This window comes from Leiobunum rupestre, chromosome 3 (genome assembly GCF_980474605.1).
Source record: "Leiobunum rupestre chromosome 3, qqLeiRupe1.1.hap1, whole genome shotgun sequence".
NCBI classification, from domain to species: Eukaryota; Metazoa; Arthropoda; class Arachnida; order Opiliones; family Sclerosomatidae; genus Leiobunum; species Leiobunum rupestre.
The window spans coordinates 13,388,537-13,460,625 of record NC_143386.1 but is presented as its reverse complement, the minus strand read 5'-3'; the positions used below and the strand labels follow the sequence as shown (position 1 = coordinate 13,460,625).

The 72,089-nt window shown below is 32.5% G+C and overlaps 1 protein-coding gene across 4 annotated transcripts; it reads left to right on the top strand.

The window, feature by feature from the left end:
• The first annotated feature begins 16,967 nt into the window (after positions 1–16,967).
• LOC149949501 (uncharacterized) lies at positions 16,968–38,016 on the top strand. 4 transcript variants are annotated; one of them, XM_090167831.1, is made up of 6 exons: positions 16,968–17,036; positions 17,132–17,210; positions 35,174–35,369; positions 35,448–35,557; positions 35,616–35,756; positions 36,578–38,016. In XM_090167831.1, the coding sequence occupies exon 6, from the start codon at positions 37,123–37,125 to the stop codon at positions 37,960–37,962; it is 840 nt and encodes a 279-aa protein (XP_090023957.1). In that variant the 5' UTR covers positions 16,968–17,036; positions 17,132–17,210; positions 35,174–35,369; positions 35,448–35,557; positions 35,616–35,756; positions 36,578–37,122; the 3' UTR covers positions 37,963–38,016. The 4 variants fall into 4 exon arrangements, with proteins under 4 accessions (XP_090023957.1, XP_090023958.1, XP_090023959.1 ...); XM_090167832.1 differs by lacking the exons at positions 16,968–17,036; positions 17,132–17,210 and adding an exon at positions 34,585–34,675; XM_090167833.1 differs by lacking the exons at positions 16,968–17,036; positions 17,132–17,210 and adding an exon at positions 34,780–35,073 and having other exon boundaries at positions 35,448–35,529.
• The last annotated feature ends 34,073 nt before the right edge of the window (positions 38,017–72,089 follow it).

Genomic DNA, 72,089 nt, shown 5'->3' with positions numbered 1-72,089 from the left:
TTTTTTAACGACTCCTTAAAATTTTGACCAGCAACAACATCGTCCATTATCCTTTTCCCCATAACCAACCCTTGAATACCGAGTGATTTAGCTACGGGTCGAAAAAGAGGTGTTACGAATCTTGCTAAACTTTTAAAAATTGACCCAAATCCACGTCCAGTCTGATATTGGCTTCCTCGAAAGATGTTATATCCGCGTCCTGTTTGAACATAATGATGATAATATCTTTCCATGATGAGCTTGTTTTAAGTGTACTTTAGACTAAGCATCCAGTCTTTTAAATATTAATTTAATAATAGTCTTGCCTGTTTTATATGGCAGGAGTTCACCGTAATCCGACCTTAAAGAAATTTCTATAGTCTGTATTTGATCGTAGAGAACTGGAAAATGGTCTAAAAAATGAAATCTTTCAACCTGTGCTCGATTTTTATTTTCGTTTAATTTGATAATTCTCAGCAGGGGGGTATTAGTGTGTCCTGTTATTATAGGTTGTATAATATTTGTATAGACATAAATTCCGGATATTCCGTGGTTGAGATCTGCGGGGTACATGCCTATTTCGTTAAAAAGAGGCCTTTCAATTTGATTGTTTGAAAAACCTAACATTCTCCCGAGTTTGGGGTTATCTATTGGAAAGGTTAAAAAACTGTTTCCACCCAAACCTTTAACTGAAACTGTCGAATCTGAATTAAAATTAAACTCGAATTTAGCCCAACTCTGATGTGGCAATGATTGTTTCATTGCTAATAAAATATCATCAATAGTGTGGTACACACCAGTTGGAATTCGACAATGGAATTTGTCTACAATATTTAGTTTATTATTTTTACCATGTTCGTAATTGTGGAAATCAATATCACGTTTTTGTCGTCGACTATTCTCAACTCTGTTTAAATCGTTTCGAAAAATTATAAAATTAGCCGTATTATCTAATTCTAATCTAATTTGAAGTGGGTCTAATGCTTTGCTTTTATAAACTGAGGATATATAATCTACTTTGTACTCAATTTGTAAGAGGTCTGCTAGAGGACCGAATATTTTAATTTCCAGCCCACTCATTAACTCAATTTGAAAATAATAATTTCCATTTTCTTTGAAAATAAAAAAACCCGCCTTAAGTGAGATATGCAAATCAAAATATTTTTGAAGTTCATTCAAAATTTTGAAATGAACAGATAACGGTTTAAAATTCCTGCTTAAATCTTTATCAGCCTCGTAATAGTTTCGTTCAAACGTATAACTGTCATTTTCCCAGTTAGGGTGTTCGATTGGAATATTTTTATTGTACCTAAAATCTATAACAGATTCCTCATCTGACATAAATTTTTCCTCATAAACTTTTAAAGGATTTTGACTGCTAATTACACCATTTTGAAATTCTGGCGCGTTTATATTAAAAATATTTGCTAATCTCCCAGTGAAGGCAATTTGTAGATCTTTAGGGAATGAAATTCTTAAGTAATGACCTCGATTTATTTCTTCTATTGCGTAACTAATTTCGTACCGATTTAAAGGGGGGAAGTTAGTCGCCTGTTGAATCTCGTTTTTTAATTGCCTATGCAAAGATAATGGGATAATATTTCCAAAATCATCTCTCTGACCTTCAAATAAAAAAGGTTGTATGATTGATACGGAATAGAAAGCCCAATCTTCCTGCTCAAATTGCGGTATTTTTGTTGTCTCAATACGTATGTCGATAAAATTAGTACGGGAATTAAAAGTAATATTATTTAAATTATTTAACGGTCCAAATTTTTGAATACCCGCAAAATAAGTGTCTGGTGGAATTTTAAAAAGATCTGCTAATGGATTTTGAAATTTAATTTCCATTCCTACCGGTATTTCTAAATTAAAATATAAATTATCTTCATCATCGGAAGATATTGCGGTTTTTAATCCATCAAACTGTCTTGGTTTACATCGTTCTAATAAATCACGTATAATTAAGTGTAATGTGAACGGTTGAATTTCATTATTATATTGTCTTTCTCCCTCATATCTGCCCGCTTCAAAAACAATCGCGTAATTATTCCATTGTATTTGTTTAATAACAGGCTGAGATGTTGGATTAATGGGTATTGGGAGAGAACTTGGTAGATTATTTTCTTCGGAAGGATTTAAAACTTCTGGTTGGTTGACGTCTTCATTAATATTTAAAATTAAAGGTTCTGTTGGTAAAATGTTGTTTATATTTTCTTCTAGTTTAAAATTTGGCTTTTCTTCTAAATTTGTTTTTGGTTCAAGTTTTGGTTTTTCCTCTTGTTTCACTTCTGGTTTTAGTTTCGGTTTCTTGTTAATTTTCTGTTTTTTTCTCCTGGGTTGTGATTGTATTTCTTCCACGGGAATTTGTCGTGGTAAATATTTTTGTTGATATTTATTCACAACTAACGCTTTTTTAATTCGTACTTCGATAAAATTTGTTGCGTAAGTTAAAGAAATAGTTTTAGCGTGATTCGAGAGAGGATAATTAGAAAGATAATCACTGTCGACAAAATCATTTTCTCGAAATTCCAGAACAGATGCTAGGGGCGATGCTTGAGGTATTCTTACTTGCACATCTTTTTGTAACTGTATTTTTAATTTTGAACTGTCTTCGTTTCGTCAACTTTTACCGTATTCATATGTATTTTTCCTTTAAGTACTTGATTGGCTTCAATAGTTTTAGCAAACTCGTTGAGTATATTATTTTGAAGAGATGTTGGAATATTATTCTTATTTCGATCTAGATCACCCTCGTAACGTTTGGGTGGAATTTCAATTTTAATATAATCCCATTGATTTTCTTCGGGTGAAATAACATCTGACACGTGCCCTACTTGGAAATGCGAATACTCATTTGTTATATTCGAATAAGTTTCAGGAAGAATTATTTCTGCTAATGCGCAAGACCATTTTTCATTATTAAAATTTAAAGGTTTTGCTAATTGAACTTTAAAGCTAGAAGGTGTATTTTCCGGGTAAATATCGGGTGATGCGTTCGAAGGTAGAAATACTACGAAACTTGACATCTTTATAATGACAGTTTCAGTTGGGCGACATCTCGTTTTATACTAATAAAAGATTTAGCGTGATAGATCGAAAGGATTGGGATTTGAACTTGAGACTGTTTGAATAACGTCCTGCAACGCTACCGATCTACCACGCTAAACCTTAACATGAAAGAGTTAAAATATCTATTTTTACGTAGGAAAAATAATCACAATATATTAGAAAATCAGCTTTATTTACATATTTTCAATCATTTGACAAGTTTGTTCAAGATTTTCCAAAACCTCAATGGGTGTTTCAACTTGATTAAGAGTTAAAATTTGATTATTTTTACAATATTCTTGAAAAAAAATAATAGCTTCCATCTGCTCATCAGATGGCATGACAAAGTCCGGTGGAAATACAATATTTGATTTCATTGTTGAATTTAAAGTTTCTTCGGACTTAATACCAGTTGTCTTTTTTTACGTTGAATTTTCTTTGGAGTTCCAGTACCATTAACAAACTCGTTTAACCATTCTTGATGTTTTACGTTAAACTCGTTCAAATAATCAATAATTTGATCGTCTAATATTTCTTCTTTGGTTGTATATTCTGGTTTCTTTGAATGAAGACAATCGCAAACATCAATACGAATTTGATTTTTATAACTACTCGATAAGTGATCCATTATGTGTTGTTTAAAAATTGTCTTGTCAAGACATTGTTCTTGACAAATCCAGCATTTAACACTAAAGTTTAAATTATCAAAGAAATTAAAAGCGTGTTTGCGACATGGCTCATTATAATAACAAGGATTCTCGGTAGGCGATTTGCATTTAATTTCTGGTTTCCCCATAAATAACTTCATTTTTTTAACCTTTAAAGAGCTCGATTTTTGAGACGTCTTACGCTTACACATATCCTTTGACTTTTAAATGTAAAAAAATTATTATTTATAGAAATAGTTATTATTGCAAGTTTAGACACGTTTATTAACTCTTTAAAGTATTTTGGGTGGGGCCAAAAACGCCAAGGGTATTAAGCGAAGGTCGCGAATTCGTTTCCCCATCTCGCAAATAACTAATTAGCATTTTAAACCGCTAAAAACGAAAAAACGAAAAAATGACACCAAAAGTAAATTAACATAGTATTTGGTGGGGTCACATATTACCGCCGATATCTCGGTTCGACCTTGTCCGATCGTGACCAAACTTGTTGATTTGATAGACCGAGGCTTAGTGGTTGTGGACAGGTGTCAGGCGTCGAGGTCAAAGATCATCTTCAAGGTGAAATTTGAGATTGAAAACAAAAATATGTTTTTCGATTTTTCCAAGGACAAAAATTTTTTGTTTTTGAAAATATTTTTGGGGGGGTGGGGGGTTGTTTTGGTGGACATCTTGGCGGCCATCTTGGAAATAAAAGCGTTCATATTTAGTTTACTACTACTTGAGAGAATGAAATGTTCCAATAAACTTTTCTGCCATGGTCTTAGTTCTATATCTTTGTTTATTCATTTAGGGGTTTTCATTTGTTCCACCCAAGCATTTGTCAAATTTCCAAAGAGATGCGATGGTAGTCCAGATCGAGCAACGGCTTCTGCGAGGACTCGTTGTTTATCAATTTCCGCTTCTACTTTGTCTAAGTTTACTTTGTGAGGGCTTAGACTGCAACGTCTAATATGTCGACTCAGTTGTGATTTAAACGATTTATTGCACGTTGTACACGATGTACGTTTACATTTATGGGTTCTTAATCTATAGCTACGTATTCGTTTCTCGCAACTCGGACACTGAATATATTTGTTTCGACCCATTTGGAATATATTCAAAGGAGACAAATGGTTTTGACGTAAAATTATCAAGATAAGAAATGGCATATAATGAGATAATATAACTAGATAACGTTCATTGATAAAAATACTTTATTTTAACTAGCCATAAATCTATTTTAATAAATGCTTTGCTGACATCTATAGCCATCAATGGAAAATATTATACAAAATACTAAACTATCAAATGTTATCAAAATTTTATTTGCTTTATTATATTTATGGTATGTACTTGAGCCAATAATGGTATTTAAAATAGCTGAATATACAAGTAAACACATTACTTAACGCATAGAAAGCATAATTATTTTAGTTCGCGTGTTTCACTTTATCTTTCTAGTTCTCAGCATTCTTCCAACTATCTTGCAATATTTTCAGTCCAATTATATCTCTTTTTATCATGGGTGTGCAAAATATTTGGTTGGACCAAATAATTCAATCGAATACCAAATCGAATATTCGTTTCGTCGAATTGAATAGCACTTGGGAAAGTTCGTGAATATTCGTTTTCCTTTATCAAATAGTCGAATATTCGAAAAGATAGGAAAAGTGCATTTCGTTTTTTCAAATAGTTTGCAAACTGGCCGAATAACCGCGGGTCGTTTTCTAATTTGTTGAGTTTCAAGGCCATCAGAGGAGAACGCTGTGAATTTTCCGAACTAGTGCTTATTTCTGGCACCTCTCTTTTGGCCACAGCGGCAAGAGCCATATAAAGAGTAACTTGCACGTCCATTATTCGTACTGTGTGTATTAAAACTTCTTAGAGAAAGGCAGAAGCTGTTTATTCTAGCGCCTATTAGCTAGTTTATTCGCGTGTTCTTTGTTATGGAATTTTGTAGAATTGCAAAGTAAAACTAAAACGTAAACCAAGTTTAAAACGAAACTAATAACTGGGAGAAAGGATTAAGTAAGTTACTTTTTGGATTTATCGTTTTTGAATTTTTGAGTTCCCTATATTATTGGTTTTAAAATTATTATAAACTAAATTAAATATAATTTTTGAAAATTTGTAATAAAAGATCTGCTCCTTCGTGTTTTACATATATTTAAAAACTCGAGATTTTAATGAATTGTTTGCAAAGCATGAAAAATATAGCAGATCCTTTGATTTTAATTGTAGTTAGAAGTTACTTAAAAAAAGAAAAGTCGCTAGCTGACTTGGAGCTGGTGTAGTTAAATTTTAAAAATGTGTATTTTAAATTCTATTATTTTTAACATATATAAGACAATTTTTTGTTAAACGCTATTTCTTTTAGTTAAACACTAATATCAATTTCTGAACAAACTCTTTCAGTGTATTTTAGTTTATTTTTAACAGCAAAATAGTGTATTAGATATTGTTTAAATTAATTAAGTTAAACTTACCACGCATTTCCTTAACACGTAAGCTGGTGCAAAATCGTTTGATAGTTTCACTTACCTTATTTCTATTTTCAATAATGAGCTATTTTGATTTAATATAATTAAAGTTAAATTCTTTATTTAGAATAAAAAAAATGTTAATTATGGTCGTGTTGGGGAAGATCATACAATGTGGTGTCGGAATTATAATATTAAATAACACACTAAGCCTTGGTAAAAACGTGTTTGGTAAGTTGCAACTATGCAAGGAGTATAATTTCAGCAGCACTATTTTTCTCTGCCGAATAACGCGTTTTTCAAAGTGCTACGCTTCTAACTTTAATTTAAATGGCCTTAAAGTCAAGTATTTAACAAATTGTGTAACACAGTAGATGGGCCTTTAAACAATTTTTCAGTCATAAAGTCAAGGAAATTTTCAAATATACGTGTATTTGGTCATTTTGATGGTCAAATAGCCCCCGTCGACGTCTGAAATGTGAAACGGGGCACCGACGGGGCGCGGGCAGTTCCATACTTGGCTATTTGACCATCAAAATGACCAAATACACGTATATTTGAACATTTTAATACACACCGTACGAATAATGGACGTGCAAGTTACTCTTTATATGGTCCTTGCCGCTGTGGCCAAAAGAGAGGTGCCAGAAATAAGCACTAGTTCGGAAAATTCACAGCGTTCTCCTCTGATGGCCTTGAAACTGAACAAATTAGAAAAAGACCCGCGGTTATTCGGCCAGTTTGCAAACTATTTGAAAAAACCAAATGCACTTTTCCTATCTTTTCAAATATTTGACTATTTGATCAAGAACAACGAATATTCACGAACTTTCCCAAGTGCTATGAGGCTGTTCACATATTACGTAACGCAGAAAAACCACTTTTTGGACTCCCCCCTCCCCCTCGTAACAAAGAGTAACAAATGGAAAGACCCCTCTTCTTAAATTACGTAACTAATATCGAACCCCCCCTTAACTTATTATAGTACGTAACAACTAATATGCTGGTAATAAAGTACAATAAGATCAGGTACTAAATTTTATTGTTTATAATTATCATTTGAAATTACAACTGTATTTTCACGCAACACTTTATACCCATGGGTATGAAATTCTTTTAAACGTGAGTAAACCAATGAAAAAACAAATGTTTTTTATAATTGTGACTGTTTCTGAAAATGGAGAAAATTTTATTTTTCGATATAAAAAATAAGATGTTTTACGTAACAATTCAGTTAACCCTCCCTCCCCCCACGTAACATTTCGTAACGCTTGCCAAAACCCAATCTCCCCCCTACCACGTTACGTAATTTGTGAACAGCCCCTCTTCGATTCGACGAAACAAATATTCGATTTGGTATTCGATTGAATTATATGGTCCAATCAAATATTTTGTACACCCCTAATAAAAACAGATATAATTGGACTGAAAATATTGCAAGATAGTTGGAAGAATGCTGAGAACTAGAAAGATATAGTGAAACACGCGAACTAAAATAATTACGCTTTCTATGCGTTAAGTATTGTGTTTACTTCTATATTAAGCTATTTTAAATACCATTATTGGCTCAAGTACTTACCATAAATATAATAAAGCAAATACAATTTTGATAACACTTGATAGTTTAGTATTTTGTATAATATTTTCCATTCCAGTCTAAGCCCTCACGAAGTTAACTTAGGCAAAGTAGAAGCGGAGATTGATAAACAACGAGTCCTCGCAGAAGCCGTTGCTCGATCTGGACTACCATCGCATCTCTTTGGAAATTTGACAAATGCTTGGGTGGAACAAATGAAAACCACTAAACGAATAAACAAATATATAGAACTTAGACCTTGGCAGAAAAGTTTATTGGAACATTTAATTCTCTCCGACCGAAAAATAATATTTGTAATAGGAAAAGATGGAAATGAAGCAAAACCGTGGATCTTAAATTACTTGAGATCCCGTAAGCCCAATTTTACACATTGTAAGCAAGTGACAGTTTCGGGGAGTAAAATGCTTTTTCAATTGAAAAAAGTTTGCTCTTGTGTGAACCACTTTTTATTTAACACCTTCAGAAGTACCAAAATATGCGACGAACACTTGGCAGTATTTGAAAGTTTATAAGATGGTGAAATTGTTAGTACGAAATATAATTGTGTGAGTAAAAATATCAGTACTACAAATGTAATTTGTGTATTTGGAAATTATATGCCTGAATCATCCGGTTTAAGTTTTGATAGAATTGTACGATTTTATATAAAAAATAATTATTTATGTAAATATTAATTATGAAATATGTATAGTAGAAATGTTAATATAAAATTTGCATAATTGAGGTCGTCTGAATATAAAAATAGTAAACTTAAGGTTGTTTTTGTTTAATAACCGATTTTTTTAGGTATATGTTCACATTATAGCCGTCCTCAGGTTATCTATATAAAAACAAATGGTTGTATAAAAAAATGATAAGAAAGAATAATAAAATTGTTGATTTAAAACAGAAATGGTATGTCTGTCGAATGTTTGAGTTTTCTTAAATTTATATCATATACATTTCTACATGGTTTTATTTCATTGTAATTAAGTCTCTTACACTTATGAATAGATAATTGTATAATATGCAATTAAGTTAAAACTATAAACACAAAGCATTTAATTTAATTATTTTTAACTGACTTGAAAACCTTGATATATTTTTTAAACTGTGTTTTTATGTTATACAATTTCATATTCAGGTATTGTTTAGAGTACAAATGCATAATTTAATGAAGCAATTCTAATTTTAATACTTATACTTATTGAATTAGGAAAATGTATTTCTTAAACCCTATTTTGTAACTCAAAAGGAACTTAAAGAAACTGAAAGAGTTTCACATGGAATTGGGACTAGTGGGTAGCCATTATCACGTTACAATGTGGTTTTTGTTATGTAACCAATGAGAATAAGCTATAAACTTGGCTTATCTTTGATAAAAAAAGTCTCTTATTCCCCCAAGAACATGTATATTTATCGAGAATGTACTAACTCTATTAGATATTTTGAAGAAAGGGATAACTAAAATTTATACTTGTGTACGAAATTATTTAGCGTAATGAAAAAAAAAACATTTATTCTTAACAAATGCATTCATGTTAGGATATGATTTATGGAAAATGTACTTTCATGGGATAGGCTTAGAAATTTAGTGTTAGCTATTTACACTTTACAGGTTTTTAGGTCTAGCTTTAATTTTTTACGTATTGGAAAATGTATTTCAGCGTATTATTATAAGTAAAATTTCACAAAGTCCACCAGTTAGGAAATGGTTTATGGGTAGGAAAATATTTATAAATACTAAAGACAGAAGCAGAAACTAGAAGATCAGAGGAAAAAGAACCAACGCGATGGAAATAATAATAATAAAGCCTTTAAATACGTTTAGCGTTCTTTATTGCATACTATTACCATATTTTAGTTTGGGCTTACTGTATTTAGTAACCTGGCGCCATCTAAACTTTGAAATAATCCTTAATTAAATATATTGATAGAAGGGCTCAAGTGATGACACTTCCCCTATTTCCCGTGACTTACCGAATCTCACGTGAGTCGTTCATTTTTCTGTGCGCGCAAACGTTTAAAAAGATAACTGAACTTTGAGCAACGGGTTTTTTACACGTAGAATTTCATAGTACCCAAAATTCTCGATAGGGGCTCGTGACGTACCGATTCTCACGTGACTCGTTCATTTTTCTGTGCGCGCGCCCGATTAATAAGATAACTGAACTTTGAGCATTGGGTTTTTTCACGTAGAATTTCATAGTACCAAAAATTCTCTATAGGGGTTCGTGACGTACCAATACTCACGTGACTCTTTAATTTTTCGGTGCGAGCGATCGTTTAATAAGATAACTGAACTTTGAGCAATGGGTTTTTTTTCACACGATAATAGGTTCAGAAAAGTCTCGTTAGAGGTCCTCCTCCTGATAAACCGTCAGTGGGGTTTTTTTTTCACTGTTACTTAAGATATGACGTTAGTGTAGTCATGGGAATCAATTCTTAGATGCAGTTTTCGTTATATCAATAAAGAGTCTTATCTACACGTCACTTTTCTTTTAGTTATAGTGAATTGTCATTGAAGGTCACGCAGTTTTTGCTTCGTTTTCAGCCGTTCGTCAGCTCTATTTTACGGCATGGGCTTAGGGTTTCCGACCGTCAAAGAGAAAAAAAAAGTGAGTTTCTATTTTATTATATTTAAAATGAAATATTTAGGCGTTCTTTTATATATTAGACGGAAAATTAGGCCTAGATGAGGTCGTGTAGGGGTAAGATTAGCGTAGAAAGTAAGTTACTTCGCTGTTAAGTTGGCTAAGTGCTGGCGTTTGTTCCAAGGATAAATCTTCACCTCCGTGCAGGAAAACGGTTTTGACGTCGAAATGGCTGATATGCATTTTCTTAGCTGCGGCGATGCATAGTAGGACTAGGACAGTGTCGTACTTCACCATGGGGGCAAAGGTTTCATCGTAGTCTTCACCGAATTTTTGTGCATAGCCCTCAGCGACGAGACATGCTTTGTACTTCTGGACGTGACCTTTTTGATCGTATTGGGTCTTGAGGACGCACTTACATCCAATTGCCTTTTTGTTTGCCGGTAGCTCCGTAAGTTCCATCGTCTACTGTTCATGTAAGGATTGTATTACATATTCTGCCGCTTGAACCCATTTTTCTTTCTCACGATTTTGCAGATTGACTACTTCTTTCCAGCTGGCAGGTCAGTACTTCCTTTATAAAGAAGAATTTTGTTGGAACGCCTTGATTTGTTCCCCCGAAACGCCTTAATAATACCCTTTCATTTGCGTCCTGTATTTTGGATCTTTTTTTCGTGCCGGATGCTGAAGACTTGTCTGTAGAATTATCAGAAACGATGAGAAAATCCATGGCTACTGTTGATGGACATTGACGAAACGTATCCTCTTCTGAATTTGATCCAGAGTTTGCCTTTCTCAAATCAGATCCGCCTTCGTCGAATTGTACGTTCCTGTTTATGACTCACCGCGTAACTGGTGTTTTTCTGTTGTTTTTTTTTGGGGAAGGGGGGTATTCGCTGGTGTTTCCCTTTTTCCGCGGATTTTCGAAAACTTTCGGCGGGCTTGCAAATAAAATACCTGCAACTACCTTAGATAGTAGAGTTTATATATATTAACAGGTTTTTTTCAAAACGTTGACACAATAAAATAAAATGGGTCAAGACCTGGTTTTGTTAGTGATATAGTGCCTTCAAGGTTTCATTGATACACGATGCGGAAATGACCCACTATAGAACGATGCACATTTTACACTCGTGAAGATCCCTTTACAGAGGTAACGCGATTAGAGGCCTTTTTATAACACTCGATTTTTATTTTGGTGGCGACATCTAGTATAAATTTTAAAATTAATTCAATTCCGGAATAAAATTTTATCGTATGTTTTTGCTTTTTTTTGCGAGAAGAACTTTTGTTTAATTTTTTACTCTAAAACCTCGCTTAAAATTGTATTAAAAGTTGTTTAGTAGTAAATTTGTTACTATTCCTTAGCATTGGCGCCATTAAGTGTAAATAAAATCTACAAAATCGAACCTCTAATGGCTTTGTTTCTTAAATTGGTTTCCCTTCAAGCATTTTGTAAATCGGTCTACTGACATCAAAATGAAAACGTTAGAGCTAACTGTATTTTTATATGTTGAATGTTTTTGTTTAACCGTTACCCACTTTATAATAAAGGCCAGGGCACGCTTTCCAACAAGGGGTAATTTTTACCGTCTTTCTGGTACATTTGATGAAAGCAATGGAGTAAATTTTACGCAACCTTCTCTGCACCATTGAGCTTTGCAATACAGATTGTTTGAAATTTAATAATTAAACATTTTTTTAAATCATTTATTGAATAAGTACGATGAGGAGCTATAGCTCTATAATTTCCTTCTAACGAAATTCGGGATATTTTTCATTGTTTTGAATTAATTATATTTTTCACCGGTAGATTGCGGACAAAGTGTTTCAAAGATAAAGTGAAATAGCAAACTCTAAAATATTATAATAAACTTCGTTCGGTTAAAATCAAGTTATTTGTAAGGGACAATAGCTTTTAATTACATTTATTTTAATGAATTAATAACTCATGAGTTGGAAAATTGTTTGAGGACCATTAGGTTTAAATGGCTACCTGCCTAATCAAAAATGCATATCCGTGCTTATATTCTGAAACCAAAAACCTATGTTTGATTATGGCTCTTAAATATCAATAGGTCTTAATACAATATTCGAAAGGTCAAGTGATTACTTATTACGAAATCTAATGAAAAAATTGATAGTTATTTACTTTACTTCAACTACCATTTTTTAAACTTGATTCTTTTTAAAAGCATATAATATTTGAACGGTTACGCCTCTCAAGTTAGTTTGTCTCTTTGAACATTGCAATAATCGAAGGAAACAAGAACATCTATCATTAAAATATTTTAACAAATTAGATGGTGATTACAACATTTTAAGTAAATTTTTCAGTAAAGAAATCGTTTGATCTATTTTAGATTTTTTGTTTTCACCTCAGTGTGCGACGTGTAAGAATCGAGTCAGGAATGCAATCGTTAATTATGCACTTGAGTTAAAGTGGAATAGCAATTATAAATTGCCCTTTGTATTGGTACGTGACGTGTTAAAATCGAAGCACGAATGCAATCGTTAATTATGCACCTGGATAGTATTATTAACTTTTACAGCTAGATAATAAATCTGAAATTACAATTGTCACTTGCCAGAAAAACGCTTGTTATTCTTTCCACTACTTCAAAATTATTTAAATTTTAATATGTATCGCTATTTTGCTCAATATAGTTTAAGCCCTACTTATACATAGTAAACAGGGTGATACGGAATGAATCTTACCAGAGTTATTAGACGACGTGCCATTAGCAACGAGATCGTGAATGTTTTCTTTGCAAGAAGGAGCTTCACCGCATTTTAGCGGACATTTGCTTTGAGGTGGATTGGTCGATTGAATCTAGTTTCTACTCTTCCCAAAAACGCTCCGCTCTTAGGAGTACATTTTTCACTTTTGTCAAGATTTTCCTCCCTTGTTGAGAATGATCTTTGTAAAGATGTCACTCGCCGAGTGAGATATTTCAAAAGAGCACATTTCGTCAAGGTCACCGTTTTAACTCTTTTTGATGGCGGTAAATTCGAATAGGATCAAGGCAGATACAGAAATTCCCGTTGAAACTTGTTTTTTAGGCCCATGTTCAACAAACATTTTCAATTCAGTATAATACAAAGAATACGCCCTATAAATTATGACAGTTCCCCGTAACACCCTGTAAATATTTAATAAACATTTTTGGTATATTTCCAATTTTTTTTAGTTCATAAGAACTAAAGCTCCCCAGGCAAATGAACCGTACATAGCCTTCGAACGAATTAAACTGTTATAAAGAAGAATGTTATGTTTTTTTAAATTAATATATTTACTAAGTTTTATTATGACATCTAAAAACCTCTAACAATTATTTACTGTAAGAAAAATAGATCCTTGAAAGTACAACCAGGTGTGGATAAACCTCTTCTTCTGTCCTTAGCACTTAAAAAATTTTATACCCCCGGGCCCCTATGAAATAATGAAAACCATAATAAACAGTAAAATTAAATTTTATTTTTGGAAAAGACTCAATAGCACTCAAAAGCAGTGTGTTCAACTTTTGAGAGTAGAAATTCCCACTTTTCTCTAAAATATTAACCATGTAAGTTTCATAATTGTGTTTAATATAAACTTTCTATTGCCCCCTTTTCTCTTATTGACCTAAGCAGCTGCTTGTCTAGTTAAATGTCTCATCCAGCCCTGAGTACAACCCTTTATCGAGAAATACTCCAATGTCTTCAATCGAGAATTTTCGAGGAATTCAATTATTATCAATTTTATATTGATACTTAATATTATCAGTTTTTCTAGTAAAAGAAACAATGGTAGATTTGGACGGAATAATTGGGAGGTTTTTCGATGCGCACCAAATTGAAACGTTGTTAAGATCGAATTAAAGTTGTTTACAGTCTGGTTCATAAGTTGTTGTTTTTACAAATCATTTGGTCATCAGCAAACTGGAAGAGAGTCGAATTTTTATAACCAACAGTATATCGTAAATGTTTATGTACATACTAAAAATTAAAAGTCCAAGAGAGGACCCCTGAGGAACACCCGTGCTGACACCATAAGTTATATCAGTCAGGACATCATTGCATTTAATTACATCGGTACGATTTAAAAAAAAATGGGCTAACCATTGCAGTAAGCTGCCATGAAGGTGGAGATATTAGAGTTTCAATTACCATCAATAATGAAATAATTTTCTTTATTTAAAATTAAAAAGACAAAAATCCCAAATGAAAAATAAAACGAAATATATTTAGTTATTATAATTATGAAATCTATAGTTGTGAATTTTGAATATTTAGGTTATAACAGTTAATGTTTATAAAGATGGGAACGGTTTTGAAAAGGTAAGTGTTACTTTTTTGAGGGTTGGGAATAGTCCTTTAAATCAGAAATAATTTGTAGCCGATTATAGAGTGTGTGCTGCTACGACTGGACTAATAACCGGTTTGTCTATCTCTTCATACTGTTAAAGCTGAAAATTATGTATTAATAGATCTGGCATATTATCATAAGTAAAATAATAAACATAAGTATGACACAATGGTTTTTAGGTTGATGATAGTTTGTCGTAGGCTGATTGCATAATCGAATTTTTTTTATCCGTTAGCATAATAGCTGCCATTTTATAAAGGTTACAATTACTAGCGAAAATACATTTATGTTTTCAATTAGAAAAGAATTGCCATTCGAAATTAAGCGAATTTTTATAATAGTTATATTTGATCTTTCGATTCGATAATTAATATTTATTTTCTCAAGAAAGCTATTTTTACACTTTTGAAAGCGTTTCAATTTAAAATGAGCCTTGGCCGCATCACGCCGCGATTTTCCTAGTCTGCTAGAGAGAAGTGTTAACGTCTGGTGATTGGAATAATCAGTCTGATATCTTATTCCAATCACCAGATGGTAACAGCAAGATCCTCTCTGCTTAATTCAGCCCCCTCCCCCTTCTCAATCACCAGAATATCCAATCACCAGAATATCCAATCACCAGATTCTCTCTCTGCTTACCCCTCCCCCTTACACCCACCCTAAACTCTATACATTTATGGCTATATTTGCTAATATCTAATCACCAGATTGTCTCTGCTCTTCCCGTTCTCCAGAATTAGTTTTCCTAACACAGTTTTTTTGGAGAATGGATTTCACCCCCTCTTTACCCCTCCCCCTGATCACCAGAATTCTTTAACGTTTCCTTTCCCTATATCTCCCCAAGCCCTCTTTGTTCACCCCGTTAACCATAATTTTTAATCTCTAGGCAATAAAAACAAGTTATTTAAATAAATTTTTTATTTTAGAACTTTGTTTACATGTTAGTAGGTACTATCAGATATTCCATTAGATGGTTTGCTTGTACATTACACAATGAAAATAAATTAAAGTAACTAAGTTTACAGGTTAATTGATTATCTACGAGTTAATTGGTAAAATCTTGTAGTACTTCCGTGGGTGATTTAAAACAGCCAAAATAAGATTTTACTTTATGGTACGAAATAAATTGATCGGGGTACAAAAATAAACCCTCGAAAGGTTTACCATATAATAATTCGTGAATTTGTTTAAGGTTTTTAACAATAGCTAACTACATGCATTCGATAACATTTTTATACTCATTTAAAAGATCGATTTGAAACCGAATAAAATCAATTTTTTTTTGGAACTCACCGATTCCACGAGCTCCCAGATCCAGAACATGGCCGTAGGCTGAGTTCAATTTGATGTTGTTGAACGTGGCGACGATGGAAACGTTGTTGCCGTGATAGTCGATGATGTTGTGGGTTAGCGACGATGCTCCAGTTTGCGTAGCAGCGAAAAGTTTTTCCCAAAGAGAGAGAGTAGATTGTTGAAAGCTTCGGAGGTCAGGAACAGAATATTTTCGTTCGATTTTTTGAAGAAAAGAACTTGTAATTTTGATCCGTCGAAACCAAAAGAAATGTAGACTGATCCACCTAACGTGATTTTTATGTTGATACGTCTTTCTTGGACCCTGCGTTTGGATACGGTATGCGTCTCGGCTATAGAAAATGAAAAAAATATTAAGCCGTTGTCTATTGAAATAGTAATAGTATTAATAAAATTAGTCTTACCAATAGATCGTTTTCCATGTTTACGGTAGACCACGGGAGCAAAGCGGATGCACTTCTTTTCAGTTCAGCGTCTCGGAGAGAAATGACGCGTGGGAGATTAATCAGTTCCTAAACTTCAAATAACCCTCAAATTCTATTGGCTGTCTCTCTCTCTGAGATAACAGTTCTAGACACTCAAAATTAAACTATCTCGTGCTCGAAACTGCATCTAATTATTCCCATTGACGTCATATAATTTTACCCACTTGAAAAAAACCCATTGTAGACGTCACATAATTAACCCAGTTTAATATCTAAAGTGGAACCTATTGTTTGACGTCAAATAATTAACCTACTTGAAAAAAAAACAATGTAGATTCCTCTCGTGAGCTTTTGTTGCAATAATATCCTAGAAAACAATACAATTAATAGAAATTTACAATAAATAAGAATACGATTAATACCATTTTGCGAACTACAGTGGAAAAAGTTACAATTTTACGGTAGAAACGTTTTCAAAATACCATAAAATGAACTCAAATGAGAAAATTGTAATTAAAATTATCACTACGGCAATAATTTTAGATGATTGTTTCAGGACGGCGATTATAGCCGATGTTTGGACTTCCGAGTCCATATCGGAAATGGAGTTAAATGGAATATTTTCGTAAATAAGTATAAATTTTAGAATAACCCTAATATATTCTCGAGAAGTGAACAAGTTCTTTGGGAATAAGAGATAAGCTTACTATCTTCTCCTAGGTCCTATATAAGGGGGAACGTCACTCTATTGTTGTCCTTTGTGCGTCTAGTACCAGGATGTTTGAAGCGCTCTCTCTACGTAAGTTTATTTTGATATATTTTTCATAATTTGGTTTTATTTTCAAAGTAAATTGGCCTTAAAATGAAAGGTTTACAATACCCAGAAATTAATTGAGTTGATACCCCGGAAATGATTATAATCGACTCCCATGAATTGATTGATATAACTGATAACGAGCTCCCGGAAGTACCCATAGTAACTTTACCTGATTCTCTAGAAATAGAAGTAATAGATTTAACAGATAGCCTTGAGTCAGTACCCCCATCACCAGAGTCTGTAGTAACAGATTCACAGGTTGAACGTTTAATATATATGGAATTGGCAATGGACTATTTATCTGATTATCAACTAACCTGTCAAATGAGCACGCCACCTATCGTTCATTTACCTTCCCCTTTTTAAGTTCTAGTTCTATTCCACCTGTCGCAGTACGTAATTCCCCCTCGTATACGCCTACGGTTGCCCCCTCACCCTTTCTAGAATCAGAAGACACGTCCCGCACTTTATCTTTAGAAGATAATTTTATCATGTCGTCGCCCAGTACGGACAGCATTCATCGCTTAGCTGAGAACGTACAAGTTGCCCGACGGGACGCGGAGGAACTTGCCGCCGCAGCCGCTAAGGCAGCCGAAATGTTCGAGGAAGCTAAATCGTTGTTAGCTGCCCGTACGGCTAGTAGTAGTAGGCGCACTCGTAATATTTCCCCTCAGCGTAATAATTATCCCATAGCTGTCACAGTCTTGTCACGAGCTCCACAGTATTCAACGCCCTTGTCTCAGGCTACGGAAATCAGTAACGCGAACCCCGAGGAGGCGCATTTGGCCGCACCCGCTTCGTCTCTTCCTCAAGTTGGAGGTGGGCTAGCTGACGTTCCAATAACGCCTCCGTCCTTTCCTAATTTACCAGGTTCAGTAAAAATATTAAATAATAATGTCCAAAATTTCCAAAATTTTGGACTATTGGGACGGACTTTAAATGTCAGACTAGAAAATAATATCGAAAATGGTATTTATACGTTGATGGAAACCCTATTGGAAGACTGTTTGCCTTCCGATATGGTTTCGGTTTCATTTGTGAATGTCAACAAACCCGGCTTCCAAATTCACGTCAGTTTTGGCGAAGGGACCAATTAGATTTGCAATGGTTAATGACGTATATCGATGAAAAAAGCTATAGATCCGAGAACGACGGTAGGTTTTTTTAAGGAATCGTTACGGTCACTTTTAATCGAGTTAGGCTACCACAGCGAGGAACTAGACGTGCTGGGTTAGGTATTTCCCTCGAAAATCAGTTTTCTTTTTATAAAAAATGCACGATAACGATAAACAATAAGGATAGAATTTGTTTAGCTAGAGCTCTTGTTGTAGCTAAAGCTCACCGAGAGCATATAATTAATAAAGATGATTTAGAACTTAAAAGAAAATATACTACTATCAGACAGTGTATAGGTAAAAACATTGAAGCTTTGCTTCAGACCTTGAAAGCTAGAGAACTTTAAGCTTACGCCGCGTTATCCGATGACGATTGCTCGGGGCCGGACACGTTAACTCGGTTCCAAGAAATCTTGCCCGAATACAGTATTATCGTTTCGGCTCCTGTAATTGTTTTCGGTGACGTAGATGAAGAGAGGGAATGCCAAGGACCTCTCCGCAAACGGATTACCTTTTAAATATTGACAATCATTTCAACGTAATTACTAACCCCAAGCCCCTTTTCGCGTTTATTAGAGTTTGCGAGAAATGTTTGGTAGGTTATAATCATATCACTGACCATAAATGCTCTCTTTTCTGTCACGCTTGTTGTAGAAAACAAGATTGCAGGAAGGACGTAGATAAGATAACTTGCCAAACATGTTTAAGAGTTTTCCCTAATCAAAATTGTAACGATTATCATTTATCAGGACCCGAACCCTTATGTAATAAAATTTACGTTTGTAATCTTTGCGGGAAATATGTCAGTATGTTTAAGCATAAGGCAGTACACGTTTGCGGAGAGACTTATTGTCTTTCGTGTAGTAAGTTTAATCCCGCTGGTCATCTATGCTATATGCAACCTTTAAAGACCGACCGTAAAGATTCTGCCGAAAAAACTACTCGTTCTCGAATAAATAGCAATAATAAACGGGTCCACGACTCCGACAATGAACAATCACCACCGACCAAGAGAAGTACTCCCAAAACGGAAGTCTTTGTTTGTTATGACTTTGAATGTATACAAACAAAGCGTACTGATGCCGATGCTTTGATTCACGAACCAATTTTATGCGTTTTTCTGTTTCGAAGAAAAATATAATCGGTACGCATGCGCTAAATGCGGTGGAGGTCCTCGGGAGAAAATATTTCTCTCAAAAGACCTCGTCGGTGACTTTCTGGTGTATCTTCGTACGCTTAACAGAGTGGCTGATACGTTAATATGTATCGCCCATAACGCTAAAGGTTACGATGCGCAATTTATAGTACGTAAAATGGTCGATTTAAAGTGGACTCCTAAAGTCCTGACTGACGGGACCAAATTCATGAATATACAGTATAAAAAATTAAAATTCTTAGATTCCCTAAATTTTATGCCTTTCGCGCTTTCTTAATTCGTTTCCACATTCGGTTAAGATAATAATTTGAATAAGGGACATTTCCCGCACTTATTGTTTAATACCGTAGACCATGAATTTGATCCCGCCCGTTCGAACGAAACCAATTACGTACTACATAATGACTTGCCTCCGATCGAAGCGTACGACACTAATCGTTTAAGCGGTAAGACCTACGATGAATTTATCCAGTGGTATAACGATTCGCTGTCAGAAGCTTGCGGTAATTCGGACCCCAACTTTAATTATTTTGATTATAAAAGAGATTTAATCTGGTACTGTCGCCAGGACGTTAACATTCTTTTGCAAGGCTGTTTATCTTATCGTACTATTTTCATGGATAAATTCGAAATAGACCCGTTCTTAACCGCGATAACGATTGCGGGAGTATGCAGCTTTATCTTTAGGAAACACTTTTTACAGCCCGATACGATTGGTGTAGTGCCCCCTTTCGGCTATCGTATGAACTGTAACCAGAGTTTTGGCGCGATTGAATGGCTTGAATGGATGTCTCACTTACGAGGGAAGGAAATACAGTCCGCTTTTAATGGATTTGAACCTAGAATCATTAACATTAACGTGGACGGACTTCTCGATAACGAAGTGTTTCAATATCACGGTTGTTATTATCACGGCTGTAAAAAGTGTTTTCTTATCAATAGAAACTTAGCGTTATACGGCGACCACACTCAGACCCATAATTCACGATACGCGTCAACCGTTGCTACCACAAACCGCTTGAAGCAATTGGGATACACTGTCCATGAGAAATTTGAATGTACCTTCAAAGCCGAGAGGCGTACTAGCCCCGCCATTGACGCCTATCTTTCTACTCAAAATTAAAAATTAAAAATTAAAGAGTCAATCCGCCCCCGCGAAGCCTTTTTTGTAGGACGTACGTCAGCCTTGAAATTACATCACAAGTGTAAAAAGGGGGACATTGATATTTGTTCACTCTATCCGTGGTGTAACAAGTATTGCAAGTTACCCGTGGGACACCCTAAAATACTCGTAAAAGCTCCTTTCCCTGACATTTCTACCGTAAACGGTTTAATAAAAGCGACAATTTTACCGCCTTAATTACTCTATCATCCCGTTTTACCCCAAAGAATAGGATCGAAACTAGTGTTTGCCAACTGTCAAAAATGTTGCGAGTCTCGAAACCAGCAGGATTGCCCCCACGAAGACTCTGAACGAGAAATAACTGGTACTTGGGTCGCCGACGAGGTACAGTTGGCAATCGAAATGGATTACAAGGTCATTTCTATTCACGAAATTTGGGAATACGAGGTTGTAAAATACGATCCGTTATCGAAAGAGGGCGGTCTATTCTCCTAATACGTCAACGCTTTTCTTAAACTCAAACAGGAATCCAGCGTCTTACCTTCGGGAATAGAGACCGATGAAAAGATTAAGAAATACGTTGACGAATATTACGATAAGGAAGGAGTAAAACTTGATCCTACCAATATCAAAAAGAACCCCCTTACTTCGTACCATCGCGAAGCTTTGCCTTAACTCTTTTTGGGGACGGTTTGGTCTTAACCCGCGCAAAGACCAATCGGCTATTATTAGCGAACCCAAAAAGTTTTTCGATTTATTCTTAGACCCCGACATAGAAGTTAAATCGGTTATTCCCTTAAGTCAAACGCATTGCGTGGTCAAGTGGGCGTTTTTGAAAGATATCGATCTTGTATACCCAAACACGAACGTAGTAATTGCCGCCTATACGACCGCAATGGCTAGAATCAATTTATAATCTTTTTTAAGGAGATTAGGCCCGCGTTCGTATTATTATGATACGGACAGCTGCATTTATCTAAACGAACGTAACGGGATAGAGATTGAGGCTGGAAACTATCTCGGAGAAAAGACAGATGAGTTGAAAAAGTACGGAAAAGGCTCGTACATACAAGAATTGGCTACAGGTGGCGCAAAAAATTACGCATTTAAAGTACTGAACCCTACGACCGGTAAAGTCTCCTACGAGATGAAGGTCAAAGGGTTCCGTATAAATCAAGGCATTAAAGTTTGATAGGCGTCGACGGAGAAATGAACGAGCCAGTAATCGTGCCCCAGCCGCGTCAGATTTTACGGCTTCCCGACCATACGGTCGTTTCCGTCGACCGTACTAACATCTATAGACCCGTCGTAGACAAGGTACGATTACTGGACGACTTCACTACGGTACCCTACGGCTATAAAAAGCGAATCTAATTGGTCTCGAGGAAGGGGACGTAGCGGCTGCCACTCGCTAATACTCTTTAAAAATTAAGCTTCTAGTCTCACCACTCTAAAGTGAATATAGGTTTCAGTCTTGCGACTCTAAAGTGAATATAAAACCTATACGGGGTAAGGGACGAAATAGGTTATTCGATTATATTTTTCCTCCGCTGAAGAGTCCCATAAATTTAACCGAATTTTAATTTACATTTTCATTTGTACGTTAGTACTCGAAGGGAGATAACCATGCAATTTATTCATGCGTTTAATTGCGTAACGCCAGGCCCGAGTCAGAGTGGCAAAAGATATTTAATTGAATCTATAATTAATCAGGAAGAGGAAATGTTTGTTCCGGGTTTCAAAGAAATACATTGGTATTACGGAGAGTGGCAGCCTTTATACAATAAAATGAAACATCGCGTAGTTTTTAAAGAAGGATTGCCTGTTTTATCTGATTATGACGGAAAAGATCCTATATTATTAGTTATTGACGACCAGATGAGCGAGAGTAAAGGTCAAATTGGCGAAATATTCGTGAAAGGCACGCATCACCGTTCTCTAAGCGTTATTTTTATTACTCAGAACTTATTCCATCAATCGAAAGATATCCGAACAGTTTCCTTGAAATCCCATTACATAATTCTATTGAAAAGTCCCCGAGACCGTCAACAAGTGGCTTATCTCGCTAGACAAATGTTTCCCGAAAAATGGTGATTTGTTGTCGAGGCCTACGAAGAAGCGACTTCCAGACCCCACGTATATTTAGTTTTTAATTTTACTCAAACGTGTCCCGAAGATCAAAGAGTCTTAACTAATATTTTACCGGGAGAAACGTGCTACGCCTATCTTCCCAAATAAATAGAACTAATATTTCGTAATTTCAATCAGTTATGAATCATGTCTCGTAGAGTGCGTATCGAGAGAGACGCTCACCGATATCTCGGTCGTTGCAAACCCGTTCAACGAAAAGCCATTTTAGCTAAAGCCGACAAATCTCTAATAGAAGTGAATGTATTCATAACACTTTAATTGGAAACGTTAATTTAACAAATACCCAGAAAAGTAAGCTAGCTCGTCATAAAAATACCCTTAGAAAATTAGCCAGTAAACGTATAGCTTGGAAAAGTAAAAAGAAATTGTGAGTTCAGTCTGGAGGCGGATTTTTCTCGTTTCTTCTACCCGTCGTTTTAACCCTATTTGGTTCTATATTCGGAAGTAAACAATGAAACACGCCAGAAAATGATTCTCGTCCCTAGCGACGTTTTAAAGCCCGACCCGTTCCCATACCCCCTCGCTCTGACCGTCTCTGAATTAGACGCTAAGATGGACCAAATATTAAATATTAAAGATTTAGACGACGCCTCGAAATAGATTTTATACGAACAGGCTTTAATGAGACACGGAAATCTACGTAAACAGGCCTTGGCTCCTAAAGAAATTTAAATTGCTCCCGCGCTCGACTCGTTAAGTAGGGACTGGATAGATGATTTGCCTTTGATATATTACCATAAAGCGCAAAACATTGTGGATCAGTTGGAAACTGTACCTGATAGACTAGGGTGGGATGAAAACGGGGAGCTCGTAATAAACGGTCGACCAATTAAAGGTTAAAGGCGAAATTGCCAAAGCGTATTTAAATCCTACAACCTATCGGATATTTCGCGTTTATTTCCAATTTAACACAATTTAACTCTTCACCGACGATCCCCAGCTTTCCCGTCCCGCTAGCTTCGAGCGCCCGACAACAAACTCGTCGTTTTCCCGTTAAGCCAAATGTGAAGCACGAGTATCCGGTTCCTCAAAGAGGGCGCGCGCGTAGGACAGATAAGCCCCACTCCACTCATAGCCTCGGCCGAGATAACTCAGCGTCAGACGGAGACTCTTCTCATCACTCGTATAAACAAACAAGGAGTCGCGCGCGAAAGTCGAAAGTATGGTAGAAGCTATTTTAGAAAAAATATATTTTGACCCAAAGCATCTGGCGTCTTTCAGAGGCGCTGAAAGGTTATTCCAGTCCGTAAAGTCTCACGGTCTAAGTAGGGAAACTGTAGAAAAATGGTTAAGAGAAATCGACGCTTTTACGATGCATAGGCCGAAATATAAAAAGTTTAAACGTAATAAAATAGTAATTAATAATATAAGGGAACAATACCAGGCTGATATTAACGATATGCGTTCGTTAGAGGCTGATAATGACGGATACAAATATATTTTAACAATTATAGACTGTTTTAGTAGAAAAGCGTGGGGGTTACCTCTTAAAACTAAATCGGAGAAAGAGGTTTTGGAAAATATAAAAATGGTTTTTAAAGACGGAATTCCGGATAAATTCCGATCGGACAAGGGCACGGAATTTAGGAATAGAGAAATACAAGGGTATTTCAAAAAGAATAAAGTTAAATTTTTTAGTACCGTAAATGACGGGATAAAAGCCTCTATCATAGAAAGGTTTAATAGAACGTTAAAAACAAAAATGTATAGATATTTTACCCATCACTCCACAAATAGATATTTGGAAGTCTTACAGGACTTGGTCGAAGCGTACAATTCCTCTTACCATAGCTCAATTAAATTGGCCCCTAATGACGTTTCGGAAACTAACGTATTACGTGTGTACAATAATAATTACTCTAAATATTATGCCGAGAAACTGAAAATGAAACCGCAATTCCAAGTAGGGGATTTGGTTAGAATAAATACAACTAAAATGATATTTCAAAAGGGATTCGAAGCTAATTATACCGTAGAAATATTTAAAGTCGTAGCTATAGTTAAAAGACATCCTCCCGTTTATAAAATAAAATATCTCGCGGGAACCGATATAAAAGGGACGTTCTATTCGAAAGAGCTTCAAAGGGTCAGTGCGCCTCGTTCGTACAAGTTAAACAAGGTTTTACGGCAGAGGACGAAAAACGGATAAAAACAATCGTACGTTAGTTGGCTTGGATATCCTCCATCGTTTAATAGTTGGGTTAATCAAGATGACGTCTGGGATTTACATAACTCTTCCTAGTAATACCAGAGATAAGAATAAAAACCATCTTGAAAATACTCTAGCCTCGTATTCTACAACGTTGGCCAAACCCATTAGTTTACGCGGAGATTGGGAAATGGCCCTGGTAGAAATTATTTATCCTTTATCTTTTTAAAACGTAAGCGAACCAATGGGATGCGGAATAGAAATTAAGGAATTACTATCGAACCCTCCAGCCCACATAGTAGATTACAAATATACGTACGACTTCCGCGAGATACCTCAGGGCTACTACAAAAATCCTCATGAACTTTTGGCTGTACTTAATGAAAGTATTAAAAGTTTGAACCTTGGTTTACCGGAAAGTGCTAATTCAGAGTTCGATAATGAATCATTAGAAAAATTTGAATATAGTTAAGAAAGTGGACACTTCCTATAGTAAACATTATTGCAAACTCGAGTTAACGTCGGAGTTGAGGAAAATTTTAGGATTTAGAGATAATTTTACTAATATTTCACCCACGCTAGCAAGCAGATCAGATACCCCTATGCAATTAAACTTATTCGTCCCCGATCTTATGTTCGTGTATTCCGATTTGGTTGGAAATGAAATGGTAGGGGATACATTAGCCCCCCTTTTACGAACAATTGTTGTAGACCAAAACGCGCCCCATGGATCAACCGTTTCAAAAAATTTCGATTCTCCGCATTACCTTAAACTGAGAAGAAATTATTTTGACAGTATCGACATTTATATAAGATCTAGTTTAGGTGAATTCGTGCCATTTCAGTTTGGTACAGTCACGTGTAAAGTACATTTACGACGAGCTCCGTAAAAATGGCTTATCAGTACGCTGACAGAAATTGTCCCTACATGCAATATTATTTAAATCAGGCGGGGGGAGGAGTAGATTTACCTTATTTCTCTGGGTTTGCGGGACAAAAAGGACACGGAATTGGTAGCTTTTTTAGGGCTAGCTAGGTTTGTATTCCCATTCCTAAAACAGTCTGTTAAATACGTGGGAAAAGGGCTCTTTCTACAGGAAAGAAAGTACTCGGAGACGTCTTGCAAGGTCAGGACTTAAAAACGTCAGCCAATAAACGAATGACAGAAACTGTGGACCAAATGGCTGAACAAGAACGTTCGGGTCGTCGCAAGAGAAGAAAAACTACTAAGAAAGCATTGAAGAAGCCCCACGCTAAGAAAAAGAGTTTAGTTAAACGCCGCAAGTTCACGCGTATGGTTCGCGATATTTTTGCTCTCTAAAATGGAAGTATTTAAAGCGAATTAAATATTTTCAACGAACTACCGACTCAACTCAGCGTTGAAAAAGGTCAAACGGTATGGTGTAAGCCAATTTCATCTATCGACAGCAGTTCTATCGTCAAATTCGTGGTACCTGGTACGGGAGACTTTTACACCGATTTGGCAATGACAATGATATATTGTAAAGTCAAAATCGTCAAGACCAACGGTGACAACTTGGATTCCGGGTCTAACGTTTCGCTCGTGAACAATTCTCTGCATTCGCTATTCAAACAATGCGAAGTCAAAATCAATGATACGACGGTTTCACCATCGGCCGCGAATTACCCTTATCGGGCGTATATCGAAACCTTACTCAACTTTGGAAACGATGCGAAAAACACTCACCTAGCGACATCTGGATGGTATAATGACCCGGCCGGAAGTATGGACCTCCTGACGAACGCCGGATTCACCAAGTGTCAAACCATCGCCGCGGATTCGAAAGAAATTGAACTTTACGGGAACATTTTTTTGTGACATTTTTAATTTCAACAAATATTTAATTAATGGCGTACAACTTAAGGTTTCACTAACTAGAAATAGCTATAATTTTACCCTTTTTAGCGACACTGTCGACGTGTATAAAGTCGAATTGATAGATGCAGCTCTTATTGTACGTAAAGTTAAAATTATGCCTAAAATTCTATTAGCCCATCAGCAAGGATTATTACGTAGCAATGCCAAATATCCCTTTACTCGTACCGAAATTAAAGCTAAAACATTGGCTAGTTCGATTAGGAACGATAGTTTTGACAATATATTCTTAGGTCCAATGCCCAACAGAGTCATTATTGGTTTAGCCACCAACAAATGGTATAAGGGTTCTGCTAAGTCTAATCCTTATAATTTTGAAAACTTCGACCTAAATTATTTGGCTCTTTACGTCGATAACGAACAAATCCCTTCGAAAGCGTTGACCCCTAATTTTTATAGTAAACAATTTACGCTAGCCTAACATTCGCTATTCTCGGGAACTGGGATACACTGCAAAGACGAGGGAAACCACATCGCGTTGGCTCACTTTCCTCTAGGCTTTGCCTTATATGCTTTTGATTTAACCCCTGGCAATTCGACCTGTGACGTCACGGTTTGGAACCCCGTAAAGAGAGGGCAACTACGTTTAGATTTAGGATTTGGTACCCCTTTAAAAGATTCTACGGTCGCTATCGTGTACGCCGAATTTCTATCTTGTTTACAGATAGATAACAAGTTGGCAAGCCAAAATATACCTCTCCTCGGAAGAATTGTCCCTAGTGGTATTTATTTCTCGAGATAACCCTTAAAGATATATCTCCGCAATTTAGAGTTATTTGTTAAAAATGTTATCCCAGTTCTATCCCGCCCGGTATTAAATTTTAATTATAATTAAAATAATTAAGACGAAACGACCAATTTTAATTTAATCAGAATATCATAAATTAAGTAGTTGCAACAGCGAGTTAGACGTACGAAAGCAATGTACAATTGAATTTAACCCTATTTACCGAACAAGTTTATCAGTTGAATATAATACGAAGCAAATTTTAAGGAGTGAAATATCTACAGAGTGTATTTGTATTTTTCTCACTTACTAAATAGTTGCCACATCTTTAATGCTCATTTTACTTCAACACTCGCCCTTGATGAAGATACCGTAGAATAGCTATATTCGATATTTGGTGGTGGAAGACCTGCAGACTTCCGGTTGACTTTGTGGCATACCTTCCAATTTTCAATATCATATAATAACTCGCACACCCAGGAACTCAATGACTACATTAGGAATCGTAGATATCCAAATATAAACAGCAATAAAAAATGTATTGACAAGAAGCGTAAAACTTACCATTCACAAAGCACAGAAAGCCACTTGACTAAATGTCAGCTCGCATATCAATCCGAAGACGGAATAGTTAGGGCTCTTTATTCATAAAAACTAACGAACCCAATTGCTGAACTGCATTAATCATCTTAATCAGTCGAGAAAGCGTTTAAAATAAATTACGAAGTAATGACGACCCAGTTAAAAACCAGACCAATGTAAGAGCACGATGTATCCAACTCGATATTTTCTGCATAAATGAACGATTACCATTGAAATTTAATACGCTAAACACACAAAAGATAAAACAAAAAGACTGAAAAAACCAAATAAATTACAAAAAACTATCGGTTTCTACCATTTAACCATCTTATCTTCTGACTGCGCTAAAACAAGATTTGGCCTTTAAATTTTTATACGTAAGCAATTTAGACTTTAACAAGTTCACAAAAATTAAAAAACAAAGTTCAATATAAAATATCCACAGATATTGTATTCATCCGTTTAGTAAAAAAAACCCGCCTTTACTTTAATATTTTCTCTAAGGAAGTCAATGGCTCGTCGGAGAACTATCCGCATGATAACAATGCAACCCGAGTTCAATTCCTGATCACGATCAAATTTTACATTAAAATACTTAAATATTTAATTAAATATAAGATTAATATAATTTATAAATATTTAATTAAATAAAAGATTAATATAATTTATAAATATTTAATTAAATATAAGATTAATATAATTTATAAATATTTAATTAAATATAAGATTAATATAATTTATCAATATTGAATTAAATATAAGATTAATATAATTTATCAATATTGAATTAAATATAAGATTAATATAATTTATCAATATTTAATTGAATATAAGATTAATATAATTATAAATTTTTAAAATGATGTTGAATAAATTATAGTACCTACCGTTATAAATTCGAAAAGGACATTTGCCAAAGCTGTTTTCGAAAAACACCGTACCTTAGCAAGCGTCAGTGGCTCAGTGGTTAAAGCAAATCTCATGCACGCAGCAGACCCAGGTTCAATTCCCGGCCGGCGCTAATTAATCGCACATCGATACTATGATGAATACCGTGAACAATTGGTGGAAGCCCTGCAATTGGACGTTAAGAGGTTGCCATAACACTCAGCACTCAGTCCATCCTAAAAGTCAATAAGCAGAAGTTGAAGAGAAAACGCCCGTACAAACACAACACAACAGACCCAAACACAACAAACACAACAGACTCAACACTCACAAACGTCATAACACAAACACAAACACAACAAACCCAACACCCACAACCGTTATAACACAAACTCAACTTCCACACGCTACAAATAAACATTACAATAACAAAATATTCAATCAAGCTGAGTTAAAACTGTTGCGACGGTGAGCGTTAACGAAAAAAAAATATCCAAACCAAACCCAAACGCAAATTAATCCGTTAACGCTCACCGTCGCACGGTGGTTTTGCCACACCCTTCGATTCGTTACCTAATTTCTAGCAACTGCGAACGCATAGATTTTGAGAAACTGCGTACGCAATGATTAACTTTTGGACGGAAAATGCTAACGCGTTGGAGGGACAGACACAGACACACACACACACACACACAGAGACAGACAGACACGGTGTTTGTATAACCCCGCCTAGGGGACTTTGTCCCCTCGGAGAGATAAAAAGCATAACATTCTTCTATAGAACAGTTTAATTCGTTTGAAGGCTATGTACGGTTCACTTGCCTTCAGAGGCTTCAGTTTTTATTTGCTACAAAAAAATTGGAAATAAATAAAAAAAGTCTATTGAATATTAACGTAAAATTTTATTAAAAGAGCATATACAGGGTGTCTCAATTTGATCGATCAGGCAATTTTTCTCAAAATGTAATTATGCTAGGGTTCTGAAATTTTCAGGGTTTATTTTTTAGGTATGGAAGGCTTTGATTACTAAATTTCAGAAAAATCGAACGATTTTGTGCGGTTTTGGAAAATTTATTTTTTCACCGGTAGGTGTCACGCAAAATGTTTCAATAGAAAAGTTGTAGGGCATAGTTGAAAGTGTAAAAATAATTTTGGTTTGGTTTAAAAAGACCTATTTTTCACTGAGTTTGGAGGTCGGGGGGAAAAACAAGTTCTACTAGCAGGCAATAGCCTTTAGCGAATGGAAGGTAACATGCGTTTCAGTTATAAGATTTCGAAAACTAAACAAATAATAATTAGGGACTGTTCACAAATTACGTAACGCAGAAATACCACTTTTTGAACTCCCCCTCCCCCTCGTAACAAAGAGTAACAAATGGAAAGACCTCTCTTCTTAAATTACGTAACTAATATTGAACCCCCCTTAATTTATTATAGTATGTATTAACTAATATGATGGTAATAAAGTACAATTAGATCAGGTACTAAATTTTATTGTTTGTAATTATCATTTGAAATTACAACTGTATTTTTACGCAACACTTTATACCCATGGGTATGAAATTCTTTTAAACGTGAGTAAACCAATGAAAATACAAATGTTTTTAATAATTGTGACTGTTTCCGAAAATGGTGAAAATTTTATTTTACGATATTAAAAATAAGATGTGTTACGTAACATTTCAGTTAACCCTCCCTCCCCCCACATAACATTTCGTAACGCTTGCCAAACCCCCCTCCCCCCTACCACGTTACGTAATTTGTAAACAGCCCCTTAGCCCAAGTGACAAATGTTTTTTAATGAATTCTACAAAATGTTTTCAAAAATGCCACCTTCTGATGCAATGCACAAATATGCACGATGTTGCATATTGCGAAATGCACCCCGAACCATTTCTGGAGTCACCCGACGGCATGCTTCGATGATTCTTTGTCGTAAATCTTCAACGCTCGTCACAGGTGTTTGGCATACGTAGCCCTTTACGAATCCCCAAAGAAAAAAGTCGAGTGGTGTTAGATCAGGGGATCTTGCAGGCCAACGAACAGGACCAGTTCTTCCGATCCATCTTGCAGGAAAGTCGTCGTTTAGATATGGAAACACGTCACGATAATGGTGAGGTGGTGCCCCATCTTGCTGGAACCAGATGCGTCTGTACTCGGCCAGAGGAATGTCATCCAACACGTTGGATATATCATTTTGAAGGAACTCCAAGTAGTTTTGACCGTTCAGACGATTTGGCAGGAAGAACGGGCCAATAATTCTGTCAACTAACAGACCAGCCCACACATTTAAGCGAAACTGCAGTTGGTGGCGGTGAGGAAATCCCCAGTGTGGATTATCGTAGTCCCACATATGTTGGTTTTGACGGTTGAAAGGCCCATCTCTTCCGAATGAACATTCGTCGGACATCAGTAGTTGATCGTGAAAATCCTGGTGTGCGTCATGCAGTCCTTGGTGAAGTGTCGCTCGATAACGATGAAAATGGTGTCTTTTGAGTGTTCTCCAAACGTAGTTTCGATCCAACCCTAAGTCAAAGCTGGCAGTCCTGACGCTCGCTCGAGGATAGGCGACGAAGTAGGCAAGTATTGTGTTTTCCATGTCGATGTCCTGGAGACCACGACCACGAAACCTCGGATTGATATTACCGCAGTTATCGAAGTCGCGGACCACTCTAAGAACCGTCGTATGACTTGGTCTGCAATTGGGAAATCTTCCTCTAAATAACTGACTTACTAGAGTAGCATTACGTCGACCTTCTCCGAATAATAATTCTAGCATATGAGCGCGCTGACCTCGAGTGTAAAGAGGCATACTGGACAAAAATCGGCCAAGCGTTTATTTAGTGAAGCAGTTTTAGTGTAGTATGTGTCCACCCCTGAAATCTATTACTAAAGGAAATTAAATTAAATCTATGGGGGAAATTGTGATGAAAACGGCGGGGAAAACCGACTATAGGACCGGCGAAAACTTGCAAAATTGCCTTTAAAATAGGCGAAAATCTCGACCACAGAGTGGGAACAGTGGTTCAAAAATGGCCGTTCTACGACCCATGCTTTATATAACATCGCCGATAACGCCAAGAAAAATAAAGAGAGTGGACTGCACACTAGCCTAATCTCTCTTGACATAGAGGGGGCCTTCGACAATGTCTCGGTTCCGGGGGTCCTGTCAAGACTCCAGCAGGATGCTAGTCCAGAAACTTGTATTATTTTTACAAATGTTTTTTAAGCAACAGAATTGCTTCGGTTGATGTAGGCGGTAGTGTACTTAGTAAGTCACTCACCAAAGGGTGTCCGCAAGTTTCTTGTAGCGGGCCTCTACTCTTTAATTAAGTGATGTATGGCGCACTTCGTCAGGTTTCTTCTTCTTCTTAATGACTGCACCAAAGCTGCTAGGGGCTGCTTATAAGCGCTCCGAGGGGTGACGTAAATTAGTCCGGAATATTTTTTTTGGATTTTAAAGAAACAGTCTTTTGAGGAAGGTGATTCCAGTTGGATATTGTTCTATTATAGAAATAATGTTTTCGATAAGATGTATTTACACGAGGTTTATCCGGCTTCGAGTGCTATTCGGGCCTTTGCAGATGACCTACAGGCGATGGTCTGGAGTTCTTCGAGGCGTGGCCTTGAGGTCCTCGGTCACCATTAAATGTAAATAAAATCATCAAAATCGAACCTCTAATGGCTTTGTTTCTTATGTTAGTTTCCCTGCAAGCATTTTGTGAATCGGTCTACTGACATGAAAATGAAAATGTTAGAGCTAACTGTATTTTTATATGTCGTGTGTTTTTATTTAACCGTTGCCTACGTAATAATAAAGGCCGGGGCACGCTTATTAACAAGGGGTACTTTTTAACGTCTTATTGCTATGCCTCATTGTCACAAAAGATGGCGCTGCGAGTTGGACCTAATAAAGAGCTTTCATGAAGCTGACTGGTTGCGTTGCCTACGTTATAAGAAGGCCCGTGTACTACATTTTTATAACGTAGGCAAGGCTGGTTACTAGCCATCGTGTCCAGATCAGAGAGATTCTAGCGGTTAGATTAGGCGAACTAAAATATCTCTTTGATACTACAAAAAAATTATTTTACGTAGACAACAAGTGTCAGACTGACCACGATTGTAGAGCAGGACAAATATTGTCTCACACAGCACTTCAAAGATTTGAATGGATAACCATCTGTATAGAAACACTGCACGGTTAATGATATAAATAAAAACTATGGAAAATTATAAATGAATTAGCAACTTAGGTTAGATATTTTTGTCTCCTTTAGTTGTTCCAATATTCAATGGAACGGACTTGCTTGAATGGCGAAAGGCCTGTTCACACATGGCGGCATTTCTTAGGAAAACTCTATAGCTTTCATTCAGCTTCCAGATAACAGTTACAATATTTTCTGCTTTTAAAAATAATAAATAGAATCAAATGGTTAAATACGGGAGAATATTATAAATATTGAGGACTAAAAGATAACAATATTAAAGTAAATAACTTTTCATTTTGATTGGTTTTCGTACTTAAGTTAATCGCGTGACCTTTTGAATTTTATACTAAGACCTTATGGAATTTAGTGTCATTATCAGACATTTGTTTTAGGTTAGGGGAAATTAGCTTTAGTTCGAAGATGTATCGGAATACACTGGAACAGAATTGTTATTCATTAAAAGCCGTCGTTACAACGGCAGTTTATTGTAATTAAATTTTAATAAAAGAGTTATTGCCGTATTTTCTCCGCAATGAAGTGATAACAATGTCTGTGTTAGAAAAAGGACAGATATTTTTGCTTAATTTAACGTTTCGGCAGTTCCTAGGATGTTTTATACAAGAGACCTTATCATGATTAGCTTCTTTTTGTAGGTAAGGAATGACTATTTCTCGAACATTGTAGAAAGCGTCGGGGTAGATTTTAGGCACCCTTCTCTGCACCATTGAAATTTGCAATACAGATGGTTTAAATTTTCATGGTTTGGAAAAAAATAATATTTTTCACCGGTAGGTTGCGGACAAGATGTTTCAATGATAAAGTGAAATAGCAAACTCTCTTGGTTCGGTTAAAATCCGATTATTGTTCAAAGAAATTTTAGGTCAAGAAAAAAACAAGCTTTTAATTCCATTTATTTTAATGAGTTAATGACTCATTAGTTGGAAAAGTGTTTGAGGACAATAAGGTTTCAATGGCTACCTGCCAAATCAAAAATGCATATCCGTGCTTATTTTCCTAAAACTAAAACATATGTTATAGCTCTTAAATTTCAATAGATCTTAATAGAATATTCGAAAGGTCAAGTGATTACTTTAGTACGAAAGCTAATGAAAAAAATATAGTTATTTACTTTACTTCAACTACCATTTATTAAACTTTATTATTTTTAATAGCAGATAATATTTGAACGGTTACGCCTCTCGAGAAAGTTCGTCTCTTTGAAAATTGGGATAATCGAAGAAAACAAGAAAATATATCAAAAAAATATTTTAACAAATTAGATGGTGAATACAACATTTTAAGAAGATTTTGCTGAAAAAACCGTTTGACCTATTTTGATTTTTTTGTTTTCACCTCAGTGAGCAACGTGTAAAAATCGAGTCAAGAATTCAATCGTTAATTATGCACTTGAGTTAAAGTGGAATAGCAATTATTAATTGCCCTTTGTATTGGTACGTGACGTGTAAAAATCGAAGCACGAATGCAATCGTTTATTATGCACCTGGATAGTATTATTAACTTTTACAGCTAGATAATAAATCCAAAATTGGAATTGTCACTTTAAAGAAAAACGATTTTTATTCTTTCCACTACTTCAAAATTATTTTCTTTTTAATATTTATCACTATTTTTTTCGATATAGTTAATAATCAGCTAGGCTAATACCCAAGGCACCACCTTAGGCCTAAGTCGTCAAGCGACTTTTGAAGCCTTTAATTCAGGTGGCCGGGTTACAATGCGTAGGAGGGTGGTGGCAAGCCCTGCATGCCATGCGATCGAGCCGACAGCTCCCTACACTAACTATTACCGTTAACCTCAACAAGTTTAGGCCCTATGCATCTTACCCGAGGTATTAGCAACGAGATCGCGAATAAGTTCTTTGCACGAGGAGCTTCCCCGCATTTTAGCAAACAAGTAAGGAACCACTTTGATAGGACATTTACTTTCAGGTGGATTGGTCGATTGAATCCAGTTTCGTGGCGATCCGTATTCAAATTATCCAATAAAAATTCTTTGTCGACAACTGAAGGACTCCATGTACAAATTTCAAGTCTGCCACGTTGACGACCTACGCCAAAGAATAATTGACTGCTGTGACACAATTCGTAACCGGACTTGGGCAAAACTCTGAGTCAAATTACGACAGTAAATTGACTTTACTCTTAACTCTACTCTTCCCAAAAACGTGCCGCTCTTAAGAGTACATTTTTCACTTTTTCCAAGATGTTCCTCCCTTGTTGAGAAAGATCTTTCTGAAGATGTCAGTCGCCGAGTCAGATCTTTCAAAAGAGCACAGTTCGTCAAGGTCACAGTTTTAACTCTTTTAGATGGCGGTAAATTCGAATAGGACCAAGGAAGATACAGAACCTCACGTTTTAACTTGTTTTTTAGGTTTGACGGCAGATTTTCGACTGCCCATAACATTTAAACGAAACGGTTAAGGGCCCATGTTCAAAAGACATTTTCAATTCAGTATGAAACCAAGAATACGCCCTTTACATTATGACAGTTTTTCCATAACACCCTGTAGAGGTATGTTGCTAAGGCTAAATTATCTATTGAACAAGATCCTGCTGGCCTACTCGAAATATTTGTTACTTCAACGTTATAAGACTGGATGAAATGAAATGGAATGAAAGTTTAGAGTGTCAGCTAATTACATATTTATGGGCTTCGTAAGTACAGAATGAAGGACTAACATGTTTACAAATTATTGATTAGTACATTCCTAGTTTCTTTATGTCAGATATTTAACAATTATATATGTCAATGTTTTTATAGTGTTTATTAACAGCAGTTTGTATACGATTAATTGGGTTAAGTTTACTCGCAGTGGTTTTGTACATTTTAGTGTTTCAAGTTTTGTCGGAACTAGTGCATCCAACTGACTCCCAAATATCAGTGGCGATATCTGATATTAGGGGAAAGAACAGATCAGATCGATATCTGATTATCTGATTTTAAAAAATAAAGTATTAAAACAGGGTAGAAAACAACTTCATCCAAATGATTAAATTATTATTTCAATTTGGTTTCCATGGGAATTAATGATCAAATTAAAAGCAGATAACTGTTCAGATTATAGTTAACTGGGAAATTTAAACTGAATGACCGGTTCAGTTAACCGTTGGAAGCACTAACCGATGTGCTAATTTTAGATAAGATATTTTCACATAACGTACGGTTATTTAATAATTTATACAGAAACATGTGCTCGGTTTTTTCGCGACAAACATGCAATGTATTCATGTTGATTTCCTTTAATGATTTTGAGAAGTTATATATATGCCCTTTTAGAAAAAAATTACGTAAATATTCAATAAACGTTTTTGGTATATTTCCCTTTTTTGTAGCAAATAAGAACTGAAGTTTCTCCAGGCAAGTGAACCCTACATGGTTGGAAGAATTCAATATTTTTGCACAAGCTACTGAATTAACGACGAAAGCTGAGAATATTCAGATAAATATGGTGTGACATGTAATTGGCCAGGAGGGTAGAAATATCTATAAAATTTTGGATTTACTTTCGCTCAAGTTACTGATGGCTTCACGGCTTATTTCGCACCGTACAAGAATGTCATAATGTCGAGATATCGTCTCTTTACAATGAAGCAGAAACCAAGTCAAACATTTGATGCGTTTGCAACTGAGTTGAGAAACCAAGCTGATCATTGTGATTTGGGTACGCTTAGAGATTCGTTAATCTGTACCATGATACTTGTGGGGATTAGAAAGCCTGACTTACGTAAAAAAACTCTTCTCAAAACACAACCTCACTCTCACTCAAGCTATAGCAACTTGCAGAGCTGAGGAATCTTCTGACACTCGTGCATCTGCATTATCAAGCAGTCCTGATAGTGGACTATTGTCATCAGCTTCTTCGCTACCTCCAACTCCTATGGCGGTTGATGCTTTACGCTACGCACGCAGAGGTTATCCAAATCATGGGTATTCATGGCCAAGTCATCCCCCTGTTCCTCCCAACCGTGGTAACCATGTGTCACACAATCGCCCAATGATGGCTCGTGGAAGATTTATGGCAGCGTCCACCCCAACTGCAGTATGTATCCGCTGTCTTGAGAATCATTCATTCCGTACCTGCCCTGACTACAACAAGATATGTGCCAAATGTGGTGGCCGCAACCATTTTGCTAAGGCCTGTCGTTCTCTTCCGATTCACGAAACCCATCTCTCCTCAAATGACCAATATGGATACACACACTCTGATGCTTATCCGCTAGATGATCACGGCTACCATCAACTTACCCAAGACCACTACTCTTCACCTGACTTGTACTATCAAGACCAATCTTCACAACACAATCAGACTTACAACGATTTCCATCAAGTCGATCAATTAACTCCTGGAACCTCTGATCCATATATTGATATGGACCCTTTTCATATCGCTTATCTGACGGTTAATGCTACAACTGCCACATCTCCCGGAGATTGGATTACTCCAATCCAAATACAAAACCTGACCATTTCCTTCAAAATCGACACTGGCTCTCAGGTTAATGTACTTCCTGCCAGCTTTTTTCATCAGCTGCAAAACCCGCCAATGACTTCACCACCTCAAAATCGTGTCTTAGCATATAATGGCGAGCAAGTTCCTATGCTGGGAATGGTAAACCTTTTGTGCCACTCACTCACAGGCGTCCGGTCCTGCTCATTCTATATTACAACACTTAATACTATTCCCATTATCGGAGCTGGAAATATCCTTCATTCTTAAGAATTAATTCAAAATTTATATTTATTTTCTTAGTGTGGTTAACAAAACAGAGCTGCCAGGCTTATTTATATCAATAATTATTCAAGTTTATTGATTTGTTAATCAATTGCTAGTGTCAATGTTTCTTCAAAACCCTGTTTGACTGAAGAAATTTACCAAAATTTGGCATTTCAACACGGCAATCTGCCAGATAAATAGATTTTGGAGCTGGAAATATCCTTCATTCTTAAGAATTAATTCAAAATTTATATTTATTTTCTTAGTGTGGTTAACAAAACAGAGCTGCCAGGCTTATTTATATCAATAATTATTCAAGTTTATTGATTTGTTAATCAATTGCTAGTGTCAATGTTTCTTCAAAACCCTGTTTGACTGAAGAAATTTACCACAATATGGCATTTCAACACGGCAATCTGCCAGATAAATAGATTTTGGAGCTGGAAATATCCTCCATTCTTAAGAATAAATTCAAAATTTATATCGATTTTCTTAGTGTGGTTAATAAAACAGAGCTGTCAGGCTTATTTATATCAATAATTATTCAAGTTTATTGATTTGTTCATCAATTGCTAGTGTCAATGTTTCTTCAAAACCCTGTTTGACTGAAGAAATTTACCAAAATTTGGCATTTCAACACGGCAATCTGCCAGATAAATATATTTTGGAGCTGGAAATATCCTCCATTCTTAAGAATTAATTCAAAATTTATATTTATTTTCTTAGTGTGGTTAATAAAACAGAGCTGCCAGGCTTATTTATATCAATAATTATTCAAGTTTATTGATTTGTTAATCAATTGCTAGTGTCAATGTTTCTTCAAAACCCTGTTTGACTGAAGAAATTTACCACAATATGGCATTTCAACACGGCAATCTGCCAGATAAATAGATTTTGGAGCTGGAAATATCCTCCATTCTTAAGAATAAATTCAAAATTTATATCGATTTTCTTAGTGTGGTTAATAAAACAGAGCTGTCAGGCTTATTTATATCAATAATTATTCAAGTTTATTGATTTGTTCATCAATTGCTAGTGTCAATGTTTCTTCAAAACCCTGTTTGACAGAAGAAATTTACCAAAATTTGGCATTTCAACACGGCAATCTGCCAGATAAATATATTTTGGAGCTGGAAATATCCTCCATTCTTAAGAATTAATTCAAAATTTATATTTATTTTCTTAGTGTGGTTAATAAAACAGAGCTGCCAGGCTTATTTATATCAATAATTATTCAAGTTTATTGATTTGTTAATCAATTGCTAGTGTCAATGTTTCTTCAAAACCCTGTTTGACTGAAGAAATTTACCAAAATTTGGCATTTCAACACGGCAATCTGCCAGATAAATAGATTTTGGATCTGGAAATATCCTTCATTCTTAAGAATTAATTCAAAATTTATATCGATTTTCTTAGTGTGGTTAATAAAACAGAGCTGCCAGGCTTATTTATATCAATAATTATTCAAGTTTATTGATTTGTTAATCAATTGCTAGTGTCAATGTTTCTTCAAAACCCTGTTTGACTGAAGAAATTTACCAAAATTTGGCATTTCAACACGGCAATCTGCCAGATAAATAGATTTTGGAGCTGGAAATATCCTTCATTCTTAAGAATTAATTCAAAATTTATATCGATTTTCTTAGTGTGGTTAACAAAACAGAGCTGCCAGGCTTATTTATATCAATAATTATTCCAGTTTATTGATTTGTTAATCAATTGCTAGTGTCAATGTTTCTTCAAAACCCTGTTTGACTGAAGAAATTTGCCAAAATTTGGCATTTCAACACGGCAATCTGCCAGATAAATAGATTTTGGAGCTGGAAATATCCTCCATTCTTAAGAATAAATTAAAAATTTATATCGATTTTCTTAGTGTGGTTAATAAAACAGAGCTGTCAGGCTTATTTATATCAATAATTATTCAAGTTTATTGATTTGTTCATCAATTGCTAGTGTCAATGTTTCTTCAAAACCCTGTTTGACTGAAGAAATTTACCAAAATTTGGCATTTCAACACGGCAATCTGCCAGATAAATATATTTTGGAGCTGGAAATATCCTCCATTCTTAAGAATTAATTCAAAATTTATATTTATTTTCTTAGTGTGGTTAATAAAACAGAGCTGCCAGGCTTATTTATATCAATAATTATTCAAGTTTATTGATTTGTTAATCAATTGCTAGTGTCAATGTTTCTTCAAAACCCTGTTTGACTGAAGAAATTTACCACAATATGGCATTTCAACACGGCAATCTGCCAGATAAATAGATTTTGGAGCTGGAAATATCCTCCATTCTTAAGAATAAATTCAAAATTTATATCGATTTTCTTAGTGTGGTTAATAAAACAGAGCTGTCAGGCTTATTTATATCAATAATTATTCAAGTTTATTGATTTGTTCATCAATTGCTAGTGTCAATGTTTCTTCAAAACCCTGTTTGACAGAAGAAATTTACCAAAATTTGGCATTTCAACACGGCAATCTGCCAGATAAATATATTTTGGAGCTGGAAATATCCTCCATTCTTAAGAATTAATTCAAAATTTATATTTATTTTCTTAGTGTGGTTAATAAAACAGAGCTGCCAGGCTTATTTATATCAATAATTATTCAAGTTTATTGATTTGTTAATCAATTGCTAGTGTCAATGTTTCTTCAAAACCCTGTTTGACTGAAGAAATTTACCAAAATTTGGCATTTCAACACGGCAATCTGCCAGATAAATAGATTTTGGAGCTGGAAATATCCTTCATTCTTAAGAATTAATTCAAAATTTATATCGATTTTCTTAGTGTGGTTAACAAAACAGAGCTGCCAGGCTTATTTATATCAATAATTATTCAAGTTTATTGATTTGTTAATCAATTGCTAGTGTCAATGTTTCTTCAAAACCCTGTTTGACTGAAGAAATTTGCCAAAATTTGGCATTTCAACACGGCAATCTGCCAGATAAATAGATTTTGGAGCTGGAAATATCCTCCATTCTTAAGAATAAATTAAAAATTTATATCGATTTTCTTAGTGTGGTTAATAAAACAGAGCTGTCAGGCTTATTTATATCAATAATTATTCAAGTTTATTGATTTGTTCATCAATTGCTAGTGTCAATGTTTCTTCAAAACCCTGTTTGACTGAAGAAATTTACCAAAATTTGGCATTTCAACACGGCAATCTGCCAGATAAATATATTTTGGAGCTGGAAATATCCTCCATTCTTAAGAATTAATTCAAAATTTATATTTATTTTCTTAGTGTGGTTAATAAAACAGAGCTGCCAGGCTTATTTATATCAATAATTATTCAAGTTTATTGATTTGTTAATCAATTGCTAGTGTCAATGTTTCTTCAAAACCCTGTTTGACTGAAGAAATTTACCACAATATGGCATTTCAACACGGCAATCTGCCAGATAAATAGATTTTGGAGCTGGAAATATCCTCCATTCTTAAGAATAAATTCAAAATTTATATCGATTTTCTTAGTGTGGTTAATAAAACAGAGCTGTCAGGCTTATTTATATCAATAATTATTCAAGTTTATTGATTTGTTCATCAATTGCTAGTGTCAATGTTTCTTCAAAACCCTGTTTGACAGAAGAAATTTACCAAAATTTGGCATTTCAACACGGCAATCTGCCAGATAAATATATTTTGGAGCTGGAAATATCCTCCATTCTTAAGAATTAATTCAAAATTTATATTTATTTTCTTAGTGTGGTTAATAAAACAGAGCTGCCATGCTTATTTATATCAATAATTATTCAAGTTTATTGATTTGTTAATCAATTGCTAGTGTCAATGTTTCTTCAAAACCCTGTTTGACTGAAGAAATTTACCAAAATTTGGCATTTCAACACGGCAATCTGCCAGATAAATAGATTTTGGATCTGGAAATATCCTTCATTCTTAAGAATTAATTCAAAATTTATATCGATTTTCTTAGTGTGGTTAATAAAACAGAGCTGCCAGGCTTATTTATATCAATAATTATTCAAGTTTATTGATTTGTTAATCAATTGCTAGTGTCAATGTTTCTTCAAAACCCTGTTTGACTGAAGAAATTTACCAAAATTTGGCATTTCAACACGGCAATCTGCCAGATAAATAGATTTTGGAGCTGGAAATATCCTTCATTCTTAAGAATTAATTCAAAATTTATATCGATTTTCTTAGTGTGGTTAACAAAACAGAGCTGCCAGGCTTATTTATATCAATAATTATTCAAGTTTATTGATTTGTTAATCAATTGCTAGTGTCAATGTTTCTTCAAAACCCTGTTTGACTGAAGAAATTTGCCAAAATTTGGCATTTCAACACGGCAATCTGCCAGATAAATAGATTTTGGAGCTGGAAATATCCTCCATTCTTAAGAATAAATTAAAAATTTATATCGATTTTCTTAGTGTGGTTAATAAAACAGAGCTGTCAGGCTTATTTATATCAATAATTATTCAAGTTTATTGATTTGTTCATCAATTGCTAGTGTCAATGTTTCTTCAAAACCCTGTTTGACTGAAGAAATTTACCAAAATTTGGCATTTCAACACGGCAATCTGCCAGATAAATATATTTTGGAGCTGGAAATATCCTCCATTCTTAAGAATTAATTCAAAATTTATATTTATTTTCTTAGTGTGGTTAATAAAACAGAGCTGCCAGGCTTATTTATATCAATAATTATTCAAGTTTATTGATTTGTTAATCAATTGCTAGTGTCAATGTTTCTTCAAAACCCTGTTTGACTGAAGAAATTTACCACAATATGGCATTTCAACACGGCAATCTGCCAGATAAATAGATTTTGGAGCTGGAAATATCCTCCATTCTTAAGAATAAATTCAAAATTTATATCGATTTTCTTAGTGTGGTTAATAAAACAGAGCTGTCAGGCTTATTTATATCAATAATTATTCAAGTTTATTGATTTGTTCATCAATTGCTAGTGTCAATGTTTCTTCAAAACCCTGTTTGACAGAAGAAATTTACCAAAATTTGGCATTTCAACACGGCAATCTGCCAGATAAATATATTTTGGAGCTGGAAATATCCTCCATTCTTAAGAATTAATTCAAAATTTATATTTATTTTCTTAGTGTGGTTAATAAAACAGAGCTGCCAGGCTTATTTATATCAATAATTATTCAAGTTTATTGATTTGTTAATCAATTGCTAGTGTCAATGTTTCTTCAAAACCCTGTTTGACTGAAGAAATTTACCAAAATTTGGCATTTCAACACGGCAATCTGCCAGATAAATAGATTTTGGAGCTGGAAATATCCTTCATTCTTAAGAATTAATTCAAAATTTATATCGATTTTCTTAGTGTGGTTAACAAAACAGAGCTGCCAGGCTTATTTATATCAATAATTATTCAAGTTTATTGATTTGTTAATCAATTGCTAGTGTCAATGTTTCTTCAAAACCCTGTTTGACTGAAGAAATTTGCCAAAATTTGGCATTTCAACACGGCAATCTGCCAGATAAATAGATTTTGGAGCTGGAAATATCCTCCATTCTTAAGAATAAATTAAAAATTTATATCGATTTTCTTAGTGTGGTTAATAAAACAGAGCTGTCAGGCTTATTTATATCAATAATTATTCAAGTTTATTGATTTGTTCATCAATTGCTAGTGTCAATGTTTCTTCAAAACCCTGTTTGACTGAAGAAATTTACCAAAATTTGGCATTTCAACACGGCAATCTGCCAGATAAATATATTTTGGAGCTGGAAATATCCTCCATTCTTAAGAATTAATTCAAAATTTATATTTATTTTCTTAGTGTGGTTAATAAAACAGAGCTGCCAGGCTTATTTATATCAATAATTATTCAAGTTTATTGATTTGTTAATCAATTGCTAGTGTCAATGTTTCTTCAAAACCCTGTTTGACTGAAGAAATTTACCACAATATGGCATTTCAACACGGCAATCTGCCAGATAAATAGATTTTGGAGCTGGAAATATCCTCCATTCTTAAGAATAAATTCAAAATTTATATCGATTTTCTTAGTGTGGTTAATAAAACAGAGCTGTCAGGCTTATTTATATCAATAATTATTCAAGTTTATTGATTTGTTCATCAATTGCTAGTGTCAATGTTTCTTCAAAACCCTGTTTGACAGAAGAAATTTACCAAAATTTGGCATTTCAACACGGCAATCTGCCAGATAAATATATTTTGGAGCTGGAAATATCCTCCATTCTTAAGAATTAATTCAAAATTTATATTTATTTTCTTAGTGTGGTTAATAAAACAGAGCTGCCAGGCTTATTTATATCAATAATTATTCAAGTTTATTGATTTGTTAATCAATTGCTAGTGTCAATGTTTCTTCAAAACCCTGTTTGACTGAAGAAATTTACCAAAATTTGGCATTTCAACACGGCAATCTGCCAGATAAATAGATTTTGGAGCTGGAAATATCCTTCATTCTTAAGAATTAATTCAAAATTTATATCGATTTTCTTAGTGTGGTTAACAAAACAGAGCTGCCAGGCTTATTTATATCAATAATAATTCAAGTTTATAAATTTGTTAATGAATTACTTGTGTCGATTTTTCTTGTTAAACTAAAGAAATTTACCAAAATTTGGTATTTCAACACGGCAATCTGCCATATAAATGGATTTTGGAGCTGGAAATATTCATAATTCTTAAGAATTAATTCAAAATTTATATTTATTTTTTTAGTGTGGTTAATAAAACAGAGCTGGCAGGCTTATTTATATCAATAATTATTCAAGTTTATTGATTTGTTAATCAATTGCTAGTGTCAATGTTTCTTCAAAACCCTGTTTGACTGAAAAAATTTACCAAAATTTGGCATTTCAACACGGCAATCTGCAAGATAAATAGATTTTGGAGCTGGAAATATCCTTCATTCTTAAGAATTAATTCAAAATTTATATTTATTTTCTTAGTGTGGTTAACAAAACAGAGCTGCCAGGCTTATTTATATCAATAATTATTCAAGTTTATTGATTTGTTAATCAATTGCTAGTGTCAATGTTTCTTCAAAACCCTGTTTGACTGAAGAAATTTACCAAAATTTGGCATTTCACACGGCAATCTGCCAGATAAATGGATTTTGGAACTGAAATTATTCTTCATTCTTAAGAATTAATTCAAAATTTATATCGATTTTCTTAGTGTGGTTAATAAAACAGAGCTGTCAGGCTTATTTATATCAATAATTATTCAAGTTTATTGATTTGTTAATCAATTGCTATTGTCAATGTTTCTTCAAAACCCTGTTTGACTGAAGAAATTTACCAAAATTTGGCATTTCAACACGGCAATCTGCCAGATAAATAGATTTTGGAGCTGGAAATATCCTTCATTCTTAAGAATTAATTCAAAATTTATATTTATTTTCTTAGTGTGGTTAACAAAACAGAGCTGCCAGGCTTATTTATATCAATAATTATTCAAGTTTATTGATTTGTTAATCAATTGCTAGTGTCAATGTTTCTTCAAAACCCTGTTTGACTGAAGAAATTTACCAAAATTTGGCATTTCAACACCTCAATCTGCCAGATAAATAGATTTTGGAGCTGGAAATATCCTTCATTCTTAAGAATTAATTCAAAATTTATATTTATTTTCTAAGTGTGGTTAACAAAACAGAGCTGCCAGGCTTATTTATATCAATAATTTTCAAGTTTATTGATTTGTTAATCTATTGCTAGTGTCAATGTTTCTTCAAAACCCTGTTTGACTGAAGAAATTTACCAAAATATGGCATTTCAACACGGCAATCTGCCAGATAAATGGATTTTGGAGCTGGAAACATTCTTTATTCTTAAGAATTAATTCAAAATTTATATTTATTTTTTTGTGTGGTTAACAAAACAGAGCTGCCAGGCTTATTTATATCAATAATTATTCAAGTTTATTGATTTGTTAATCAATTGCTAGTGTCAATGTTTCTTCAAAATCTGTTTGACTGAAGAAATTTACCAAAATTTGGCATTTCAACACGGCAATCTGCCAGATAAATAGATTTTGGAGCTGGAAATATCCTTCATTCTTAAGAATTAATTCAAAATTTATATCGATTTTCTTAGTGTGGTTAACAAAACAGAGCTGGCAGGCTTATTTATATCAATAATTATTCAAGTTTATTGATTTGTTAATCAATTGCTAGTGTCAATGTTTCTTCAAAACCCAGTTTGACTGAAGAAATTTACCAAAATTTGGCATTTCAACACGGCAATCTGCCAGATAAATAGATTTTGGAGCTGGAAATATCCTTCATTCTTAAGAATTAATTCAAAATTTATATTTATCTTATTAGTGTGGTTAACAAAACAGAGCTGCCAGGCTTATTTATATCAATAATTATTCAAGTTTATTGATTTGTTAATCAGTTGCTAGTGTCAATGTTTCTTCAAAACCCTGTTTGACTGAAGAAATTTACCAAAATTTGGCATTTCACACGGCAATCTGCCAGATAAATGGATTTTGGAACTGAAATTATTCTTCATTCTTAAGAATTAATTCAAAATTTATATCGATTTTCTTAGTGTGGTTAACAAAACAGAGCTGCCAGGCTTATTTATATCAATAATAATTCAAGTTTATAGATTTGTTAATGAATTACTTGTGTCGATTTTTCTTGTTAAACTAAAGAAATTTACCAAAATTTGGTATTTCAACACGGCAATCTGCCATATAAATGGATTTTGGAGCTGGAAATATTCATAATTCTTAAGAATTAATTCAAAATTTATATTTATTTTTTTAGTGTGGTTAATAAAACAGAGCTGGCAGGCTTATTTATATCAATAATTATTCAAGTTTATTGATTTGTTAATCAATTGCTAGTGTCAATGTTTCTTCAAAACCCAGTTTGACTGAAGAAATTTACCAAAATTTGGCATTTCAACACGGCAATCTGCCAGATAAATAGATTTTGGAGCTGGAAATATCCTTCATTCTTAAGAATTAATTCAAAATTTATATTTATCTTCTTAGTGTGGTTAACAAAACAGAGCTGCCAGGCTTATTTATATCAATAATTATTCAAGTTTATTGATTTGTTAATCAATTGCTAGTGTCAATGTTTCTTCAAAACCCTGTTTGACTGAAGAAATTTACTAAAATTTGGCATTTCACACGGCAATCTGCCAGATAAATGGATTTTGGAACTGAAATTATTCTTCATTCTTAAGAATTAATTCAAAATTTATATCGATTTTCTTAGTGTGGTTAACAAAACAGAGCTGTCAGGCTTATTTATATCAATAATTATTCAAGTTTATTGATTTGTTAATCAATTGCTAGTGTCAATGTTTCTTCAAAACCCTGTTTGACTGAAGAAATTTACCAAAATTTGGCATTTCAACACGGCAATCTGCCAGATAAATAGATTTTGGAGCTGGAAATATCCTTCATTCTTAAGAATTAATTCAAAATTTATATTTATTTTCTTAGTGTGGTTAACAAAACAGAGCTGCCAGGCTTATTTATATCAATAATTATTCAAGTTTATTGATTTGTTAATCAATTGCTAGTGTCAATGTTTCTTCAAAACCCTGTTTGACTGAAGAAATTTACCAAAATTTGGCATTTCAACACGGCAATCTGCCAGATAAATAGATTTTGGAGCTGGAAATATCCTTCATTCTTAAGAATTAATTCAAAATTTATATTTATTTTCTTAGTGTGGTTAACAAAACAGAGCTGCTAGGCTTATTTATATCAATAATTATTCAAGTTTATTGATTTGTTAATCAATTGCTAGTGTCAATGTTTCTTCAAAACCCTGTTTGACTGAAGAAATTTACCAAAATATGGCATTTCAACACGGCAATCTGCCAGATAAATAGATTTTGGAGCTGGAAATATCCTCCATTCTTAAGAATAAATTCAAAATTTATATCGATTTTCTTAGTGTGGTTAATAAAACAGAGCTGTCAGGCTTATTTATATCAATAATTATTCAAGTTTATTGATTTGTTCATCAATTGCTAGTGTCAATGTTTCTTCAAAACCCTGTTTGACTGAAGAAATTGACTAAAATTTGGCATTTCAACACGGCAATCTGCCAGATAAATGGATTTTGGAGCTGGAAATATTCATAATTCTTAAGAATTTATTCAAAATTTATATTTATTTTCTAAGTGTGGTTAACAAAACAGAGCTGCCAGGCTTATTTATATCAATAATTATTCAAGTTTATTGATTTGTTAATCAATTGCTAGTGTCAATGTTTCTTCAAAACCCTGTTTGACTGAAGAAATTGACCAAAATTTGGCATTTCACACGGCAATCTGCCAGATAAATGGATTTTGGAACTGAAATTATTCTTCATTCTTAAGAATTAATTCAAAATTTATATCGATTTTCTTAGTGTGGTTAACAAAACAGAGCTGCCAGGCTTATTTATATCAATAATAATTCAAGTTTATTGATTTGTTAATCAATTGCTAGTGTCAATGTTTCTTCAAAACCCTGTTTGACTGAAGAAATTTACCAAAATTTGGCATTTCAACCAGGCAATCTGCCAGATAAATAGATTTTGGAGCTGGAAATATCCTTCATTCTTAAGAATTAATTCAAAATTTATATTTATTTTCTTAGTGTGGTTAACAAAACAGAGCTGCCAGGCTTATTTATATCAATAATTATTCAAGTTTATTGATTTGTTAATCAATTGCTAGTGTCAATGTTTCTTCAAAACCCTGTTTGACTGAAGAAATTTACCAAAATTTGGCATTTCAACCAGGCAATCTGCCAGATAAATAGATTTTGGAGCTGGAAATATCCTCCATTCTTAAGAATAAATTCAAAATTTATATCGATTTTCTTAGTGTGGTTAATAAAACAGAGCTGTCAGGCTTATTTATATCAATAATTATTCAAGTTTATTGATTTGTTCATCAATTGCTAGTGTCAATGTTTCTTCAAAACCCTGTTTGACAGAAGAAATTTACCAAAATTTGGCATTTCAACACGGCAATCTGCCAGATAAATATATTTTGGAGCTGGAAATATCCTCCATTCTTAAGAATTAATTCAAAATTTATATTTATTTTCTTAGTGTGGTTAATAAAACAGAGCTGCCAGGCTTATTTATATCAATAATTATTCAAGTTTATTGATTTGTTAATCAATTGCTAGTGTCAATGTTTCTTCAAAACCCTGTTTGACTGAAGAAATTTACCAAAATTTGGCATTTCAACACGGCAATCTGCCAGATAAATAGATTTTGGATCTGGAAATATCCTTCATTCTTAAGAATTAATTCAAAATTTATATCGATTTTCTTAGTGTGGTTAATAAAACAGAGCTGCCAGGCTTATTTATATCAATAATTATTCAAGTTTATTGATTTGTTAATCAATTGCTAGTGTCAATGTTTCTTCAAAACCCTGTTTGACTGAAGAAATTTACCAAAATTTGGCATTTCAACACGGCAATCTGCCATATAAATAGATTTTGGAGCTGGAAATATCCTTCATTCTTAAGAATTAATTCAAAATTTATATCGATTTTCTTAGTGTGGTTAACAAAACAGAGCTGCCAGGCTTATTTATATCAATAATAATTCAAGTTTATAAATTTGTTAATGAATTACTTGTGTCGATTTTTCTTGTTAAACTAAAGAAATTTACCAAAATTTGGTATTTCAACACGGCAATCTGCCATATAAATGGATTTTGGAGCTGGAAATATTCATAATTCTTAAGAATTAATTCAAAATTTATATTTATTTTTTTAGTGTGGTTAATAAAACAGAGCTGGCAGGCTTATTTATATCAATAATTATTCAAGTTTATTGATTTGTTAATCAATTGCTAGTGTCAATGTTTCTTCAAAACCCTGTTTGACTGAAAAAATTTACCAAAATTTGGCATTTCAACACGGCAATCTGCAAGATAAATAGATTTTGGAGCTGGAAATATCCTTCATTCTTAAGAATTAATTCAAAATTTATATTTATTTTCTTAGTGTGGTTAACAAAACAGAGCTGCCAGGCTTATTTATATCAATAATTATTCAAGTTTATTGATTTGTTAATCAATTGCTAGTGTCAATGTTTCTTCAAAACCCTGTTTGACTGAAGAAATTTACCAAAATTTGGCATTTCACACGGCAATCTGCCAGATAAATGGATTTTGGAACTGAAATTATTCTTCATTCTTAAGAATTAATTCAAAATTTATATCGATTTTCTTAGTGTGGTTAATAAAACAGAGCTGTCAGGCTTATTTATATCAATAATTATTCAAGTTTATTGATTTGTTAATCAATTGCTATTGTCAATGTTTCTTCAAAACCCTGTTTGACTGAAGAAATTTACCAAAATTTGGCATTTCAACACGGCAATCTGCCAGATAAATAGATTTTGGAGCTGGAAATATCCTTCATTCTTAAGAATTAATTCAAAATTTATATTTATTTTCTTAGTGTGGTTAACAAAACAGAGCTGCCAGGCTTATTTATATCAATAATTATTCAAGTTTATTGATTTGTTAATCAATTGCTAGTGTCAATGTTTCTTCAAAACCCTGTTTGACTGAAGAAATTTACCAAAATTTGGCATTTCAACACCTCAATCTGCCAGATAAATAGATTTTGGAGCTGGAAATATCCTTCATTCTTAAGAATTAATTCAAAATTTATATTTATTTTCTAAGTGTGGTTAACAAAACAGAGCTGCCAGGCTTATTTATATCAATAATTTTCAAGTTTATTGATTTGTTAATCTATTGCTAGTGTCAATGTTTCTTCAAAACCCTGTTTGACTGAAGAAATTTACCAAAATATGGCATTTCAACACGGCAATCTGCCAGATAAATGGATTTTGGAGCTGGAAACATTCTTTATTCTTAAGAATTAATTCAAAATTTATATTTATTTTCTTAGTGTGGTTAACAAAACAGAGCTGCCAGGCTTATTTATATCAATAATTATTCAAGTTTATTGATTTGTTAATCAATTGCTAGTGTCAATGTTTCTTCAAAACCCTGTTTGACTGAAGAAATTTACCAAAATTTGGCATTTCAACACGGCAATCTGCCAGATAAATAGATTTTGGAGCTGGAAATATCCTTCATTCTTAAGAATTAATTCAAAATTTATATCGATTTTCTTAGTGTGGTTAACAAAACAGAGCTGCCAGGCTTATTTATATCAATAATAATTCAAGTTTATAGATTTGTTAATGAATTACTTGTGTCGATTTTTCTTGTTAAACTAAAGAAATTTACCAAAATTTGGTATTTCAACACGGCAATCTGCCATATAAATGGATTTTGGAGCTGGAAATATTCATAATTCTTAAGAATTAATTCAAAATTTATATTTATTTTTTTAGTGTGGTTAATAAAACAGAGCTGGCAGGCTTATTTATATCAATAATTATTCAAGTTTATTGATTTGTTAATCAATTGCTAGTGTCAATGTTTCTTCAAAACCCAGTTTGACTGAAGAAATTTACCAAAATTTGGCATTTCAACACGGCAATCTGCCAGATAAATAGATTTTGGAGCTGGAAATATCCTTCATTCTTAAGAATTAATTCAAAATTTATATTTATCTTATTAGTGTGGTTAACAAAACAGAGCTGCCAGGCTTATTTATATCAATAATTATTCAAGTTTATTGATTTGTTAATCAGTTGCTAGTGTCAATGTTTCTTCAAAACCCTGTTTGACTGAAGAAATTTACCAAAATTTGGCATTTCACACGGCAATCTGCCAGATAAATGGATTTTGGAACTGAAATTATTCTTGATTCTTAAGAATTAATTCAAAATTTATATCGATTTTCTTAGTGTGGTTAACAAAACAGAGCTGCCAGGCTTATTTATATCAATAATAATTCAAGTTTATAGATTTGTTAATGAATTACTTGTGTCGATTTTTCTTGTTAAACTAAAGAAATTTACCAAAATTTGGTATTTCAACACGGCAATCTGCCATATAAATGGATTTTGGAGCTGGAAATATTCATAATTCTTAAGAATTAATTCAAAATTTATATTTATTTTTTTAGTGTGGTTAATAAAACAGAGCTGGCAGGCTTATTTATATCAATAATTATTCAAGTTTATTGATTTGTTAATCAATTGCTAGTGTCAATGTTTCTTCAAAACCCAGTTTGACTGAAGAAATTTACCAAAATTTGGCATTTCAACACGGCAATCTGCCAGATAAATAGATTTTGGAGCTGGAAATATCCTTCATTCTTAAGAATTAATTCAAAATTTATATTTATCTTCTTAGTGTGGTTAACAAAACAGAGCTGCCAGGCTTATTTATATCAATAATTATTCAAGTTTATTGATTTGTTAATCAATTGCTAGTGTCAATGTTTCTTCAAAACCCTGTTTAACTGAAGAAATTTACTAAAATTTGGCATTTCACACGGCAATCTGCCAGATAAATGGATTTTGGAACTGAAATTATTCTTCATTCTTAAGAATTAATTCAAAATTTATATCGATTTTCTTAGTGTGGTTAACAAAACAGAGCTGTCAGGCTTATTTATATCAATAATTATTCAAGTTTATTGATTTGTTAATCAATTGCTAGTGTCAATGTTTCTTCAAAACCCTGTTTGACTGAAGAAATTTACCAAAATTTGGCATTTCAACACGGCAATCTGCCAGATAAATAGATTTTGGAGCTGGAAATATCCTTCATTCTTAAGAATTAATTCAAAATTTATATTTATTTTCTTAGTGTGGTTAACAAAACAGAGCTGCCAGGCTTATTTATATCAATAATTATTCAAGTTTATTGATTTGTTAATCAATTGCTAGTGTCAATGTTTCTTCAAAACCCTGTTTGACTGAAGAAATTTACCAAAATTTGGCATTTCAACACGGCAATCTGCCAGATAAATAGATTTTGGAGCTGGAAATATCCTTCATTCTTAAGAATTAATTCAAAATTTATATCGATTTTCTTAGTGTGGTTAACAAAACAGAGCTGCCAGGCTTATTTATATCAATAATAATTCAAGTTTATAGATTTGTTAATGAATTACTTGTGTCGATTTTTCTTGTTAAACTAAAGAAATTTACCAAAATTTGGTATTTCAACACGGCAATCTGCCATATAAATGGATTTTGGAGCTGGAAATATTCATAATTCTTAAGAATTAATTCAAAATTTATATTTATTTTTTTAGTGTGGTTAATAAAACAGAGCTGGCAGGCTTATTTATATCAATAATTATTCAAGTTTATTGATTTGTTAATCAATTGCTAGTGTCAATGTTTCTTCAAAACCCAGTTTGACTGAAGAAATTTACCAAAATTTGGCATTTCAACACGGCAATCTGCCAGATAAATAGATTTTGGAGCTGGAAATATCCTTCATTCTTAAGAATTAATTCAAAATTTATATTTATCTTATTAGTGTGGTTAACAAAACAGAGCTGCCAGGCTTATTTATATCAATAATTATTCAAGTTTATTGATTTGTTAATCAGTTGCTAGTGTCAATGTTTCTTCAAAACCCTGTTTGACTGAAGAAATTTACCAAAATTTGGCATTTCACACGGCAATCTGCCAGATAAATGGATTTTGGAACTGAAATTATTCTTCATTCTTAAGAATTAATTCAAAATTTATATCGATTTTCTTAGTGTGGTTAACAAAACAGAGCTGCCAGGCTTATTTATATCAATAATAATTCAAGTTTATAGATTTGTTAATGAATTACTTGTGTCGATTTTTCTTGTTAAACTAAAGAAATTTACCAAAATTTGGTATTTCAACACGGCAATCTGCCATATAAATGGATTTTGGAGCTGGAAATATTCATAATTCTTAAGAATTAATTCAAAATTTATATTTATTTTTTAGTGTGGTTAATAAAACAGAGCTGGCAGGCTTATTTATATCAATAATTATTCAAGTTTATTGATTTGTTAATCAATTGCTAGTGTCAATGTTTCTTCAAAACCCAGTTTGACTGAAGAAATTTACCAAAATTTGGCATTTCAACACGGCAATCTGCCAGATAAATAGATTTTGGAGCTGGAAATATCCTCCATTCTTAAGAATAAATTCAAAATTTATATCGATTTTCTTAGTGTGGTTAATAAAACAGAGCTGTCAGGCTTATTTATATCAATAATTATTCAAGTTTATTGATTTGTTCATCAATTGCTAGTGTCAATGTTTCTTCAAAACCCTGTTTGACTGAAGAAATTTACCAAAATTTGGCATTTCAACACGGCAATCTGCCAGATAAATAGATTTTGGAGCTGGAAATATCCTTCATTCTTAAGAATTAATTCAAAATTTATATTTATTTTCTTAGTGTGGTTAACAAAACAGAGCTGCCAGGCTTATTTATATCAATAATTATTCAAGTTTATTGATTTGTTAATCAATTGCTAGTGTCAATGTTTCTTCAAAACCCTGTTTGACTGAAGAAATTTACCAAAATTTGGCATTTCAACACGGCAATCTGCCAGATAAATAGATTTTGGAGCTGGAAATATCCTTCATTCTTAAGAATTAATTCAAAATTTATATTTATTTTCTTAGTGTGGTTAACAAAACAGAGCTGCTAGGCTTATTTATATCAATAATTATTCAAGTTTATTGATTTGTTAATCAATTGCTAGTGTCAATGTTTCTTCAAAACCCTGTTTGACTGAAGAAATTTACCAAAATATGGCATTTCAACACGGCAATCTGCCAGATAAATAGATTTTGGAGCTGGAAATATCCTCCATTCTTAAGAATAAATTCAAAATTTATATCGATTTTCTTAGTGTGGTTAATAAAACAGAGCTGTCAGGCTTATTTATATCAATAATTATTCAAGTTTATTGATTTGTTCATCAATTGCTAGTGTCAATGTTTCTTCAAAACCCTGTTTGACTGAAGAAATTGACTAAAATTTGGCATTTCAACACGGCAATCTGCCAGATAAATGGATTTTGGAGCTGGAAATATTCATAATTCTTAAGAATTTATTCAAAATTTATATTTATTTTCTAAGTGTGGTTAACAAAACAGAGCTGCCAGGCTTATTTATATCAATAATTATTCAAGTTTATTGATTTGTTAATCAATTGCTAGTGTCAATGTTTCTTCAAAACCCTGTTTGACTGAAGAAATTGACCAAAATTTGGCATTTCACACGGCAATCTGCCAGATAAATGGATTTTGGAACTGAAATTATTCTTCATTCTTAAGAATTAATTCAAAATTTATATCGATTTTCTTAGTGTGGTTAACAAAACAGAGCTGCCAGGCTTATTTATATCAATAATAATTCAAGTTTATTGATTTGTTAATCAATTGCTAGTGTCAATGTTTCTTCAAAACCCTGTTTGACTGAAGAAATTTACCAAAATTTGGCATTTCAACACGGCAATCTGCCAGATAAATAGATTTTGGAGCTGGAAATATCCTTCATTCTTAAGAATTAATTCAAAATTTATATTTATTTTCTTAGTGTGGTTAACAAAACAGAGCTGCCAGGCTTATTTATATCAATAATTATTCAAGTTTATTGATTTGTTAATCAATTGCTAGTGTCAATGTTTCTTCAAAACCCTGTTTGACTGAAGAAATTTACCAAAATTTGGCATTTCAACACGGCAATCTGCCAGATAAATAGATTTTGGAGCTGGAAATATCCTTCATTCTTAAGAATTAATTCAAAATTTATATTTATTTTCTTAGTGTGGTTAACAAAACAGAGCTGCTAGGCTTATTTATATCAATAATTATTCAAGTTTATTGATTTGTTAATCAATTGCTAGTGTCAATGTTTCTTCAAAACCCTGTTTGACTGAAGAAATTTACCAAAATATGGCATTTCAACACGGCAATCTGCCAGATAAATAGATTTTGGAGCTGGAAATATCCTCCATTCTTAAGAATAAATTCAAAATTTATATCGATTTTCTTAGTGTGGTTAATAAAACAGAGCTGTCAGGCTTATTTATATCAATAATTATTCAAGTTTATTGATTTGTTAATCAATTGCTAGTGTCAATGTTTCTTCAAAACCCTGTTTGACTGAAGAAATTTACCAAAATTTGGCATTTCAACACGGCAATCTGCCAGATAAATAGATTTTGGAGCTGGAAATATCCTTCATTCTTAAGAATTAATTCAAAATTTATATTTATTTTCTTAGTGTGGTTAACAAAACAGAGCTGCCAGGCTTATTTATATCAATAATTATTCAAGTTTATTGATTTGTTAATCAATTGCTAGTGTCAATGTTTCTTCAAAACCCTGTTTGACTGAAGAAATTTACCAAAATTTGGCATTTCAACACGGCAATCTGCCAGATAAATAGATTTTGGAGCTGGAAATATCCTTCATTCTTAAGAATTAATTCAAAATTTATATTTATTTTCTTAGTGTGGTTAACAAAACAGAGCTGCTAGGCTTATTTATATCAATAATTATTCAAGTTTATTGATTTGTTAATCAATTGCTAGTGTCAATGTTTCTTCAAAACCCTGTTTGACTGAAGAAATTTACCAAAATATGGCATTTCAACACGGCAATCTGCCAGATAAATAGATTTTGGAGCTGGAAATATCCTCCATTCTTAAGAATAAATTCAAAATTTATATCGATTTTCTTAGTGTGGTTAATAAAACAGAGCTGTCAGGCTTATTTATATCAATAATTATTCAAGTTTATTGATTTGTTCATCAATTGCTAGTGTCAATGTTTCTTCAAAACCCTGTTTGACTGAAGAAATTGACTAAAATTTGGCATTTCAACACGGCAATCTGCCAGATAAATGGATTTTGGAGCTGGAAATATTCATAATTCTTAAGAATTTATTCAAAATTTATATTTATTTTCTAAGTGTGGTTAACAAAACAGAGCTGCCAGGCTTATTTATATCAATAATTATTCAAGTTTATTGATTTGTTAATCAATTGCTAGTGTCAATGTTTCTTCAAAACCCTGTTTGACTGAAGAAATTGACCAAAATTTGGCATTTCACACGGCAATCTGCCAGATAAATGGATTTTGGAACTGAAATTATTCTTCATTCTTAAGAATTAATTCAAAATTTATATCGATTTTCTTAGTGTGGTTAACAAAACAGAGCTGCCAGGCTTATTTATATCAATAATAATTCAAGTTTATTGATTTGTTAATCAATTGCTAGTGTCAATGTTTCTTCAAAACCCTGTTTGACTGAAGAAATTTACCAAAATTTGGCATTTCAACCAGGCAATCTGCCAGATAAATAGATTTTGGAGCTGGAAATATCCTTCATTCTTAAGAATTAATTCAAAATTTATATTTATTTTCTTAGTGTGGTTAACAAAACAGAGCTGCCAGGCTTATTTATATCAATAATTATTCAAGTTTATTGATTTGTTAATCAATTGCTAGTGTCAATGTTTCTTCAAAACCCTGTTTGACTGAAGAAATTTACCAAAATTTGGCATTTCAACCAGGCAATCTGCCAGATAAATAGATTTTGGAGCTGGAAATATCCTCCATTCTTAAGAATAAATTCAAAATTTATATCGATTTTCTTAGTGTGGTTAATAAAACAGAGCTGTCAGGCTTATTTATATCAATAATTATTCAAGTTTATTGATTTGTTCATCAATTGCTAGTGTCAATGTTTCTTCAAAACCCTGTTTGACAGAAGAAATTTACCAAAATTTGGCATTTCAACACGGCAATCTGCCAGATAAATATATTTTGGAGCTGGAAATATCCTCCATTCTTAAGAATTAATTCAAAATTTATATTTATTTTCTTAGTGTGGTTAATAAAACAGAGCTGCCAGGCTTATTTATATCAATAATTATTCAAGTTTATTGATTTGTTAATCAATTGCTAGTGTCAATGTTTCTTCAAAACCCTGTTTGACTGAAGAAATTTACCAAAATTTGGCATTTCAACACGGCAATCTGCCAGATAAATAGATTTTGGATCTGGAAATATCCTTCATTCTTAAGAATTAATTCAAAATTTATATCGATTTTCTTAGTGTGGTTAATAAAACAGAGCTGCCAGGCTTATTTATATCAATAATTATTCAAGTTTATTGATTTGTTAATCAATTGCTAGTGTCAATGTTTCTTCAAAACCCTGTTTGACTGAAGAAATTTACCAAAATTTGGCATTTCAACACGGCAATCTGCCAGATAAATAGATTTTGGAGCTGGAAATATCCTTCATTCTTAAGAATTAATTCAAAATTTATATCGATTTTCTTAGTGTGGTTAACAAAACAGAGCTGCCAGGCTTATTTATATCAATAATAATTCAAGTTTATAAATTTGTTAATGAATTACTTGTGTCGATTTTTCTTGTTAAACTAAAGAAATTTACCAAAATTTGGTATTTCAACACGGCAATCTGCCATATAAATGGATTTTGGAGCTGGAAATATTCATAATTCTTAAGAATTAATTCAAAATTTATATTTATTTTTTTAGTGTGGTTAATAAAACAGAGCTGGCAGGCTTATTTATATCAATAATTATTCAAGTTTATTGATTTGTTAATCAATTGCTAGTGTCAATGTTTCTTCAAAACCCTGTTTGACTGAAAAAATTTACCAAAATTTGGCATTTCAACACGGCAATCTGCAAGATAAATAGATTTTGGAGCTGGAAATATCCTTCATTCTTAAGAATTAATTCAAAATTTATATTTATTTTCTTAGTGTGGTTAACAAAACAGAGCTGCCAGGCTTATTTATATCAATAATTATTCAAGTTTATTGATTTGTTAATCAATTGCTAGTGTCAATGTTTCTTCAAAACCCTGTTTGACTGAAGAAATTTACCAAAATTTGGCATTTCAACACGGCAATCTGCCAGATAAATAGATTTTGGAGCTGGAAATATCCTTCATTCTTAAGAATTAATTCAAAATTTATATTTATTTTCTTAGTGTGGTTAACAAAACAGAGCTGCCAGGCTTATTTATATCAATAATTATTCAAGTTTATTGATTTGTTAATCAATTGCTAGTGTCAATGTTTCTTCAAAACCCTGTTTGACTGAAGAAATTTACCAAAATTTGGCATTTCAACACGGCAATCTGCCAGATAAATAGATTTTGGAGCTGGAAATATCCTTCATTCTTAAGAATTAATTCAAAATTTATATTTATTTTCTTAGTGTGGTTAACAAAACAGAGCTGCCAGGCTTATTTATATCAATAATTATTCAAGTTTATTGATTTGTTAATCAATTGCTAGTGTCAATGTTTCTTCAAAACCCTGTTTGACTGAAGAAATTTACCAAAATATGGCATTTCATTACGGCAATCTGCCAGATAAATAGATTTTGGAGCTGGAAATATCCTCCATTCTTAAGAATAAATTCAAAATTTATATCGATTTTCTTAGTGTGGTTAATAAAACAGAGCTGTCAGGCTTATTTATATCAATAATTATTCAAGTTTATTGATTTGTTCATCAATTGCTAGTGTCAATGTTTCTTCAAAACCCTGTTTGACTGAAGAAATTTACCAAAATTTGGCATTTCAACACGGCAATCTGCCAGATAAAAAGATTTTGGAGCTGGAAATATCCTCCATTCTTAAGAATTAATTTAAAATTTATATTTATTTTCTTAGTGTGGTTAATAAAACAGAGCTGCCAGGCTTATTTATATCAATAATTATTCAAGTTTATTGATTTGTTAATCAATTGCTAGTGTCAATGTTTCTTCAAAACCCTGTTTGACTGAAGAAATTTACCAAAATTTGGCATTTCAACACGGCAATCTGCCAGATAAATAGATTTTGGAGCTGGAAATATCCTTCATTCTTAAGAATTAATTCAAAATTTATATCGATTTTCTTAGTGTGTTTAATAAAACAGAGCTGTCAGGCTTATTTATATCAATAATTATTCAAGTTTATTGATTTGTTAATCAATTGCTAGTGTCAATGTTTCTTCAAAACCCTGTTTGACTGAAGAAATTGACTAAAATTTGGCATTTCAACACGGCAATCTGCCAGATAAATGGATTTTGGAGCTGGAAATATTCATAATTCTTAAGAATTTATTCAAAATTTATATTTATTTTCTAAGTGTGGTTAACAAAACAGAGCTGCCAGGCTTATTTATATCAATAATTATTCAAGTTTATTGATTTGTTAATCAATTGCTAGTGTCAATGTTTCTTCAAAACCCTGTTTGACTGAAGAAATTGACCAAAATTTGGCATTTCACACGGCAATCTGCCAGATAAATGGATTTTGGAACTGAAATTATTCTTCATTCTTAAGAATTAATTCAAAATTTATATCGATTTTCTTAGTGTGGTTAATAAAACAGAGCTGCCAGGCTTATTTATATCAATAATTATTCAAGTTTATTGATTTGTTAATCAATTGCTAGTGTCAATGTTTCTTCAAAACCATGTTTGACTGAAGAAATTTACCAAAATAAGGCATTTCAACACGGCATTCTGCCAGATAAATAGATTTTGGAGCTGGAAATATCCTTCATTCTTAAGAATTAATTCAAAATTTATATCGATTTTCTTAGTGTGGTTAACAAAACAGAGCTGCCAGGCTTATTTATATCAATAATAATTCAAGTTTATTGATTTGTTAATCAATTGCTAGTGTCAATGTTTCTTCAAAACACTGTTTGACTGAAGAAATTTACCAAAATTTGGCATTTCAACACGGCAATCTGCCAGATAAATAGATTTTGGAGCTGGAAATATCCTCCATTCTTAAGAATTAATTCAAAATTTATATTTATTTTCTTAGTGTGGTTAATAAAACAGAGCTGTCAGGCTTATATATATATCAATAATTATTCAAGTTTATTGATTTGTTAATCAATTGCTAGTGTCAATGTTTCTTCAAAACCCTGTTTGACTGAAGAAATTTACCAAAATTTGGCATTTCAACACGGCAATCTGCCAGATAAATAGATTTTGGAGCTGGAAATATCCTTCATTCTTAAGAATTAATTCAAAATTTATATTTATTTTCTTAGTGTGGTTAATAAAACAGAGCTGGCAGGCTTATTTATATCAATAATTATTCAAGTTTATTGATTTGTTAATCAATTGCTAGTGTCAATGTTTCTTCAAAACCATGTTTGACTGAAGAAATTTACCAAAATTTGGCATTTCAACACGGCATTCTGCCAGATAAATAGATTTTGGAGCTGGAAATATCCTTCATTCTTAAGAATTAATTCAAAATTTATATCGATTTTCTTAGTGTGGTTAATAAAACAGAGCTGCCAGGCTTATTTATATCAATAATTATTCAAGTTTATTGATTTGTTAATCAATTGCTAGTGTCAATGTTTCTTCAAAACCATGTTTGACTGAAGAAATTTACCAAAATTTGGCATTTCAACACGGCATTCTGCCAGATAAATAGATTTTGGAGCTGGAAATATCCTTCATTCTTAAGAATTAATTCAAAATTTATATCGATTTTCTTAGTGTGGTTAACAAAACAGAGCTGCCAGGCTTATTTATATCAATAATAATTCAAGTTTATTGATTTGTTAATCAATTGCTAGTGTCAATGTTTCTTCAAAACCCTGTTTGACTGAAGAAATTTACCAAAATTTGGCATTTCAACACGGCAATCTGCCAGATAAATAGATTTTGGAGCTGGAAATATCCTCCATTCTTAAGAATTAATTCAAAATTTGTATTTATTTTCTTAGTGTGGTTAATAAAACAGAGCTGCCAGGCTTATTTATATCAATAATTATTCAAGTTTATTGATTTGTTAATCAATTGCTAGTGTCAATGTTTCTTCAAAACCCTGTTTGACTGAAGAAATTTACCAAAATTTGGCATTTCAACACGGCAATCTGCCAGATAAATAGATTTTGGAGCTGGAAATATCCTCCATTCTTAAGAATTAATTCAAAATTTGTATTTATTTTCTTAGTGTGGTTAATAAAACAGAGCTACCAGGCTTATTTATATCAATAATAATTCAAGTTTATTGATTTGTTAATCAATTGCTAGTGTCAATGTTTCTTCAAAACCCTGTTTGACTGAAGAAATTTACCAAAATTTGGCATTTCAACACGGCAATCTGCCAGATAAATAGATTTTGGAGCTGGAAATATCCTCCATTCTTAAGAATTAATTCAAAATTTGTATTTATTTTCTTAGTGTGGTTAATAAAACAGAGCTGCCAGGCTTATTTATATCAATAATTATTCAAGTTTATTGATTTGTTAATCAATTGCTAGTGTCAATGTTTCTTCAAAACCCTGTTTGACTGAAGAAATTTACCAAAATTTGGCATTTCAACACGGCAATCTGCCAGATAAATAGATTTTGGAGCTAAAAATATCCTTCATTCTTAAGAATTAATTCAAAATTTATATCGATTTTCTTAGTGTGGTTAATAAAACAGAGCTGTCAGGCTTATTTATATCAATAATTATTCAAGTTTATTGATTTGTTAATCAATTGCTAGTGTCAATGTTTCTTCAAAACCCTGTTTGACTGAAGAAATTTACCAAAATTTGGCATTTCAACACGGCAATCTGCCAGATAAATAGATTTTGGAGCTGGAAATATCCTTCATTCTTAAGAATTAATTCAAAATTTATATTTATTTTCTTAGTGTGGTTAATAAAACAGAGCTGGCAGGCTTATTTATATCAATAATTATTCAAGTTTATTGATTTGTTAATCAATTGCTAGTGTCAATGTTTCTTCAAAACCCTGTTTGACTGAAGAAATTGACTAAAATTTGGCATTTCAACACGGCAATCTGCCAGATAAATGGATTTTGGAGCTGGAAATATTCATAATTCTTAAGAATTTATTCAAAATTTATATTTATTTTCTAAGTGTGGTTAACAAAACAGAGCTGCCAGGCTTATTTATATCAATAATTATTCAAGTTTATTGATTTGTTAATCAATTGCTAGTGTCAATGTTTCTTCAAAACCCTGTTTGACTGAAGAAATTGACCACAATTTGGCATTTCACACGGCAATCTGCCAGATAAATGGATTTTGGAACTGAAATTATTCTTCATTCTTAAGAATTAATTCAAAATTTATATCGATTTTCTTAGTGTGGTTAATAAAACAGAGCTGCCAGGCTTATTTATATCAAAAATTATTCAAGTTTATTGATTTGTTAATCAATTGCTAGTGTCAATGTTTCTTCAAAACCATGTTTGACTGAAGAAATTTACCAAAATTTGGCATTTCAACACGGCATTCTGCCAGATAAATAGATTTTGGAGCTGGAAATATCCTTCATTCTTAAGAATTAATTAAAAATTTATATCGATTTTCTTAGTGTGGTTAACAAAACAGAGCTGCCAGGCTTATTTATATCAATAATAATTCAAGTTTATAGATTTGTTAATGAATTACTTGTGTCGATTTTTCTTGTTAAACTAAAGAAATTTACCAAAATTTGGTATTTCAACACGGCAATCTGCCATATAAATGGATTTTGGAGCTGGAAATATTCATAATTCTTAAGAATTAATTCAAAACTTATATTTATTTTCTTAGTGTGGTTAATAAAACAGAGCTGGCAGGCTTATTTATATCATTAATTATTCAAGTTTATTGATTTGTTAATCAATTGCTAGTGTCAATGTTTCTTCAAAACCCTGTTTGACTGAAGAAATTGACCAAAATTTGGCATTTCACACGGCAATCTGCCAGATAAATAGATTTTGGAACTGAAATTATTCTTCATTCTTAAGAATTAATTCAAAATTTATATCGATTTTCTTAGTGTGGTTAATAAAACAGAGCTGCCAGGCTTATTTATATCAATAATTATTCAAGTTTATTGATTTGTTAATCAATTGCTAGTGTCAATGTTTCTTCAAAACCCTGTTTGACTGAAGAAATTTACCAAAATTTGGCATTTCAACACGGCAATCTGCCAGATAAATAGATTTTGGAGCTGGAAATATCCTTCATTCTTAAGAATTAATTCAAAATTTATATTTATTTTCTTAGTGTGGTTAACAAAACAGAGCTGCCAGGCTTATTTATATCAATAATTATTCAAGTTTATTGATTTGTTAATCAATTGCTAGTGTCAATGTTTCTTCAAAACCCTGTTTGACTGAAGAAATTTACCAAAATTTGGCATTTCAACACGGCAATCTGCCAGATAAATAGATTTTGGAGCTGGAAATATCCTTCATTCTTAAGAATTAATTCAAAATTTATATTTATTTTCTTAGTGTGGTTAACAAAACAGAGCTGCCAGGCTTATTTATATCAATAATCATTCAAGTTTATTGATTTGTTAATCAATTGCTAGTGTCAATGTTTCTTCAAAACTCTGTTTGACTGAAGAAATTTACCAAAATTTGGCATTTCAACACGGCAATCTGCCAGATAAATAGATTTTGGAGCTGGAAATATCCTCCATTCTTAAGAATAAATTCAAAATTTATATCGATTTTCTTAGTGTGGTTAATAAAACAGAGCTGTCAGGCTTATTTATATCAATAATTATTCAAGTTTATTGATTTGTTCATCAATTGCTAGTGTCAATGTTTCTTCAAAACCCTGTTTGACTGAAGAAATTTACCAAAATTTGGCATTTCAACACAGCACTCTGCCAGATAAATAGATTTTGGAGCTGGAAATATCCTCCATTCTTAAGAATTAATTCAAAATTTATATTTATTTTCTTAGTGTGGTTAATAAAACAGAGCTGCCAGGCTTATTTATATCAATAATTATTCAAGTTTATTGATTTGTTAATCAATTGCTAGTGTCAATGTTTCTTCAAAACCCTGTTTGACTGAAGAAATTTACCAAAATTTGGTATTTCAACACCGCAATCTGCCATATAAATGGATTTTGGAGCTGGAAATATTCATAATTCTTAAAAATTAATTCAAAATTTATATTTATTTTCTTAGTGTGATTAACAAAACAGAGCTGCCAGGCTTATTTATATCAATAATTATTCAAGTTTATTGATTTGTTAATCAATTGCTTGGGTCAATGTTTCTTCAAAACTCTGTTTGACTGAAGAAATTTACCAAAATTTGGCATTTCAACACGGCAATCTGCCAGATAAATGGATTTTGGAACTGAAATTATTCTTCATTCTTAAGAATTAATTCAAAATTTATATCGATTTTCTTAGTGTGGTTAATAAAATAGACCTGCCAATCTTATTTATATCAATAATTATTCAAGTTTATTGATTTGTTAATCAATTGCTAGTGTCAATGTTTCTTCAAAACCCTGTTTGACTGAAGAAATTTACCAAAATTTGGCATTTCAACACAGCACTCTGCCAGATAAATAGATTTTGGAGCTGGAAATATCCTTCATTCTTAAGAATTAATTCAAAATTTATATTTATTTTCTTAGTGTGGTTAACAAAACAGAGCTGCCAGGCTTATTTATATCAATAATTATTCAAGTTTATTGATTTGTTAATCAATTGCTTGTGTCAATGTTTCTTCAAAACTCCGTTTGACTGAAGAAATTTACCAAAATTTGGCATTTCAACACGGCAATCTGCCAGATAAATGGATTTTGGAACTGAAATTATTCTTCATTCTTAAGAATTAATTCAAAATTTATATCGATTTTCTTAGTGTGGTTAATAAAACAGAGCTGTCAGGCTTATTTATATCAATAATTAATTTCAACACGGCCCTCTGCCAGATAAATAGATTTTGGAGCTGGAAATATCCTTCATTCTTAAGAATTAATTCAAAATTTATATTTATTTTCTTAGTGTGGTTAACAAAACAGAGCTGCCAGGCTTATTTATATCAATAATTATTCAAGTTTATTGATTTGTTAATCAATTGCTAGTGTCAATGTTTCTTCAAAACCCTGTTTGACTGAAGAAATTTACCAAAATTTGGTATTTCAACACCGCAATCTGCCATATAAATGGATTTTGGAGCTGGAAATATTCATAATTCTTAAAAATTAATTCAAAATTTATATTTATTTTCTTAGTGTGATTAACAAAACAGAGCTGCCAGGCTTATTTATATCAATAATTATTCAAGTTTATTGATTTGTTAATCAATTGCTTGGGTCAATGTTTCTTCAAAACTCTGTTTGACTGAAGAAATTTACCAAAATTTGGCATTTCAACACGGCAATCTGCCAGATAAATGGATTTTGGAACTGAAATTATTCTTCATTCTTAAGAATTAATTCAAAATTTATATCGATTTTCTTAGTGTGGTTAATAAAATAGACCTGCCAATCTTATTTATATCAATAATTATTCAAGTTTATTGATTTGTTAATCAATTGCTAGTGTCAATGTTTCTTCAAAACCCTGTTTGACTGAAGAAATTTACCAAAATTTGGCATTTCAACACAGCACTCTGCCAGATAAATAGATTTTGGAGCTGGAAATATCCTTCATTCTTAAGAATTAATTCAAAATTTATATTTATTTTCTTAGTGTGGTTAACAAAACAGAGCTGCCAGGCTTATTTATATCAATAATTATTCAAGTTTATTGATTTGTTAATCAATTGCTTGTGTCAATGTTTCTTCAAAACTCCGTTTGACTGAAGAAATTTACCAAAATTTGGCATTTCAACACGGCAATCTGCCAGATAAATGGATTTTGGAACTGAAATTATTCTTCATTCTTAAGAATTAATTCAAAATTTATATCGATTTTCTTAGTGTGGTTAATAAAACAGAGCTGTCAGGCTTATTTATATCAATAATTATTCAAGTTTATTGATTTGTTAATCAATTGCTAGTGTCAATGTTTCTTCAAAACCCTGTTTGACTGAAGAAATTTGCCAAAATTTGGCATTTCAACACGGCAATCTGCCAGATAAATAGATTTTGGAGCTGGAAATATCCTTCATTCTTAAGAATTAATTCAAAATTTATATTTATTTTCTTAGTGTGGTTAACAAAACAGAGCTGCCAGGCTTATTTATATCAATAATTATTCAAGTTTATTGATTTGTTAATCAATTGCTTGTGTCAATGTTTCTTCAAAACTCCGTTTGACTGAAGAAATTTACCAAAATTTGGCATTTCAACACGGCAATCTGCCAGATAAATGGATTTTGGAACTGAAATTATTCTTCATTCTTAAGAATTAATTCAAAATTTATATCGATTTTCTTAGTGTGGTTAATAAAACAGACCTGCCAGGCTTATTTATATCAATAATTATTCAAGTTTATTGATTTGTTAATCAATTGCTAGTGTCAATGTTTCTTCAAAACCCTGTTTGACTGAAGAAATTTACCAAAATTTGGCATTTCAACACAGCACTCTGCCAGATAAATAGATTTTGGAGCTGGAAATATCCTTCATTCTTAAGAATTAATTCAAAATTTATATTTATTTTCTTAGTGTGGTTAACAAAACAGAGCTGCCAGGCTTATTTATATCAATAATTATTCAAGTTTATTGATTTGTTAATCAATTGCTAGTGTCAATGGTTCTTCAAAACCCTGTTTGACTGAAGAAATTTACCAAAATTTGGTATTTCAACACCGCAATCTGCCATATAAATGGATTTTGGAGCTGGAAATATTCATAATTCTTAAAAATTAATTCAAAATTTATATTTATTTTCTTAGTGTGATTAACTAAACAGAGCTGCCAGGCTTATTTATATCAATAATTATTCAAGTTTATTGATTTGTTAATCAATTGCTTGGGTCAATGTTTCTTCAAAACTCTGTTTGACTGAAGAAATTTACCAAAATTTGGCATTTCAACACGGCAATCTGCCAGATAAATGGATTTTGGAACTGAAATTATTCTTCATTCTTAAGAATTAATTCAAAATTTATATCGATTTTCTTAGTGTGGTTAATAAAATAGACCTGCCAGGCTTATTTATATCAATAATTATTCAAGTTTATTGATTTGTTAATCAATTGCTAGTGTCAATGTTTCTTCAAAACCCTGTTTGACTGAAGAAATTTACCAAAATTTGGCATTTCAACACAGCACTCTGCCAGATAAATAGATTTTGGAGCTGGTAATATCCTTCATTCTTAAGAATTAATTCAAAATTTATATTTATTTTTTTAGTGTGGTTAATAAAACAGAGCTGGCAGGCTTATTTATATCAATAATTATTCAAGTTTATTGATTTGTTAATCAATTGCTAGTGTCAATGTTCTTCAAAACCCTGTTTGACTGAAGAAATTTACCAAAATTTGGCATTTCAACACGGCAATCTGCCAGATAAATAGATTTTGGAGCTGGAAATATCCTCCATTCTTAAGATTAAATTCAAAATTTATATCGATTTTCTTAGTGTGGTTAATAAAACAGAGCTGTCAGGCTTATTTATATCAATAATTATTCAAGTTTATTGATTTGTTCATCAATTGCTAGTGTCAATGTTTCTTCAAAACCCTGTTTGACTGAAGAAATTTACCAAAATTTGGCATTTCAACACGGCAATCTGCCAGATAAATAGATTTTGGAGCTGGAAATATCCTCCATTCTTAAGAATTAATTCAAAATTTATATTTATTTTCTTAGTGTGGTTAATAAAACAGAGCTGCCAGGCTTATTTATATCAATAATTATTTAAGTTTATTGATTTGTTAATCAATTGCTAGTGTCAATGTTTCTTCAAAACCATGTTTGACTGAAGAAATTTACCAAAATTTGGCATTTCAACACGGCAATCTGCCAGATAAATAGATTTTGGAGCTGGAAATATCCTTCATTCTTAAGAATTAATTCAAAATTTATATCGATTTTCTTAGTGTGGTTAACAAAACAGAGCTGCCAGGCTTATTTATATCAATAATAATTCAAGTTTATAGATTTGTTAATGAATTACTTGTGTCGATTTTTCTTGTTAAACTAAAGAAATTTACCAAAATTTGGTATTTCAACACGGCAATCTGCCATATAAATGGATTTTGGAGCTGGAAATATTCATAATTCTTAAGAATTAATTCAAAATTTATATTTATTTTTTTAGTGTGGTTAATAAAACAGAGCTGGCAGGCTTATTTATATCAATAATTATTCAAGTTTATTGATTTGTTAATCAATTGCTAGTGTCAATGTTCTTCAAAACCCTGTTTGACTGAAGAAATTTACCAAAATTTGGCATTTCAACACGGCAATCTGCCAGATAAATAGATTTTGGAGCTGGAAATATCCTCCATTCTTAAGATTAAATTCAAAATTTATATCGATTTTCTTAGTGTGGTTAATAAAACAGAGCTGTCAGGCTTATTTATATCAATAATTATTCAAGTTTATTGATTTGTTCATCAATTGCTAGTGTCAATGTTTCTTCAAAACCCTGTTTGACTGAAGAAATTTACCAAAATTTGGCATTTCAACACGGCAATCTGCCAGATAAATAGATTTTGGAGCTGGAAATATCCTCCATTCTTAAGAATTAATTCAAAATTTATATTTATTTTCTTAGTGTGGTTAATAAAACAGAGCTGCCAGGCTTATTTATATCAATAATTAATTTCAACACGGCCCTCTGCCAGATAAATAGATTTTGGAGCTGGAAATATCCTTCATTCTTAAGAATTAATTCAAAATTTATATTTATTTTCTTAGTGTGGTTAACAAAACAGAGCTGCCAGGCTTATTTATATCAATAATTATTCAAGTTTATTGATTTGTTAATCAATTGCTAGTGTCAATGTTTCTTCAAAACCCTGTTTGACTGAAGAAATTTACCAAAATTTGGTATTTCAACACCGCAATCTGCCATATAAATGGATTTTGGAGCTGGAAATATTCATAATTCTTAAAAATTAATTCAAAATTTATATTTATTTTCTTAGTGTGATTAACAAAACAGAGCTGCCAGGCTTATTTATATCAATAATTATTCAAGTTTATTGATTTGTTAATCAATTGCTTGGGTCAATGTTTCTTCAAAACTCTGTTTGACTGAAGAAATTTACCAAAATTTGGCATTTCAACACGGCAATCTGCCAGATAAATGGATTTTGGAACTGAAATTATTCTTCATTCTTAAGAATTAATTCAAAATTTATATCGATTTTCTTAGTGTGGTTAATAAAATAGACCTGCCAATCTTATTTATATCAATAATTATTCAAGTTTATTGATTTGTTAATCAATTGCTAGTGTCAATGTTTCTTCAAAACCCTGTTTGACTGAAGAAATTTACCAAAATTTGGCATTTCAACACAGCACTCTGCCAGATAAATAGATTTTGGAGCTGGAAATATCCTTCATTCTTAAGAATTAATTCAAAATTTATATTTATTTTCTTAGTGTGGTTAACAAAACAGAGCTGCCAGGCTTATTTATATCAATAATTATTCAAGTTTATTGATTTGTTAATCAATTGCTTGTGTCAATGTTTCTTCAAAACTCCGTTTGACTGAAGAAATTTACCAAAATTTGGCATTTCAACACGGCAATCTGCCAGATAAATGGATTTTGGAACTGAAATTATTCTTCATTCTTAAGAATTAATTCAAAATTTATATCGATTTTCTTAGTGTGGTTAATAAAACAGACCTGCCAGGCTTATTTATATCAATAATTATTCAAGTTTATTGATTTGTTAATCAATTGCTAGTGTCAATGTTTCTTCAAAACCCTGTTTGACTGAAGAAATTTACCAAAATTTGGCATTTCAACACAGCACTCTGCCAGATAAATAGATTTTGGAGCTGGAAATATCCTTCATTCTTAAGAATTAATTCAAAATTTATATTTATTTTCTTAGTGTGGTTAACAAAACAGAGCTGCCAGGCTTATTTATATCAATAATTATTCAAGTTTATTGATTTGTTAATCAATTGCTAGTGTCAATGTTTCTTCAAAACCCTGTTTGACTGAAGAAATTTACCAAAATTTGGTATTTCAACACCGCAATCTGCCATATAAATGGATTTTGGAGCTGGAAATATTCATAATTCTTAAAAATTAATTCAAAATTTATATTTATTTTCTTAGTGTGATTAACTAAACAGAGCTGCCAGGCTTACTTATATCAATAATTATTCAAGTTTATTGATTTGTTAATCAATTGCTTGGGTCAATGTTTCTTCAAAACTCTGTTTGACTGAAGAAATTTACCAAAATTTGGCATTTCAACACGGCAATCTGCCAGATAAATGGATTTTGGAACTGAAATTATTCTTCATTCTTAAGAATTAATTCAAAATTTATATCGATTTTCTTAGTGTGGTTAATAAAATAGACCTGCCAGGCTTATTTATATCAATAATTATTCAAGTTTATTGATTTGTTAATCAATTGCTTGTGTCAATGTTTCTTCAAAACTCCGTTTGACTGAAGAAATTTACCAAAATTTGGTATTTCAACACGGCAATCTGCCAGATAAATGGATTTTGGAACTGAAATTATTCTTCATTCTTAACAATTAATTCAAAATTTATATCGATTTTCTTAGTGTGGTTAATAAAACAGAGCTGCCAGGCTTATTTATATCAATAATTATTCAAGTTTATTGATTTGTTAATCAATTGCTTGGGTCAATGTTTCTTCAAAACTCTGTTTGACTGAAGAAATTTACCAAAATTTGGTATTTCAACACGGCAATCTGCCATATAAATGGATTTTGGAGCTGGAAATATTCATAATTCTTAAAAATTAATTCAAAATTTATATTTATTTTCTTAGTGTGGTTAACAAAACAGAGTTGCCAGGCTTATTTATATCAATAATTATTCAATTTTATTGATTTGTTAATCAATTGCTAGTGTCAATGTTTCTTCAAAACCCTGTTTGACTGAAGAAATTTACCAAAATTTGGCATTTCAACACGGCAATCTGCCAGATAAATAGATTTTGGAACTGAAATTATTCTTCATTCTTAAGAATTAATTCAAAATTTATATCGATTTTCTTAGTGTGGTTAATAAAACAGAGCTGCCAGGCTTATTTATATCAATAATAATTCAAGTTTATAGATTTGTTAATGAATTACTTGTGTCAATGTTTCTTCAAAACCCTGTTTGACTGAAGAAATTTACCAAAATTTGGTATTTCAACACGGCAATCTGCCATATAAATGGATTTTGGAGCTGGAAATATTCATAATTCTTAAAAATTAATTCAAAATTTATATTTATTTTCTTAGTGTGATTAACAAAACAGAGCTGCCAGGCTTATTTATATCAATAATTATTCAAGTTTATTGATTTGTTAATCAATTGCTAGTGTCAATGTTTCTTCAAAACCCTGTT

Bases quoted from the DNA above. Each gene is read 5' to 3' on its own strand.
- LOC149949501 (XM_090167831.1), top strand. From the start codon at position 37,123: ATGGCGGTTGATGCTTTACGCTACGCACGCAGAGGTTATCCAAATCAT.